The 72,089-nt window shown below is 39.0% G+C and overlaps 2 protein-coding genes across 3 annotated transcripts; one reads left to right on the top strand and one right to left on the bottom strand.

Moving 5' to 3' along the window:
- Window positions 1-19,629: 19,629 nt before the first annotated feature.
- Window positions 19,630-22,388, bottom strand: NDHO (NAD(P)H:plastoquinone dehydrogenase complex subunit O). The gene is made up of 6 exons (XM_078585078.1): window positions 22,131-22,388; window positions 21,967-22,022; window positions 20,934-20,999; window positions 20,800-20,841; window positions 20,073-20,132; window positions 19,630-19,876 (listed from the first exon to the last, which is right to left on the bottom strand). Exons 1-6 carry the CDS (start codon window positions 22,336-22,338, stop codon window positions 19,847-19,849), a joined length of 462 nt encoding a protein of 153 aa, XP_078441204.1. The 5' UTR covers window positions 22,339-22,388; the 3' UTR covers window positions 19,630-19,846.
- Window positions 22,389-30,745: 8,357 nt separating this feature from the next.
- On the top strand, window positions 30,746-44,266 carry LOC144711081 (Polynucleotidyl transferase, ribonuclease H-like superfamily protein). Of its 2 annotated transcripts, none has more exons than XM_078585006.1 (14): window positions 30,746-30,981; window positions 32,420-32,476; window positions 32,575-32,640; window positions 39,654-39,787; window positions 39,907-40,016; window positions 40,791-40,916; window positions 40,985-41,055; window positions 41,177-41,236; window positions 41,316-41,371; window positions 42,176-42,236; window positions 42,342-42,606; window positions 43,152-43,333; window positions 43,413-43,705; window positions 44,008-44,266. In XM_078585006.1, the coding sequence occupies exons 1-14, from the start codon at window positions 30,871-30,873 to the stop codon at window positions 44,129-44,131; spliced, it is 1,716 nt and encodes a 571-aa protein (XP_078441132.1). In that variant the 5' UTR covers window positions 30,746-30,870; the 3' UTR covers window positions 44,132-44,266. The 2 variants fall into 2 exon arrangements, with proteins under 2 accessions (XP_078441132.1, XP_078441131.1); XM_078585005.1 differs by having other exon boundaries at window positions 40,976-41,055.
- The last annotated feature ends 27,823 nt before the right edge of the window (window positions 44,267-72,089 follow it).

Here is a 72,089-nt window from a genome sequence, read left to right as displayed (position 1 = left end):
ATTTATCATTGCTTGCGGTAACAGTGATGGATGCAGATATAATAAACTCAAAATGACATTAAATTTATGCCAATATCGATTTGAGTTTAATCAATAAAATTTATAAACTTTTACTCACTAATAATTTGGCTATTAATGAGAAAAGGTTGTCTCCACAAGGAACCAATCTTAGGAGATAAATTTCTCTTTGAGGTGAATTTGAGAGGGGGCGAAGGAATACACATCACACAAGAGATAGCAGTAGAACCAAGATAGTGACCAAAGATAGAGAATAACATTTATGAAATAAGAATGGGATGAGAATTATACGAGAAGTGGATTATGATCAAAGCGAGTGAAAATGAGAGAAAAGGATGGAGGAAGTCATGACAAAGTGAGGATTAGAAAAAATGAGAAATAAGGGATAATGATTATAAAATATATGTTTTAGGGTTTAATATTTAAATTAGGGTTTAATATAGGAGGGTTTGAAGGTGAGACATCATAAACATGACAATAAGAGACACGGTGAGGAAGGTATTGGAAGTAGGAGTATAGTGATGAATAAAATGGAGGAAATAAGTATAGATTTTCTTGGATGAATATAGAAGAGACACATGATGAGATTGTGATAACATAGGTGATACGTGAGGTGGATTGTAGATGATGATATATAGGGATGATTATAGATGTTGATGAATGTGATCTATCTAAATTAATGTGTTGAAGAATGATCAATGTAAGGCAAGAGACTAAACTTAGATCCTTATGCTCGTCTAAAATCAAGGCATCTTCCTGATGCAGATCAGCTCCCCACTTCTATGTCGACATTCTCCAAGCACTCAAGACACGAATCAGTCTTGATGGACTTTAAAGTTTATTTCAATCTTCCTCTCAAGGAGGAAATGATATTAAACATCTTTCTTAAAAATAATAGGGGCCCAATTTATCGATCCTACTAGATGGATGGATAGAGGACAGAAAGACGAAGCTACTCTCAGAGTTCAACTCAATCAGAGTTCTGGATCATAACATATCAAGCCCTGAAGTTGATGATTCTTAGCCATTGATTTAATCCTCCATGTCTAACATGGTGGGCTGTCTGCACAAGCCACATTCATGTGCTTACTTTAAACCTAATAAACGAGAGACACATGCTTTTAATGATTTTATGTTGCCAACCACTAAGAAGGTTTAATGATTTCTTGTCGCCAATCATTAACCACAATCGTTGGTTGGTTGCACTTTGATTTATTGAACAGGGACGTGTGGCATGGCCAAAATAAAATACCAAAACTATATAAAATTCATATAAAATTAAATTCATATAAACTAAAAAATAAAAATAAGTATTATTTTGACTAGGGATCTAGGATTTGAACTGGTCTTTCGAATGTTCAATTGGAACGAGCATTCAAACTATTGAATCCAAACCTCAATCAGACATGGGGTATATTTGATTCAGACCCCATCTTCTCATGCTTCCTGCCAACTTTGCGATTGTTGTTTCAATTTGCGCATTTTTTCATATGCATTATGCATTGGGATTAAGTTGTGGAGGCATGTTGATGCGTGTTTTTGGTTGTAAGGTGATAGGTAAAATGGATCTATGCATAATTTTCTAGATCAATTTCTTCATTATTTCTCTGAATTTTATTATTATTATCTGCGCATATTCAGAGGCGAGTTCTTTCTCGATTTCTTCATACTTCCTCTGAATTCTTCTCTCCTACAATGTTGCATCTGCATTATAGATTACAATTTCATATGGAGGTGTTTTGAGGCATGTTCTTGGTTGAAAAGATGATGAATAGGCACATACATCTCACTTTTTAGTCATAATCAGATGCAACTAACTAGATTGTGGGATCCTCGAAATCATTATTATTCAACAAATGTAGAACCTGAATCAGATGAGCTGGCATCGACTATAGGCAGAAGTTTTTTCAACTCATTCTTTATAAGATCCATCTGTTTGCACTTTAGGAGACCTTCACGTGCCTTCATCCTCACAATGCAGAGTTCCACGGGTACAAAATATGGGAGAAGTTCTCACTGATTGACATATGTGATTTACTTGAATAATTACCATGTTTTATTTCCTCAAAGTGTGTTGATCTCCTCCTCATGACCAAAGATATGCATTGGCTATCGGTAGAGAACCAAGAGTGGACCTATGAATCCAGATCAATAAAAATTGAGATGTCGAATAAACCCAAATCAACAGTTATAAGATGCACTCACTTTTGAAATTTTCACCTAGATCAACCCAGATCAATAAGAATTGAGGTCATGTAACCTGTGAACTTTTCACAGCCAACATGAGCATAGTAGTATCTCTTCAGCTGATTGGGCCTTAGCTGTCTTTTGCAAACCATTGTCCTCAATTTTAGAAAAAAGAAAAAACCTACACTCAGAAATTGAAATTACATAGATAAGATGCACTGACTTAAATGATTATTGACCTTGAAGGCAGGAAACATATGTAGAATTCATTTCCATCTGAATGCCCTTGTCATATGAATGTATTTACTTTGTCATCTGAATGTATTTACTTTGTAATCTGAATATGCTTGTCATCTGAATGCTTTAACTCTATAATTTGAATGTTATTACTTTTCCATCTGAATGTTTTTACTTTCTCTATTTTTACATAGAAAAAATGAGAAGAGAACGATTCGTAGTCCTCATCTTCATCCATCAACAATTCACAGATGAGGACCAAGACCATGATCAGTTGTCATTTTGCTCTCTCCATAGTCCATTGTGACACGAAACTTTTATTAATGGCATTCACAAGTAGATACTTTGATATTAAATAAAGTGATACTTTCAGATTTGTATGATCTCCATGTTCTTCAGAAAGAATCAATGGCTTTGAGGAATAATTTAAACTACCTTCACTTTCAGATTCTTGGAATCCAAGGCTGTAGTATCATTGATGTTCAAACAATTGATTAACGACTACGTAGTGAGGCGGTTAAAATGATTGATGTGTTTCTTGCTGCAAATGATTGACCTCCATTGGATCAGTATTGTGTGGTTAAAATGGCATGGGTTCCCATAAGGGGACAAAAATGTTTGAATTAAAATTGCATGACAGCACTGGATTTCATAACGAATGGTTAATTAAATAACTAATTAACCATGCAGAGATGTTAAGCAGATGAAGCAAAGAGATAAGACTTTCATTGGAGCCAAAATGCATTCAAAAAGGGATATTAGGTAGTTTCACAAGTATATGTGCCAACTTTATATCTCTCACTGTGTGGGGAATTTTTATAAATTGATACATCTTGGATGTCACAAATTATCCATTACCAAAGGAAAATTGGTCAAAAGCTGATATGATCTAAGTAGGTTGTATCATCTTCTATTGAATTCATACAACAAATGATAATAAAATGCTTAAATTCGATCACTATACCGTTGACATAAATATCAAAGATCTTTCTATCCCAACAAAGTGGGCTGTTATGTTGGAGTCATTTTTCCTATACATTGTATAGTAAATCTATCATAGATCAGACATGATTTTCTTGCTATTTATTTTCTCATGATGGATGATGATTTTGATCCATCATGATGGACCCTAATGAAACTCTTGTAAAACATTATTAATAAGTGCTTACTAGATTCGATGGATTCCATTGATACGTCTTTTGATAGACATGTAGGCTCATCTCTTGGATATTCGTCTACTAACAACAATGACATATTTAAAAGTCATTTTCTACTGGTTTGCATCGCGATGGTGAACGCATGGATGATCAAACAAATGACAAAGCACTAGCTGGTGGTGTGCCAAGTAACTGGATCAAAGATCCAAGGGGATGACCAATACAAGCAGGCACTATGCACCAAGGTCCAAGCTATTACAATATTTCAGGAAGACATGACCTCAGCAATACCTATGTAAGGTATGCACGACAAGGTCATCACTAGTAGGAAAATGCAGGACTGTACAACTTTCTTTCAGAGGCATCATCGAGAAGTTTCATTGCACTATTCATGATGAGTTGACGGGGTTATTGAAGAGAAAGAAATCAGTCACTTACCTATCATGTGGGCAACCGTGCATAGGGAAGGACCTCCAATAGACTTGGATTACCCCTGAAGTGACTGAAGTAGAGCTCAGGCAGCTCATATGTGTTGAGGAACTACCATAGAGTATAATTGACAACGAGGGTTTTGTGAGATGGTCTTAGTCATGTGCACATTTTGACATCCATATTCCTTGCTCAAGAGTAGCGTAACAGTCATTTGCGGCACCATCTTGCGAAAGCATATTGGCATAGCGAATGAGTCATTTCCCGACAATGTAGAATTCCACCCACGACATGTTGGAAGCAGCAATGAGTCACCATGGCCCTCCTTGATCTACAGCAATGAAACATCCACATTATTAATGACAAGTGGAACGTGCTCATCGAGTTCATAAAAATTTTGAAGACATTTTCAAAGGCCGCTAACTCATCCACTAGGACGACCATGGCTGTAGGCATTGCGACATTGTTTAATACATAATTAGAGAGATCGCGTTTGTACTTCAAAAACTATAGAGGGGACTTAGCATAAGAGACATGTGCTTCGCTCTTGGCGACTATGAACCAAATGGAAACAAAGTCGTAAAGTATACATGTATGCTAAAGCATAATATAGTCGTAAATGTTGCAGCCATGCTGCCCCGTGCTGTGCGTCTATGGATCCATTACGACAATAAGTTGTCTTGAGTTATGTGTGCCATATGCTTCAAACAATGGCAGAATGAGAAACTAAAACTAGATGTCAAATTGGTAGAACAGAAGCATTACTGATGCCAAGCATCCTCATTGATATTTTTTAGAAGGAATGAGGCTCTACATAATGCACAATTAAAATAATAGGACATTAATCTCTACAAATGAGTTGGAAGAATACATTGCTGCTTCTTTTTATTGTATGATAGATGCATTCTCATAGTGGAAGGAAGCAAGCGAATGTATGTTACTCGATTGGTAAACATTGCCAAAAACTTTCTCTATGTTTGGCCAACCTTCACCCCATTAGAGAGATTGTTCTCCACTGGCTGGGCCATCGTCACATACAACAGACACAATCTAAATGCATAGATATTGAGGTATTGACGACTATAAATTATTGATTGCAGCCATACAAAACCTAGCTGCATGCATGGAATAGTACCATTGACGTAGATTTATGGGACGACAAACTACCATTATCGCGGTAAACAACCACAGCCAGTTCTTTGTAAGTCAGATTTCATCCTTTTCAATAGTATCTATTCATCTTAATCTTGCATATTTTCAGACCCTAAGTAGTGTTGGGCGAGAGCATGGATAAAGGGAATCAAAGAGAAGAACTGGGTTGGCCGATTGCGAGGGAATGTTTCACCGATAAACTTGGAGATAAAAAATAAAATGTCCCTTTTGGCGCGCGAAACAAACTTTAGTCCTCATTTGCACTGCCATTAATTATATGTTTCCATTATACACATATTTTTATCACTAAGTCACATCGCATCATCTCAAAATATTGACATGGTCTTAAGTGGGGACATCGTCCATCCACGTGGCTGATGACATCATCGACACCTAACATCCTCTCACTCAGTCACATCAAGTTGTCTTGTCAGGTCACGATATTGATGTGGTCTCAAGGGGGGAAGTCATCAGCTGAGCGACTGATGATGTTGTTAGCATGCGACGTCGGGGCCATACTCTCACGTGGTCATGACACATCGTATCATTGGGTCATGGTATTGATGTGGCTTCAAGGGGGGAAGTCATCCAACCTCGTGATCGGCGATGTCTAAGACGTCCTCTCACTCAGTCATGTCACGTCATCTCATCGGGTCACAATATTGATGTGGCCTTAAACGGGGACATCATCCAACCTCATGTCCAATGACGTCGTTGGTATGTCACATCCTCTCACCCAGTCACATTACCTCTTCTCATCAGCTCATAGTATTAATGTGGTCTCAATGGGGGGGCGTCATCCGTCAGCATGCTAGATGATGTCATAGGCATATGACATCAGGTCATTTCATCACTCAGTCATATCACGTCATTTTGTCGGGTGATAGTAGTGATCGTCTCAAAAGCGGACATTGTACGTCGGTGTGCTTAATGATGTCATCATCATGTGACATCAGGGACGTCCTTTCACCCAGTCACTAGACTTCCTCTCGGTTCTCCAGACACTTCAAACATATTTTCATATATATAATTATGTAATATTTTTCAATAATGGTGACTTATAACCCTCTCCAGTCAACTCATATTGTCATACCTTGGTACTCCATAATATTTTTACAATAAGTTTATTCCTATAATTATAGATAATTTACAAAATAATAGCTAAACTATAATTCTTTCTTCCAAACTCTTGCCTTTGTCTTTCAGAATTTTTCAACATAATTTTATCTATATCTCATCATAGAAAATTTTCAGAAAGAAAGAGCTTCCTCATCCCTTGATCTTCCAAAAAATAAATCCCAATATCACATATTTTCATTTTATTATTGAACTGCTTGATTTTATTTGAACAGTTTGAACAAATGTTCAATTGAACACGAACAAATAAATCAAATCGATTGAATATTTTGACCGAAATCGATCTAATATCTTGTTCGATTGGAAGATTCGATCTGTTCAAATCAAATCTTTACTTGATCTATTGCAGCATTTGATCAGGATTTGTCGATTTGATTTATACCCTGATCCCTAATTTTGACCTAGATAAATCATATATTTCTGAATATAATGTTGAAAAATTCAGGAAAAATCATATTGTGCCTAAAAACATATTCTGTAAATCATGTTATCATATTTTTATTTTCTTTCAGAGTATGTTGTAAGAAAATTCCTTAAAATAATTAAAACTGCAAAAAACCCAAAACACCCATTGAAAAAATGGATTTAATCATTTTAGGCTTAATAACATGCCTATATAGCTGATTTGATGTGAATAAATATGTAAATATAATCATATTAACCTATTAATACAGTGTGTTATTAGGATATATCCTGATGAGTGGTAAAGTCGAAGGTTTTATACATGATGGTGGTAACCTTTTTCTTCATGTGTCTTAACTGGATCATCGCTCGAATTTTTCGCCCTCAAAACATGAGAATGTACCCAAATGAGATTTTCGATGAGCAGAACACTCAGAAAATTAAAATTAGGAACAGAATTCTAGAGGCCTTTTTTACAAGTATGGGGAGATGGTGGATGTATAGAGAAAGTAAAGACCAAAATATCCTCAAAATTGTAGCTCGCAAATCCTTTTGGATAGCTAGATATCATCATTTGAAGTTGAAGTAATCAAAGCCTTCTAATTTTCTCTCTCCTCTAATTTTCTCTATCATCCTTGATCTGTGTGGTGGATAGGATGCATGTCATGAAATATTATGGAGAGAGGAAAAGGTAAAAAAACTCCTTAAAAATATTGAAATATATACTCAAAATTATACTTAATGGCTTATAATGGTATTCATTACCAATTTAATGTCAGAAATTCCATTAAAATATGGAAAAATTGGGAAAAAATAAGAACTTCATTCTAAAAATATATTAACCCCCCCCCAAATGTTAAAATAAATAAAATATATTTGTGACATTAAATGTTATTTTGTTTATGAAATTAATGTCAGAAAATTCTGCTAAAATTACATACAATTAGACATGGTCGTGCGGTTCGCATTGTGCGAATCTGTGCGAATTGTGCGTTCTGTTCGGATTTCCGAACAGAACAAACTCTAAAACGAACCGCACTTCGCACAGACCCCTGTGCGGTTCGTTTGTGCAAATTGTGCGGTTAAAAAAAAAAAAAACCTTTTTAGGTCCTCCTCCTTGCCGCCCTCTGCCCTCACTCCTCAGTCCTCACCTAGTCACTCCCTCCGTCCTCCTCGCCGCCCTCCTTCTCGTCAGTCTGCCCTCCTCTAGGTCTTCCTCAACCCTCGGTCTGCCATCCTTGCCGTCGCTCTCCACCCTCCTTGTTGTCGGATCACCCTCTGCGAGGTAAGAACTCACCCGTTCTCTCCCTCTCCCTCTTCTTCTCCGATTCTCTCTCTCCCCCTCTCTCAATCACTCCCCCTCTCCCTCTCCCTCTCCTTATTCTTCTCTCGTTCACTGACTCTTCCTCACGCTCTCACTGCCCCTATTCTTCTCCATTTTTCGATCTCCCACATTCCCTCTTACTCTCCCCTCTAGGCCTCTCCCTCTCCCTTGCCAATGTCACGGTTTATATTCATCTCCAATTATCTGCCCATCAATGTCTCTCATTCATTCTTCCTGCCCCCCTCCCTCTCCCTCTCCATATCCATGTCTCCCCCTCTGACGGTCTCTCTTCTTCAGAAATACTCTGTCCCACCCTCCACTCTCAATCTCTCATCCTCTCTCTATCTGTCTCCATGTCTATGTCTCTCCCTGTCCATCTTCCTCTTTTTCTCCAATTCTGCGTTGTCCCTCCTCTCAATCACTCTTCCTCTGCTTCTCCCTCTCCCATCGCCAATCTCTCTCACTTTCACGGCGTATATTCATCTCAAATTCTACCCCCGACCCCATCTCTCATTCATTCCCCCTCTCCCTTCCCTCTTCCTCTCCCTCTTCTCCTTTTATCCCTGTCTCCCCCTCTCTCAATTGCTATTCCTCTTCCTCTCCTTCTCCCTCTTCTCCTCCAATTCTCTCTCCCCCGTCTCCGGATCACTCTTCCTCCCTCTCTCCCTCTCCTTCTCCAACTCTCTATTTCCCTCATTCAATTACTATTCCCCTTCCTCTCCCTCTCCCTCTCCCTCTTCTTCGATTCTCTGTCTCCCCGTCTCTTAATCACTCTCACTCTCCCTCTTCATTGCCAATTCTCTGTCTCCCCCTCTCAATTACTATTCTTCTTCCTCCCCCTCTCTCTCCCCCTCATTTCCGATTCTCTGACTCCCCCTCTCCCTCTTCTTCTCGACTTCTCACACTCACCCTCTCTCAATCACTCCCCCCTCTCCCTCTTCTCCTCCAACTCTCTGTTTCCCTCATTCAATTACCATTCCCCTTCCTCTCCCTCTCCCTCTCCCTCTTCTCCAATTCTCTGTTTCCCCCTCTCAATTGCTATCCCTCTTCCTTTCCCTCTCCCTCTCCCTCTTCATATTCAATGCTGTCTATACAGCTGGTCGTTAGGTTATAGAAACTCTCACTATTTGTATGGTTTGTGTTGGCAGCTGACAATATTTCTGCTTCTGCGAGGATTAGGCTGAGCATAGGGAGCATTTCTGAAGTCCTGTGGAAAGTTGGTTACTTAGTTTCTGGTACATTTTACTTCTTTAATTTATTATGTTTTGTGCTGTTTTTCTTGGGGTTTCCAAACAATTCCCTCCTCTTTACGTTGTTGTGAGGCACTCTCTATGTTCGCCATATTTTCTGGTTGTATTATTCATTACTTAATAAGACTTATTCATCCAAAAGTTTTAATAGTCTAAAAGTTAATTTTTTCTGTTTCTATTGCCCTGTTGAATTCATTCAGTACTGATGTCTGAGTCGACATCAGAACGAACAGCCGCTACCCTTTATTTAAAATTCATAACCATGGTATTTGAGCTAGAACTATGACACAAAGAATGAACATTGTCGTACTGTAGTTATATGTGTCAATCTTAGCCTCCCAATTGATGTATTTATCTTTGTTGTAATTTAGGATTGAACTTGTAGCCTAAGATGCCTAGAACACATCAATCGCATACATCTGCTTCATCCGAGAGCTCCGCATCAATAGAGCGGAGTGTTGGCCAAGGCCAAAAGAGGAGGAGGAGAAAGAACGAATGCGCTGCCCGGGTACACTACACAGAGGTGGCGCCTAGGGTCTTCACGTGCAATTTATGTGCTGCTCGGACTAGGGGTCGTGAAGTGACAGTAGAGCAGAACAAATATAGCTGTAGTACGGTGCTATGGCGAAATTTACAAAATGTGCACCATAAAGAGTATAACGCATTGAAGGCTCATGAAGGGAGCTCTTCCAACCAACCGTCTGTGGCGAACATCTTTGATCAACAAAGTACAGGAAAATTGTACTTCACTGGGTGCACGACGGAGATGACAAAAGAGGAGCTTGTACAGTTCATATGCCAAGCAGCCGCACCGTGGAACATTGTCTGCAAGAAATACTTCATACGACTACTGCGCTACATTGCATAAGAGGAGATCTCGATCCCATCGACAAGGGATGTGAAGGAAAAGGCTTTCAAGCTTTACACTGAGTTGAAGAGTGGTATTCCCGTCCGACTGGAGGGTGTTGAAAAAGTGGCCATTACTTTAGATTGTTGGACTTCTGCCAATCAAATCTCATTTTTAGGACTCATTGTGCATTGGGTTGACGTTGAATGGAAGATGTGTGTGTGTCCTTGCTATACGTCAGTTGGAGGGCTCGTATAGTGGGGAGTGCTTGAGCGAGATTGTGTTGGAGGTTCTTGCCGATTTTAACTTGAGTACAAAGGTCTGCGCAGTGACAACGGACAATGCGTTGAATAATACAACAATGATGGCGACATTGGAGCGAGAGTTGCGCTCTGTGAACCCCCATTTTACTGCAAAGAGACATGCGATGTGTATTGCGCACGTGATTAATTTAGTTATGCAGGCCGGACTGAAGGCGCTCGATGTCGTCGACAAAGGCCCCGAGGCAACCTTCATTGACAAAGTCGACCTCACTGACATCGTCAACGTCTTTCATGCGGAGGAGTCGGCTGACCAAGAAATTTCCTTAGGTGACGCTGTCCAGCGCCTAAGAGAGGTTGTTGTCGATATAAGAGGATCGTCTAAGAAAGAGGCAAAGTATTTCTCCTACTACCGACAGTTGAATATGACAAACACGAGGAGGATCATGATAGATTGCCCCACCAGGTGGAGCTCAACTTTCAAAATGCTCCGTGGATGCATTGAGAAGAAATTCGTCATCGATATGGTGCTGTCAAATGTGCTTCGCAAACGTTCTTTACTTGACGTGGAGTGGGACCTCATTGAAAAATTTGTCGACTTGCTGAAACCACTGCAGCAAGGTACATCTGTCGCAATTCAGAGCAAGTCACCGACGTCAAATGAGGGTATAGTCATTATTAAGGGTCTGATGAGGCACCCTGAGCGTATTAGAGTGGGAGTTACGGAGTCCTCCATGCTTCCTGTTGGACACGCTATGTCTGCCAGGCAACGGAACGCCTTATCTAATGTTTGTTCAGCTATGCGGGCGAAGTTAGAGAAATATGTCTCCTTACTAACATGAAATGAGGCCTTCACTATTGCCTCTCTTCTGGACCCATCCATGAAGCTTTGCTTGATTGATCCACATGCGAAGAATGATGTACTGTCTACCGTTCGTAATATCATGCAGTCCCATTCGGTATCTAGGAATGATGGGAGTCGATCCACCAAACGATCTGCTCTATCAACGACGAGTGACTTCATACAAATGGAGCTAGAAGAGCTACTAGATCCCTCTGAACTACTGCAAAGAGTTGATCCTATCGAGGAGCTTGACGTGTATGCGACGGCCCCCCCAGCTTTTGGCACAGAGGTGTTGCATTGGTGGAAGACAACAGGTAATATTTAATTTGCATTTTTCATAGTCCTGATTGCGTATATGATTAACTTTTCTCTCATAACAGGTCAGATTTCTTACCCATCGTTAGCGTTGGTTGCGAAGGAGTTCCTAGCTGTGCAAGCAACGAGTGCCGCATGTGAGTGTCTATTCTAAGAAGGCCACCGTGTAATCAACTACAGGCGATCGCGACTCACAACAGAGAGCGTAGAAGTCCTAATGATGCTGAAGTCATGGTACAGCAATGAAGATTTTAGAGCGGATGAGGACGAAGATGGTGATGATGATGATGGGCTAGTCGACATTCGTGTCGACGCATTGTAGAACAGCAAGGTGAGTGCTTCTTACTCGTGAACTACCCTCTAACATAAAATATCCCGCAAATCTCAACTATGAACGTCACTGATACGTCTTTGAGAATTTTCATATATCCTCGTTTATTCCTCCTTTAAATGCTCCTTGACTGTCATGTTTTTCTGTTAAAGTGTAGTCCGCTCTCTGTTTGACTCCCTATTGGTTTCAAGCACAATTATTTATGCATGTCGTCATCCATCACATACATATTGTGACGTCTCCCAAAAAAATGCAGGTACATCCATTGCAATGGAGGGCGTAGGAGCGAGATGTAGGGGCGCCCCACGGAGAAGTGTGTGACTTCTATGACGACGACTGGAAAAGCAACCCCAAGACCCGACTGTTACTGTCATCAGATCGGACTCCGAACCGGACGGTGAAGACGTCTACACGCACAAAAACAATACAGATGGGGAAATCCTCGAACAGTTTTCCCCATATGAAGAGCAATTGATTGTGATCGGCTACCATCACATGCTTACAAAAATTGTTTCTGTCCTGACAGAAGACTTCAACCCTGCGACAAATGCCGAAAGAGTTTTGAATACTGAATGGGATGACAGCGAATTTTGGGAGGGCTTCAACTTAACTCCAGCAATGATTGATGCTATCAAGAAACGCATCCTTCATTTCGCCTCCCTGCTTTAATGTTCTATCAACTAATTTGGCAATTCAAGACATCTTTTACCTTTCCTAAATGCACTTGGACTTTTTCATATGTAACCGTTTCCTAAATGCACTTGGACATCTTTTAAGTAGTAATTGTCGTTGTTCGTGGAATCATTCATTTTTTCATTGTAACTTCCAGCGAGTAATAACAACTCAGAACAGAACTACTTTTACCTCAGAAAATTAAACCTCAAAAACGCCACATTTAATTTTAACAATTAAACAAGTGCGGTATATTAGTAGGATAGTTTAGTAGGGTTAGTTTCTTCATCACTTTCCTTATTTTTAGTTATCACTCTCAATTTAAAAAAAAAATTATTCACTAACTTATACATTATTAATTCTTTTACCACTAAAATTTCTATTCTTCTAATTGTAAATTTTTTTAAAATTTATATGCGCACTTATCATCTGGAAGATATATTATCACTTAGAATATTATTAGTTCAGTATACTATCCTACATACATAGCAATGTTGTCCCAACTCTGCACAATTTTAAGCAATTTACAACCAAAATATCCAATTTTTTCACTTCATGTGCGAATTTGTGCGGTTTGTGCGAATTGTGCGAATTTGTTCTATTGTGCGAAATTTACTCTTCTGTGCGAATTTGTTCCTTTTGTGAAAATTGTGCGAATGGTGCGAATTGTGCGATTTTGTGCGAATTGTGTGTTCTTATTTCCGCACATCAAACGAACAGAACAGACAACAGTAGCCTGTGCGGTTCGTTTGTGCGAATTTTTTGTGCAAATTAAATGAACAGAACAGAACACACATGTCTACATACAATTGAGAAAACTCTGAAATTCATTGTAAAATTATAATAACTCAAGTTAAGCATAAATAACATCCAGTTTTGACCATTTTAATGAAAACAGATAATGAACGAATTCACATGAAAATTAGCATGTTATTTGGTCTTACTAGACATGAAAAATTATCGCAATTAATTAAATAGGCCTGAAGACAATAATGAATTAAATGAGAATTGATGTGGGTCACACAATCTCAAGTAAAAAATGTTAACATACCAGATCAGTGGAGATTTCATATTCCTATTTTGCCACTACTGATACTGCCACTTCAATTCAGCACTGCAATGATTTTGAGGAGTATCAATTTCAACTTGCTCCTCTTTCTGAAGCTATTGTATCTACTTTACACAAAAACTGGAGATGGAGATCAAGATATATACATCTGTATAAAATTCAGAAGATGAGGGGATTTAGAAATTTATTTTTTCAAATAAAAATATGTAGATATGTATAGAAACTTGTTGAGGTAGAGAGATATATACGTCAATGCTTAAATTTATTTAATAGATTTCTATATCTATCTTACAGTGATAAAGAAATTTATTTATTCATAAACAAATATGCAGATAGACATAGAGCCACAAAGAGTTGGAGAGATATATTTAGATCAATACCTAAATCTATTTTATAGACTTTTAATATATTTTATAGTGGTATAGAAATTTATTTATTCAAATACAAAAATGTAAATAGATATACAAACATATAGAGTTAGAGATATTTATCTATTTTTTCTCTGAAATTTTATAAAATGTTTGTAGATTTCATCTGACATAAATTTTAATCATCTAGTATCTTCTAACATCTGAAATCTTACTCATCATTCATTAAAACAATCCATCATCACAAAATCTTTTCCAGATTGTCTAAACATAAGAAGGTCTGAAGTTAAAAAGATCCATTTATCCTTTTCGGCATGACAAACTGCTGATGCCACATGATTTGGAGGATAATGCCATCATTTCAGTGTCACAATCTTAATTAGAGAATTGGATTTCATTCTAACTAAATTATTAATACCAAGTGACAGCTACGGATCGAAGATAGATTATCTCAATATGAAATGTGGAGTGTTATGTTCTACGCAGCTTTTATTCTTCAAAAAAACATTATTTGATATGCTAGTACAATGTGGATACTCATGTTATCTCAACGTTAGAAATATGATAATATGATGTAAATATACACACCTTTGAGCACAAAAGTATCTTAATATAGCTAATCCAAAACCCATCATTTTGTTATCTTATAGTAATTGCATATATATGATCAAGAATTAAGACAATTGCTATGACCGAAAATGTTCTATTAAAAGTAATCTTTTTCTGCCTGGCAACAATATAACAAAATTAACTAAATGAATGATTAAACTAAGAAAAACTAAATGTGAAACTGGTTAAGAATCATGACACAGTGGAACAATAGAGATGCACATATATATATATGATAAATGTAAATGGAATCAGGTGGATATATAATACAGAGATGCATATAAATATAGTGTATATGACAGATGTAAATGGCATCAGATGGATTTATAATATAGAGATTCATATATATATATATATATGAGAGAGAGAGAGAGAAAGAAAGAAAGAGTCGCCAAGATGGTGATACAGACTTTCCAAGAATATACCGCGACCTGGCCAGAAGAGACAGGTAGTCAGGTAAGGCGGGTCGCACGTGGGAAACCCACACAAGGATCACCCTATTATTTTCAAGAAAGGGGTTAACTGATCGGGCAGCTTCGGCTGAAGACTGAAAGCAGGAGAGACCATTGATAAAATGCATATATACATCATATTCATGCCTTTAGGCTTAAATTCATATCAAATGATGCATGTTATCATTAATTGGTGTCATGTTTTCCATGGACATGCCATTCCATCAAGTTCTGCATTTTTTAGATAATTATGTTCTTTAATGAGGGTTGACTTTTCCCAAAGTCAACTCCTTATGATTTTAACTACTTTGTTTGAGTATATGCTGCATGATTGAGGTAGAGGCAATGCAAGATAAGGACAAGCAGAGGAAAAGAAGAATTCAGTGTTAAATTTTCATAGTTGACCAAAGTATTCTTCTAAGGGCTAAATGGAAAAATGCAAAAAAGGGGTGGGGCCTGCGTGCGGCTGACGCGGCGCCAGCTGGCTAGGCGCGTGCTGACATGTCCGTGCCACTAGGTGGCAGCACGGCCTGCGAGCTAGCGCGCACCATGTGCTTGCGTGGCGCACACAAGTGGCGCAGGGGGCATCCAGAGGAGAGAGGCAAAGGAATTTTCATCTAACCGAAATCCGAAGCGGTTAATGTAACCGTCTCCGGATTCAGAAAATAGCTGATATTCTACTAAAATCCTGCCTTTTATCTCTAAACGCAGGTGTGACGTGGCAACATCTCCGGCATTGGATGCGACATTGGATCATCACAGCCGTCTCTGTGATAGACTTTGGCAAGCAAGGTGCAGCACTACGCGGTGGGATGTGCACCGTCGAATCGGTCGTGGACGACGGAGATTGGCAAGCGAAGTAGTGGGACCCACCGCATCGCGTGACACTTTTCTCTCTCAGTTGTCCAATCTCACTTAAATGAAACAAACCTCTGAGATGTCACATGTTCTTGATTAAATCACCTCTTGCTGGACAGCAGACTGATCACATGCTAATAAGAGTTGAGAAAATGTTATTTTCATCATATTTTTTGGGCATTTAATGCATAAAACATTTATTTTTAGCCCATGTTATCATGATTTTAGGTTAAAATAATAAATTTCTTGAATTTCAAGTTAAATAATACCTTTAATCAATATTTGGGTCAATTTACACATTTAAATGGTTTAAAATGATGATTAGAACAATTTAAATGATTTTAATTGACCTATTTCTATAAATAAAAAGAAGCTAAAAATTAAAGGTCTTTTCGAAATGAATAAACTAGTTTTTTTATGCATTTAGAAATGATTTTTACAATTTATTTAATGTTTTCTTTTAATAAAAAATTAAAAAAACCAGTTTTATTAAAACCGGCCCTTAGTGGGCCGGTTTGAGTGCTAACGGTTTCTGTTAAAACCCGCAGAACGCACCGCACGCAGCGAGGCATAAGCGAATCAGAAGGGTTTTTTGCACCTTCGGTGCGCGACACGCACGCATACCATTTCGTGCGTGTCGCGCACAGAGTATAGCCACATAAAGTCCCGCAGAGCCAATCCCGTCGCGTTGCACGCTCTGCGTACAACACAAAACGGATGGCAGTTCTAACGGAATCGGAAGAACATGTTCTTCTGATTCCGCGGCGATAAAAGGAGAAAAGACGAAGATTATTTTCTTCGTTCTTGATTTTTAAAGCTCAAGGAAGGATCCCCTAGCCTCCTTGAAGTCTCAAGGATCACCCAAGAAGAGTTTGAAGCTCGATTCGTGGACGAAATTCGCAGATCCGTCGCCGCAAATTTCCAGAATTTCAAGCCAAAATCGGAGGAAAATCTTCGGCTTTCGTTGCTCGAAGCTCGCCTGGATCGATTCTCTGCTCTTCCTGGTCCCTCTAGGTTTATTCCTGTTTGATTTTTGCACTTTATTTCATACTTGATTTTCTGAAATTCGCATTCCGTTTATGCTCGCCGTCATTTTTTTATGTTCCGATTTTAATCATTTTAGCTCGTGAATTTTAGTTTGATTTCAAATCAATTAGCCTTGATCGATTGTCCCTATCCTATTTTGAATCACATTTGTTCCTTAAAATCATAAAATTCATGCTCGTGCTGCTGAAAATTCAGCAAATCGTGAATCACATTCACGATTTGCAATCATAGGATATTTTTGCAATTCCGAATTAATCAGGGTTAAATAAAATATAATAATAATAAAAATTCTTGTTAACATTCTAAATCCGTGAGAAATCAATCAAATAAAATACAAATTACTAGAAAATATTACCTTAGGCCTTCTAGTCTATGAGAAATTTGAATACATCCTTATATAAAGACTGGTATTAATTATAATGATAGATTTCTTCTCTAAATCATTTTCAATTGACTAAAAATAAAATAAAAAAAAATATTCAAGCTGCATTAAGTATTCAGGTTAAACAAACACGTTAAGCACACTTCAAGCGAAATGTTGATCTAGATATTTGTTACACTGACATCCTAAGAATCTAAGATCCATCAGATACTTAAACAACCTAGTAGGGGATTAGTTAGTAATTCTTGTCAAGGATTGCTAACTAATCATAAAATCTATTAAAAATAAAAAAAATCATAGCTATTAAAACTTGAGTGCTAATCCCTAATTTGAGGAAAACTGAATTTTCCTATCGCCTCCCTAGGGTTCGACCCCTTACTCAAGCATTAAGGGACATAAAAATTTTAGTGATTAAGCTCGAAAAATCCCTAAATAACATTAAGGGACGCATTTTTTAGCTTATCACAGACTTAACGTTGAATCCTCAGAAATACGAGCGTGTAGTTGTGTTCTTCGAGCAAATTCTTGAGCCAGGAGTGTTGAGAATTGATTGACATCTGCTCTGCAACCGAAAGCTCGCAAATTGGTCAACGGAGGAGCGAGTTCTTCCTCTTTCAAGCCGAGTAACCGAGAAATCGGAAATCAGGTAAAAATCAGTCCTTGATCGCAATTTAAGGCATAAGTTTCGACGGATTTGGGTAGGAAATGGGGAATTCCTCTCGCCTTTGACTCCTGTATCTTAGATTTTCGATTTTAGTTTAGATTTTAAATGCGTAATTAGCTTAAGCATTACTGTGAATCGCTGTTCTTGGTCGCATTTTCCAAAGACAAAATCGATCGAGGGTTTCTCCCTTGAATGTCAAGCGATTCGAATGATCCTAAAGGCATTCAAAGCCTTGTTGACATCAGCATTCGACTTTTGACCACGCATGTCGATGCGAGTTGCGAATTCCAGACGGTAGATTACGGCATGATTATCTACCTTGTCTCTTAATCATATAGAGTGATTCTTGCGGAAACAGATGCATCTATGTGATAGCTATCCATGGTCTGAATCACGTGATTTGGTTTTGAATTGACTCCACAATCCTGCTTTGACCACCGCATCCTCATGCTGAGTCGTGAATTTTGCGGAGGCAACTTGCGAATCCTGATTATCTGCAATTGCAGCTCTAATCCATGTGTTTTAAGTGTCATTATAAGCGTCTTTAGGTTAGCTTTCCATTTCCACCAATGTCATTCAATTCTGAGATGGTTTGACCCTCAAAATTACCCTTTGACTGCGGCGAGAGAGGGGGGAGGGGGGGCGGCAGTGAGCGCGGGTAGCCGCGGGGGGAGGGGCGGCAGATGAGCGGGGGGCCGCGGAGGAGCTTTGGGGTGGCAGGGGCTCTCAGGTGCATAGGGTTGACAAAAATGTCAAAGCCTAATTGGAATCCTTGTGTCAAGTGCTTTCCAACAGCACCAACTTTGTGAAATTTGGACACCGTTTGACCCCTCAATTATGCATTGAATTTTCTCCGTTGTACTAGTCAAAAAGTCTGTCATTGACTTTGACTAGTCAAAATTTTGGGCATTTTGGTCTTTTCATGAGATTAGAGCCCTAGTAAGCTTACCTTGACACATCTCTTTATTGTCCTCATTGAAATTCCAAAATTAAAGACTATTGACTTAGTCAACATAGGAAAGTCAACTCATTTAAGTCAACCTTAATTCCCAGTGGATTCGACCAGTACTCCTGCTATACTCATCTCCAGAATTATAGTTTTGAGTCAAAAGCATCATCATCGGACTGAGTCTAATTGTATTTTTGATCCGTGTACCTCGGTGTTGTGGTAAGACGAGCACGCACCAAGAAGAGAGATCAATCATCGACCAGAAGGGAAGGAAGGAATGCAGCATGATCCACTCACTGCAACGTCCAGTCTCTTCCTATCGATCTTCGTTCTCTCCGTACTCGCTACTCGATACCAATTTCAGATCTCCTATTTCAACTGAAGGAACTTGTACAACTGGATATTCATGTTTAGTGATCTTCTTGAATTGCTCATTTCAATCCGATGCCGGTGACGGCATCAGATGGGTTCAAATTTCCAACATAGAAGATCAACCAGAAAATAAGATCTTTTTTTTTTGAAAAGCATCCTAGTACTGATGAGAGTTCTGATGGGATCCGGTGCATTAGTGCTGGTATGATCGCACCCAAAAATAATATTATAATTTGATAAAAGTAAATATAATTTATCTGCATAATCATGTATGGAGGATACCTTCCACGTAATTCATTCTTTGGATCATCAAACCCCACATCCAATTATTCTCATGAAAAATTTCCATCAGTTAACATCATAAATGGATATTTTGGGGGCCATAAATTGCTGGCGACCGTGTTAACTATTTTCTCTCACTAGAATATTTGCAAGGTAATGGATACTGAGAGCTGGATCTTGCCTTGAGTTGACTCCAGGGAAAGACAATTTGGTAGCGCGGGATCAAGTAATTTCACATTCTCTCATAGTTCAGCTTCTCTGACTGCAAATCAAAATATTATCCATGAAAAAATGATTTAACGAGTTTTTTCTCGAGGAGAAATAATCAGACTGGATTTTTCATAAATTTAACTTAGACAGTTAACAAATTATATTCATTCCATGGGACAGAATATGACGCCAAAGATGACAACTTTTTCCATAAAAAAGTCGAACAAATAATTATTTTTATAAATTACCTTAATAAGCATGTCCACTGGAAGCCAGGCAGGTGCTGTAGGTATTCCCACCCATGCAATCTGGAGATAGAAATAGAAAGAGGACTTGACCAAGGGAACTATTATACATTTTGTTAATAGAAGATGTGTAATATTTTGAATTTTTCTCGGTTTGGCCATAGAAACGAGAGACCAGATATTCTAATCTGACGTTATATGTACAATAGTCAACAGAGAAACCAAGGTAATATTAAACTTGCGAAATAATGTAGAATTCGTGGCTAAAACAAGAATGAGAGAAAAAGTACAAAAAATTCTGCAAGATCATTCTGGCATCGATTTAGATTTAGAGATGTAACAAGTTCCCTGCATTCCTTTCATCAGGGAATCTAAAAGTGAGCACATTACTGATTTCGCATCAAATAATTTAGTTGTTGTATACCCAGTCATTCCACATTAGGCTATCACTTCTATGTCTGAGGAAAATAAAAAAGAATACAAGACCAATCATGATGTGAAGACGTTTTAAATCTCCACAACGAACACATCAGGCAATTAGCCACGAGTCACGGCTCGATCAGTTCAGTAAAGTTTTAGTTGATTTCATGGATCCAAAATCAATGAAATGGACTTAATCATCTTCTAGAACTTTTTGAAAGTTTGATCGCCGAGGAAATAATTAAGTAATCTTAGAAAATGAAAGAACATCAAACCAAACTGAACGCAAAAAAGAGATGAGGAAACTTGCCAGGGCATACTCTCCGGTCTCAAAGATTTTAAGGTCCAATACCTGCTTATTAAGATTAAAGGACTTTGTCAGATTACATGTCAATATTAGAATGCACATGACACATTGCTCAGTCGACCTAAAAAACAGATCACCTCTCCGCGGTCTTCATAAATGTAGTCCAAGCCTTTGTAGTAGGGTGGATGCCCGACAGACAAATACTGGAACATTTAATGGTGATCAGATCTCTTTAGAAATCAAGAAGATAAATTTATACAATAAGGGCAAATTTATTGATATTATTTCGGTTTTTGAAGATAAAAAATGTTGGTGAGGACTTAGAACCCAGTTAAAACTAGAAAGGTACACAAGATGGAGACCTTTTTCTGACAATAGAAGTTATCAATGGAGAATGATGACTGACTCCAAGGAAAACCCTTTAGAACCTTGTTGATATTTCTAGATCCTCATTCCTCGATAAATCATATGTATACACCATGACTGGAACCGTCCTTAACTCGTACTCTTTCATTAATCATATATATACATAATTCATTGCTAATTTCTTTTCCCAAAAATATTTAGAATCAGAAAAAGTTTGATCTAAATACACATAGCCATGTTCTGATTCTAGTCAATGTGCACAGCTAATTCTTGTCTGAGTGAAATATGGTTAACGATCGCAACCTTTGAAGATATACTGATCATTTTGGAGAATGAACAGTTCAGAAAGGAAAACCAATTTCAAATCTTCCAACAAAAAGGGCTGAACAGGCTACTATGTAAAACAGAGTTAAAATTCTTCCATGGTACGGAAAATAGCGTATGTCATCCTCCCACTTCATTCCTGCGCAATGATCATTGATATCTTGATTAAACTATACCATTGAGGGCGCCTAGAAGAAGTTAATTGAGAAAAATAATGCCCAAATTTTGAATTGTGATAACGGTTATAGAAGCTGTCAACAATAATATGGTGGAAAGCATCTCCCGTTATCTCTCGAATGAGTTTTGATTCCACTCCATTAGTTCTTTCAAGAGAATCATAATTTTCGTAAATAATAAAGCCAAAGACAAGGATGAATTTTCAATCATATAATCTAGACTGCGAAAAGAATACATCAATAACTTCAACTTCCCAGAATTTGAAACGCGTTTCACAGCTTTGAGGTCAATATTACAGCTCACATTGATACTGTTGAGGTACTTCTCTTTGTCCACTCTGACAATCTGCCCCTTCTTCACTGCGATAATGAAATGGAAACATCAGTCCAAAATTGTTCAGGATGGATGAAAAGAGAGACAAAATAGCCCAATGGCAAATCCAAAGTGTTCCTAAGCCAAATACACACTAGAGAACACTGGTTTCTTCGGCCGGGCAACCGGAGCCGGCGAATCCGCCGTTTCCCCATTCTTCTGCGCAGAGGTAGCCTCAGCCCTAATCCACAAACCCGATGAAGGACATTTCTTCCTCATCGACCTTCCACGAAGATGAAATTCACCAATGGAGGGAAGATCGACGATGCTTCTTGTACAAGAAAGAAATCCGATCGACGCCATGAGAATTGGTTTGAGCAGCTACTAAGAGCTATCTCTCTCTCTATATCTCTCTCTTCATGATCTATAGCCACACGTTATAAATTTCTTTTTGTAAATAGGTTTAAATTGTGTATCTACTCTTCCCTGCCCAACTTCCAGAATTCAGGCTAGTGTTTGCTCGTCTCGATACTGACATCGGATTATGGTATCGAGATGGATGTTGTACCAGATGTTGGAATTCACATTTCCGATGTCCGAATATCAAATAATGATATTGGATATCAGTCGCTACAGTACTGATATTCGATATCGGTTGCTACAATACTGATATCGTGATCCGTCTCGATGTCGTCATCCGCCTCTGTCTCCAATTTGGGATGCTCTGAATTAGGGATTCACTGGTGTTAACCTTGGCTCATCCATCTGTGGAGTCCCTAAACTTATTTGTCAGTCATGTTGATGTCATCATCATTGTCAATGTTTTTGATGCGGGAGCGCTCGCCCCCTCGCCTGACTGATGTCCCCCCCCCATGCCTCAACAATGCCACCTATTGACGGCGGGAGAGCTCCACACACTCCATGCATCATCACTGCTGTGGGGGGACCTGGTGAGACGTTGACAGCGCCCTTCTCCGAGAACCTGCCAGGTATCACTCATGTATCTTTTTCTTTTCTTGCATATGGCGTGGAGGAGTAGGATCCAAGTGTAATTGGGATATTTATGCTTGCTCCATGCCTATAAACGTTGATAAAAAATCCACTTCATATTTAAAATCCCCCTAGGTGGCATCCAGGGCACGGCTGGATCGGTCTACGGGCACAACCGCAGGGTTGGACGTATATTTTATCAAAAAATCATTTTTAAAAAAGGTCATCTACGATAGCGTCACCATCTATGTTTCTATCCATGATCTTGACTTAATGGAGATTAAAATATGTATACAACGAAGCTCAAGAATCCAGCGAGAGTATACAAAACCCCCACACTGAATGGAGACAAACAACATTCTTGAATGGGATGATCAATAATCTTCACGATAGAAGTTGAAAACAACATGTACGAAGGAGAAAAAAATAACAAGTTCACAAAAAGGACTAACTAACAAGAAGATATACGCTTGGTGTCACGTCCTCACAAAAACCTCTTTGCGAGATGTTATGTTGTCCCCTACTCTTCTCCAACTCTCCAATTAGCATGGTTTGAACCGTACAAAGTTGCTCAGAAGGATGCTAACTAAGATGCTCACTAGGATGCTCTACAGAATTCCCCAAAAAATGAGTCAGACATTGCCTTTTATAGAGCTCCTTGGACGCTTATATAGACCTACCTCTTTAGAAGACTTTTACAGATTTCTAGAATATCTAGAAAGAGCCACAAGCTTCTAGTAGGATCCATTAGCTTGTAAAATAGTCAAGATGATTCCATAATATTCTAAAATCATCTAGAAGGTTATAAAAGTATTTTTAAGGTTCTAGAAGTGTTTATAAGATTCTAGATGAGTCTAGGAAATTCTAGATCATTTTGGAAGCTTATAGAACATTAGAGTTGAACAAGTCAACCCTCACAAATCTCCACCTTTGGTTTGGTCAACACAGCTTCAAAATGACAAAAGCCTTGTGCTCCAATAATATCCAAGCATTTATTGAACTTTGATGTTGGAAGAGTCTTGGTTAACATGTCAGTCGGGCTATCCTCGGTACTGATCTTATTCACCAAAAAATATCTAAAAAAAGTGATACCCGACATCGATATGCTTAGTCCTTTCATGTACATTGGATCTTATGTCAAATGTATAGCACTTTGACTATCACAATGCACAGTAGTTTCCTCATGACATGAGTGCAGTTCACCAATAAATAATAAAAAATAACATGCTAATTTCAATTGAAATTTCATGCACTTTACGTGTTTATTATCCTTGAAATTATCATAAATCCATGTTATTAAAGTTTAAAATATTTTATTTCACCTTTATAATAAATATCCAATTTTTCTTTATTTTATAGTATTTTAAATAACATACTTTTCGGACATCAATTTCATGAATAAAATACTTTCACAAGTCATAAAATATCTATTTAGATATATTTAATTATTTAAAGGGGTTTATTAAAATTTTAAGATTTTCTAGTATTTTTATGGAATTTTCTGAAATTAAATTCAAAAGAAAATTATTCTATAATTCAAAAAATATAATTTTGAATGTATTTAAACATTTTTAATGAATTCATTGACTTTTTAAACCCCTAGATTTTTTTTCCACACTGGCAATCCACCATATAATTTCATAGTGAGAGAAAATTGGAGGACAGAGAAAATCAAAGGAGAGAGAAATTCAGAGGAAAGAGAAAATCAGATGGCTTGGATCGCTCAAAGTTGAAACTATGATATCTAATGATCTAGAAAAAGTTTTGGGCTGAAATATTGAGGGTAGTTCTACATTTCCCTTCTCTATCCATCCATCACCTTGGATCTATAAATAGAACCCCCCATCATTGTAAAAAAGATACCCTTAGATTATCCTAATTACGATTGGTCGAGTGATTTGCTCATTCAATATCTTGTTTGGCTCTATTCTTCTACTGCAAGAGCAAAGGATTGAAGGAGTGACATTTAGATCAAGACATTTGAAGAAAAAGCACCACTCGTCCCGCTGGGCATGTGATGATGAGGTTAGTGTGATCTCTGTCTTTTTTGTGACTTATATCTTTGTCCTTTTTCCTAGGTTGTCATCGTCAATAGCCTAGGTCTCCTCTCTCACGCAGACCACCTTCAACTCTACCACTCGTCAGCGCATATCCGCCTCCATTTCCATCTCATGAGTGATGGTAAAATTGGTGTCACTCGCCCCCGCGTCGCCACTTGTCGGTGCGTATCCACTATCATCTCCGTTGTAATCAGCATGGTATCTCTTTCATCTGCTCTACGCCACTCACATCCATCTTTGTCTACCATCACCCGGTGCTCCCAAAGTGTCAGAAAAGATTAGCATTAATTAGTAAGAAATTAAATTTCAGAAACTATATATGATGTAATTCTGAAATGGAATCACACAAAAAGAAAATAGATTAATGTTTAACTCCATGCATGGAAAATGGTTCTTGTTTTAGTGACAATTATGAAGATGGTAAATGTCAGGAAATGAAGGACAATGCCATGCACTTTGGCCAATGTCAAAGTGAATGGAACATGCCAGGGCATCAAGCCTTCCTTTCAGCAGAGAGTTCAACAGCCCCACAATCAACTATACCAAGCTTCATCTTCTTGTCATTTTCAACAAGAAAAAGCTCCTTATTCAGATGATTTGATTTTTCAGACGGAATGGAAAAGGAAGGCATGAAAATTATAGTATTTATGATTCATATTGTTCTTTGTGTTTTTACTTATAATCATGCAGACTAAGAATGTCCAGTTATGCAGTTTCATAGGGAAAACTATGAAAATCTTGAACATTCTTGTCAACACAAGCTATTACACCAACATTCTAAACAAGCACAAGAAGATATCCAATATGAAGAAGATAAGCCGAACTACAATATTGGTCAATCCTTTGATCACCCTTTCATTAATCCTGAATATTTACCTAATATAAGTCACACAAATCATTTTCCATAGTTTCAATTGAAGAAATTGTATCTGATATTCATATGTTGTTTATGGATGATGAAAATGATATTTTGATAGGTTCTCATGAATAATTAGAAAAGCATATGAATAATCTTAAAAAAGATGAAATAATTTATGTTATTCATTTACTATTTTTAGATGATATTTCAGTAAAGATACATGATGGTTTTCATAGGCACATAAATAACACTGAAGGGAGTAATTTCTTTGAGAAAATAAGGATCACACACCTGAAATAGGGATACCATTGATGATCAGAATAAGATTTATTGCACCATATTTTGTTAAATTATTTTTGAAAAAAATTATTTTCATTGATTGGCATGATCATTTATTTGGTAAACATGAGAAGTTTATTTTTTATGGATCTATTGAATATCCCAATCTTAATTTGAATATTAAATAACTTCTTTGAATCATTGGTCCAGTCATTTGATGAAATCATATGTATGGTTAGGGATGAATACAAAGGTCATGTTTAAAGAGAAACAAAAGATGAATATCATAGCATGGCATCACTTCATTGTTAAAACTTATCTTTAAAGTTGGTTTTGTGCATGAAAGTAGTATTATTCCATCCAATTCTAAATTTCTGTATTTCAAAGTCTTGGAGCAGGATAGTCTTTAGACCATGTTTGAAATATGAATTTGTTCATATGACTATTGATCATCTCTTGCATTTTTTTAAGAACTTGCGGTATCCTTTATTTTTAGGATTTATTTGATATCTTCTAAATTTTCACTTTTTGCTTTTTTATTTTCCCTTGCTACACTTGGTGTTGTTTTTGTTTTTATTTTGCAAGAATTTACCTTTTTTTTAAATAAGAGCAAATCACCAAGAGTCTAAGCAACAATTAAAACAAGGGCATGATGTATGAAAAAAAAGAAATACCCCTTGGGTTTGCAATTCTTTTATTTCTTTCATTTCTTATGCATCGAAGTCCATGCAAGAAATAGTAGGGTGGAGTTATTCTATAAACTGCTACAGAAATATAACTCAAATTTCATGCATTAATCTAAGTTGGGGGGTAAAAATTTTCATGAACTTGTGCAATAGTATAAGCCCATCTTAGGAAGTCCATTTAGCTTTGAACATTGGATTACGAGTAGAGAAGTTAACCTCCTAGAGCAGATCATGAACATGCTTTAAATGGTACAAACAATTATTTTCGACAATGCATGCATGATTCCGAAATGGCTAGGGTATCTGGTAGGGTGACGAAATAGACATGAAAATCAATGGCATGAAGTACTATAGTCCTGGATGGAGTGATGAGTGACTTGTTTGAACCCCCACTTCACCACCAACTTTTATAAGCTGACCCTAATGTGTCTTGGTTACCCCATTGCTGAACCTTATTTTGGGATAAGGGCATGCATTTCTTCAAGTTCTAAAGCACAAAATCACCATTATTTGAGCCACATAAAAGTATCCATGAAAACTATATATCATCTTCAACCATTTTCCCTAACTTATCTTATAACATTTCTCTCACTTCTTGCCTAGGCTTCCTCTCTCACATAGACAACCTTCAACTCTGCAGCTCATTGGCACATATCCACATCCATCTTCATCGCGCTATCGATGGTAAAATTGGCATCACTCGCCCCTGCTCTGCCACTCATCGGTGTGTATCCACTATCATCTCCGTTGCAATCAGCACGGTATCTCTTTCATCCGCTCCAATCCACTCACACCCATCTTTGTCTACTCTCACCTGGTGCTCCCAAAGTGTAGACCAAGGTTAGCATTAATTAGTATTTTTCTACCATTAAGTCATATTAAAATTCTCAAAATTATCCTATAAAATCTGAATAAATTAGGTAAAATTGGATTAACATTTTATTAACTTCCTATTATTATATTAAATTTATTTTCACGAGTTTTCCCACGTTAAATTAGATTTTTTTCCTAAAATAAATATAAAAATCATAAAAAATAGAAATAAAAGATAACATTCACTCATTCCATACTTGCTCTCTGTGGATTTGACCCTTACATGCTCTATGCTCGTACGGAAATTATAAATATTGTTGTATAAACCAGAAACCTAAAACGACATATTTAACCATAATTTGTGGTTCACCAACCAATCATTTTAGCTATCTTGATTCCTTTATTGCCTCAGTAAATATCATAAATTTTACCTTCGTGGTAGATAATGCAACTAAAGGCTGTAAAGTAGCCTTCCAACTAACAACACTGCCTACGGTGGTAAACACATCCAGTAAGAGACCTTCTATTGTGAAGGTATCCAGCACAATCTGAATAAACATATCTACAAAGAGCACCTCCATGTCTCCTAAACATACCCATAATCTGAATTATAGATTTCACTACATGCTAATGTGACTTCCCTGGTTTTGACATATATCTGCTCATAACACTAACAACATGTGAAATGTCTGGACAAGTGCAAACCATTGCTTACATCAAGCTACCAACTGCACTAGAGTATGGGACCTTTTCCATATAGCTCTCTTCTTTTGCTGTTTTTGGTGATAATAAGCTTGAAAGCTTGAAATGAGTAGCAAGAGGTGTGGCCATTGACTTAGAATCCCACATATCAAAATGTGTCAAAACCTTTTCAATGTACTTAGATTGAGATAGATAAAGCTCATGTACTCCTCTATTCCTTAGAATTTCCATTCCAAGGATCTTCTTTCCTACTCCCAAATCTTTCATCTCAAATTCCTATCATGGCTTTTCTTTAAACTTGTTAACTTCAAATGTCTGATTTTTAGCAATTAGTCTATCATCCCCATAAAGCAGCAAGTAAACAAAAGAGTCACATAAACCTCATAATATAAATACAATTGTAAAATTTTCTCTTTGTAAATTCGGCTTTTATGATGGAAGCATCAAATCTCTTAAGGCATATTCTTGAAGACTAATTTAGTCCATTTGAATATTTCGTTAGCAAACACACACGGTCCTTATTACTTTTGACTTCAAAGCCATTCAGCTGCTTCAAGTAAATTTCTTTGTCAAGTTCTCCATGAAGAAAGGCAGTTTTGACATCCATCTGTTGTAACTCTAAATTTGTTCCTCACCGGATAGACCCTTACCCACAGCTTGACATCAAACATTAAAATATAGTTAACATGATTTGAGATTTTTATTTAAATTTCCATGATCTTGTGAATACATTAATGTCATTTGAAAAAAAAATCCACCAATAAAATACGCATTATAAAATCATAGTCACTACATTCTTCCTTGGTAGCGTGGTGGTTCCCAATGCTTAATCTCAAAAGTTAAAATGTAGTTCGTAAGATATGAAAATTTTATCTATATTTCTATGTTATTCTGAATCAAACGTGTCATTTCAAAAGAAAATGCACCAATAACATACACATTATTAACTTTTTGTCACTGTTTGAATCTTCCTTGCCAGAGGGACTGACCATTGCCCACTATTTGATGATAAAAATTAAAATATTTTTTAATAGGATTTTTCTCTAAATTTCCATGGCGCTATAAATATAAACATGCTGATAAAATGCAATATACAATACTAATTTCATAGTATTGCATTTATATTTGCACTAAAATGACTATAATTGTATATTTTCATAGTAAAAATGAAATAAATTTATTTTTAGTATATTATCCTGAACTTCCTGATTTCTACATATTTTTATGGATTTCTTGAATTCATTTAGTGGAGAACATGAAGAAAAAGACCATAAAATTTCTCTTGGAAGTTTTTGCAGGTGTAAATCTTCAATTTTATTGAAGTTTTCGGTATTTTAACTTGTTTTGGAAGAATAGAGGCCATTTTTTCACATTTTTTCAGGTGAAATAGGAGTGTAGGGGTATAAATCCAAATATCTCCAAGACTGGCGTCCAAATAAAATTTAGAAAATGCAGAGGGATCTAAAAATTTTGTGGAGAGAGAAGGCCAAAAGGATCAAAAGCCTTAGATTGCTCCAGATTCGAACCTTAATCACTGAATATCCAACCATCGGATTGAGCTCAAATTGTGAGGGCTAGTTCTTCATTGTAACCTCTTTCTTTCTGTATGGATGGTCAATGAGAAGAGCCCCAAAGATATAGAAAATCAAGGAAACCTTAGGGGGATAAAATGGAATTGTTTCACCCCTCTATCCTAGGTATAAATTCCTAATTTTGTCTCTCTCTTTTTCATTATTGAATGCTCGACCTCAGTCTGCACTGAAAGGGAGCTCTCCATGGATAAACTTTTATCCTGGTATTTATTTGATTTTTAGTTTCTTTCTTCATTGATCTTGATTGTGTTCTTTTTAATCTCCTTGTCTAGGGTGAAATGTACTAGCCCTTGTCCAGATTGAAGAAGGAAGTTGGCTTAGGATCATATTCTATTATCATACATTAAAATACACTAAAAATTAGATAAATTATTTGTCCTGTACCTCCCTCTAAAAATTAGATAGATTAAAAGAGTTAAACAAACAAATGTAATAGGTAAAGATTCCATTTTTGTCATAGATTCACTACACGATGATAAAACTGTATTTTAGCATATTTAAATTTAAATTTGAATTTAAGTATCTACATATTTACATTCGTAAATATTTACATATTTATATTTAAATAGTATTTACACAATTACATATTTGTGTATTTATATATTTTCATTTTTCCGGCTGAACATTCGGTAAACCATGAATCCTGTAATTTAGGCCAAGTTTCGACGGACACTTTCTGAAAATTGAAATATCATAACGGGCCGAAGGAGAAATGGAAAGCACAAGCGTTGACCCAATAAGAAATCGGCCCAATAAGAAAAGTATATATACGCTTGAAATATTTACAACAATTTCTTCTTTTTTCCACTGCTGAATTCTACTTCTACGTTGAAGGGTTTCTTCGCGCCGCGAATTCATCAGGAAGCTGCAGAAAGGATCGCGAAGGCGAATTAATGGCGGAAAGATAGTTGAGAATGGGGTCGTCGGAATTCCAAGTTGACGAATTGCCGAATTCTGATTCAAAGGAAGGCAACAGAGGAGACAGTCGTGCTGGGACTGCCTTCTATGACATCTACGGTCCTGAGGTGGTTTATCTTAATCCCATTGCGATATTCTCTTTTGGGTGCTGTCGTCTGACTAATTCGCATTAAAAAGTTTGCCGTAGTGTTTGATTGTCGTAGATTGATTGAATTTTTTTTTGGCGCTTTTTTATGCATTTTTACATAGTACTCAATCATTGGATCATGATTAATTTTAGGTACTACTGCGATCTCTGTCTTAGTCTAAAACCGTTCTGATCCTGCCTCCGATATCTCTTAGCCGATTTCTACACCAGAACCATCAACACACTCGATATTCCTATAAGACTACCTTATCTGTGGGCAGGTGCCTCACTCACTTAAAACATTTTTGATGAATCGTCGGCACAAACTTATTCCCAAAGAATCTCATGATTTCCCTCATTAGCAGACAACTTTGATAGATTACATTGCTGCATTGGAGCAAAATAGCGCTTGGGAACTCCACCCTCCACCTGAGGGCATGAAAGGTGTTGGATGAACGTGGGTCTACGTGATTAATTATAAAACCTCTGGTTAAACTACAAGGAACACCCATATATACAGAACTTACCTGGTTGGGTTTATCAAACGCTCGACAAGCTGCTACATTAGCAATACAAAAACCATGTTTGTCAACCATATTTGTCTGATGGTCATATCGTTTGGCTATACAATCATGCCGTTTCTGAAAATTTAAGATCCAATTTACTCTATAAATTCTCCTATCCAAATGGCAGAGAAGTTTCCACTTTTATTTTGCTCCGTCTCCCAGATATCATAGGAACAATAGTTGTCCTTCTGCCTATTGCCTATGCTGTGCAATTTTTTTTGTCAGACGACATAGGGAGATTGGTATTTTATTTTCCATTGTGTATTTTTTAAAATCATGTATGTGAAGATCTAGCCTTCACCATGATCTCTTGTGCAGCCCGACATGTGCTATGGTTTATGCCCATAGAAAGATACTTCATTAACAGAAAGACGGTCGAATACTGATTTCATAACCAAATAGCTAGGCCCGTTATTTATATATTACATCTAAATTATGTGGTCACTTTACTGGTCCAATTTATAATAACTTGGACCCCTCGAGGACAGAACCTAGATGCTTGATGCTATATGCTGATAATTGATATATGGCTCTCATGGGCTTAAACGTAGTTGCAGGGTGCGATAACTGGAGGATGGTGTTGTATCTTCCTCTATCTGTAGCACTTTATTGCCCTGAATCTTCTTTTACTTCTGTATACATCTCTATCTCTATTCAATCGAGGATCCTAACATCTCTCTAGAAAGTTTTGGGTTTCCTGCTCTCTGCCTTCGATATGTCCCGTTCCACGATTCTGATATGTTCTTTCCAATAACATACCGAAGAAAACTTGAACCTCTTGATTTTGGTTTTTATATTCTTGTTATTGATGATTTTGAGCTGCTAATTTTTATTTTTTTCCTGACTTTGAAGGGGAAAGCAGATATCGTTTTCAAGTCTCGATCGCCAAGTTCAGTCGTAGATCTTCAGGTCATATTTTTTGGGAGTTCAAACATCGTTTCTGTTTTAACTGTCCCCTCAACTCTTCATGTTATTTCCTGATTTTTATTCAATTTGTCACGGAACAGGATGTCCAGCATCTTGTCACATGGGTCCTTGGAGAGGTTGTCATGCCAACTTGGATTTTTGTCAAGGTATGAGCTCTTTGCCTCTATTTCATTCATCTTTTTATGGTTATTAGGTTCTTGTAGCAAAATAATTTGGGACATAAAATAAAAAAAACTCTTTTTATAATAATAAAATTTACAATTAAACGAACTCTATGAATATGTCACATCAATGATAGGTTGTGAAACGGGAGCAGTATGTGTTATACTCGAAGAATAATATAGATCAGCAGGAAATGCCTAATGAAAATAGGATGAAGCTCTGTAGGAACTTCGTGAACAATATATCTTGATATGGAATAACTCATGTAATTTGGCAATGAAAAATTGAATTTATCGTCTGATCACCACAAATACTTAAGTATTTCTATTATCTTTTTGGGATTGTCAGATGATAGAGAGAGGAGGAAGGGTGACGGGAGGAGCACATTGCCAGGGGAGCGAGGCAATAAACCCTAGAAAAATCAGTAGAAAATCTCATTTTCATTCCCAGTCTATCTGTCTCAAATAGGCAGATAGATTATTACAATTTTACATACAACTCCCTAATAAAGTAGGGAGTAACATTTTAAAACCTGCAATTTAACAGCCCCCTCAAGCTGCGAATGATATACCTCACTGCCAGCTCATAACTTGGGTGCAGGGTAGAGAAAAATCTGTCAATGACTTGACAACTCCAATGGCATGGCAGTACCTGCTGATGTGGCAGTGGTCGCTGCCACGGTGGTGCCTGCTGATTTGGGCCACGTTACAGTGTCGCCTGCCTGATGACATAGCCCTCCTTAGAGGCTTCTCCACTGAAGCGACTCTCGATGACATAGCTAGTCCTCTGCTGATGCAGCTTCTCTGCTGACGTGGTTTCTCAGCTGACATGGCTTCTCGGCTTATGTGACTTCTTTGCGGTCGTAGCTTCTGATGGCGAGGGGCTGGCGTTGATGTGTCGCTGTGTTAGAGTTACGGCGGATCTAATAAACTGAGAGTGTATTCACCGATAAACTGAGAGTGTATTCACCGAAATAGTACTCAATAGGAGTTCGCTTCCAACAACAATTTGCAATGAGCGGAATGTCACGGAAATAACAGTGTGGAGAGGGAGGAGATAAGATCGAAGAAGAATGACAAGAATATCGTATCTGCGATAGTCAGATCTGGCATCTGATTAGGGTGGCTGGCCGGATCGGCAGCTGCAGCCGAGGATCTCCGGGCGACTTCGTGAAGAATTGCTTCCCCTCCTTCGCCAAGGCTTCTCCTTTATTTATAGCTTATTCCCGCCATTTATTCAAGCCTCGCACGTGTGGTTCAGTCTGCACGTGTGGAGCTATCAGCTCTTCTTCTTTTTGAATTATATGTCCTCAGAAGATGTTTATGATGCTGTTGCTGTTGCTGTAATGTTGCTGCTACTAATACATCTCTCACCACTCAGCTATGACACACAGCCATGCTGTTCATATGATGCTGCCTGCTGATTTTATGCTCCTCTGGTGCTGATTTGGGGCTCTGTGGTGCTCCCTCGGTCATAACTTCAGTTATCTACATGGTCCTCGCCACAGTTTTTGTGCTGTCAAACCTACGGCCAATGCCACTAGGTCGTATGTGCTGTCAACACTGCTGAGGTTGCCATATTCAAACTCGCGATTGAACCAACAATCTTTCCGGCATTCAACACTGTGGTCGATTCCCCTGTCAATGCTGAGGTCTCTGCAATGGTCCTACATTGGCCAATTTCGGCCTTTTGCCGTGATGTCCTCTGGTGATCTACTCCTAGTGACACCATGAACAACACCCTTCTATGCCGTGGTTCCCTGCAGTTAAAACTGCGGTCAAAACCTTGGTCAACTCTGTGGTCTAAGCCAAGAAAACACGGTTTCCAATGATCTTCTGTCTTGGTCAATCCTATGATCTTCTCACTGCATCTGCTTGGTCTTTCCAGTCTTCTCCCTGGCTATAGAGTTCCACCGCAAACTCCTGGGTCTGCAGATCTCCTTCTGGTTTTACTTTTCTCTCAAAGATTGTCTTTCAAACAAAAAAAGATTTCTCACAGATCCTCTATGATCTACTGCCTATTCTTCCAGGTCGCCTGAATTTCCTCCCAGTTCTTCCTGATCTTTCCCCGGTCTTCTGGTGCATCCTATTCTCCTGGGCTTCTATAGGTCTCTGGAGATTCTCTTGGGTCACCAGATTTCTTCTTGGGTCTCCTGGGTCTTCTGGGGCTCTCCCGGGGTCCAGGGCCTCACCCAAGTCCTCCCCCATGGTTTGTTGTTACGATCCATTGAGCCCACTAGGGGCATTATTGTCTTTTGCATTTCACTGGCATTTCCCTTTAAATATGTAGCCGTCCTCGTCTGAGGGAAGGACATGAGTTGTTGGTCAAATCTCCGTTCCAGTAATCTCTCCTCTCCCAGCGACGTCCACTCGGTCGAGCTCCGTCTCTCCGGGGACGCCCACTCCGCCGTTCTTCCGGCCGTTCTTCCGGCCGTTCTTGACCCGTCAGCGATGTCCACTCCACCAGGGTTCACCCCGTCTTCGATATGATCCCGGCTGAGATCCTATCATTGGCATCAGAGCCATTGTGTGCCGCCGTCACTGCACTGGCGCCGCCACTCACGGCCCAATGTCGTCGCTTCCGGCGTCTGCCCCGGCTTCCACCGGATCCAACGAAGTCCCACCACTGACCTTGGAAGATCTGGCGGGCAAGATGGCTGCCCTTGAGGTGGCTCAGACCGCCGCCCTGCAAACCCTGGAAGGAGGCCTCGAGCGCCACCGAGAGGCCTCGTCGGAGCAGTTCAAAGCCATGGTAGCGGCCGTCATCGGCGAGCTCGTGGCAATCATCTCCGCTCAGTTGGCGTCGGCCCTGGCGACACACCAGCCACATCTGCTGGCGGTCCCCCCACCGACCACGCCTCCCCCACCTTCGGAAGCCTACCCCGCTGGTGAGACTCTGTCACTTCCCAGCCTAGTGCCGTCGCTCGCCGGGAGGGCGCAGGGATTCACGACCTCCGCAGGGGTTGTCAATTTGGGAGTTGTCGGCAGAGCCACCGCCGCCATCTCAGGAGCCATCAGCCGCCCCGTCAGCGGGGGCCACCCCTGGGAATCCCTTGACCGGGACGACTGCCCTAGGGCGAGTTGGGCCCCTGGGGTGGGCCGGTCTGGGCCGACCCGCTGTGAGAAGGCTCGCCAGCATGACGCTGATGGGCCTGTTCACAGAGGAAACGGGCTGGACGAGGGTTTTCCTCTCCCGGCTGGCCCGTCCCGCCCTCTGATAGGCCCGTTTCGGGTGGGCGAACCAGAAAGTGGGTCCAATACAGGGTTTTCCCCCCAAGGGACCATCCCTGGGGCCTCTTGGGCCCATATAACACATTGGAGGTGGACTTCTTGCCCATGGTTGATCATCATGGGGCCCTGGCGGGTTTTCCCCAAGCCGGCGACTCAGTGAACGGGTGGGTCACGAGATTCCTCCACGAGAACAACCCAGTTGGGTTCCTTGCCGGCCGCCCCAACCAGGGCCCATTGCCGTGGGCTCCCGTGAGCTCAGTTCAGCTGGGCGAGGGCATCCATGTCTTATTGGATCCCCATGATGCAGCCCAACCCATACCAAAGGGGCAGGCGAAAATCGACCCGGGGGTGCACGACAACCCTGTACAGCATCAACCGCCCTCACCGATCAACCAGCACCCACCACTCCCGCAGTCGGAGTGGGACACCGCCCCCAAGGCCCCGGTCCTCTAAGGTCCTCATCAGCAGTGGGAGCGGGAGACGGACTGCAGAGGTCCCCGCTTGGATTTCCCAGCACAGCAACTCACGACTCGACCTGGGTTCCCGTTCCGCCGGCCAGGTCAACCAGAACTCCATGCACCCCGTTTCAACCCACGTGGGGGCGACATCATTAATGACCTACCTCGTCATCGGAGGCCCCGCCCGTTGACTCGACTTCCATTGGTCATGCTCCTCACGATCGCGGACCGGTGCACAACATTGATGACGACACATGGGACGACGACTATGAGTTCGACTACCAATCCCAAGGATATCCAGTTTGTGGCTGCCGAGAATGTGACGGTCACCCACCCTTGGGACCTCGCCACCGCATGGCCGACCTTCCCGTCTTCTCTGGTGGTGATCTGGAGCGCTGGCTGAGACGCGTGGAACAATATTTCCATGCCTACCCCGCGGACAATGCGGAACGGATTCACTTGATCTTGTCATACATGGACGGGACTGTATCCTCCTGGTTCTGCTTCCTTGACGATCGTATGGGTTTCCATCATATAAGGGACTTTGTGGAGATCAATTGAGGAGATTGACTTAGGCTAGGAGACGGCTTCTAGATCAGAGGTGGCCAAATCCTGGGTCAAGTACCATGTTAAGACGGAGAGGAATGCTCCGTCGCTGGAGGAACTGACCTGCAGAGAGATAATGATTTCTGAGAGAAACGAGATTCATTGATAAACAATGTAGGGGGAAACCCCACTTTATTGTGAACTGGGTGTTAGTAGGCCTTATGCTTAGGCCCTATTATCCATCGAGAGGAAAATTGCTGTGGGCATTATATAAAAATGGTCATATAGGGATTGATAATGTGAAGGTTAAAAAGACCCAATAATGACGATCCAACTGTGGGCTGGAATGAGCCAAAAAATAAGAAGACACCAGAAGATGCGAACCAGGTGGTCTATGGATCTCAAGGATGGTCCCTTGCCATGAGAAAAGGTATACATGCTTGTACTCAGAAAACTTGTTAACCTTGGGCCAAATTGTTACTTATGACTACCTCTGACCCCAATTCCGGGTATTCCAAGCTACACTAAACTCTACACCTATTCCAAGGAATGTTGGTGAAGCCTTGGGAAATGCAAACTGAAGGAATCTGAAGGATATCAAAATGTCAGCCCTGCTAGAAGATGAGACCTGTGAAATTTCTGCTCTACTGCAGAGCAAGAACTCTGTTGGCTGTAGGTGGGTGTATAGTCAGAAATACCATTCAGTCATCAAACTTGAACGATAAAAGACATGCCTTGTGGCTAAAAACTAACTCACAGACAGATGAGAAAAATTATCGAGAGACATTTACTCATGCTGATAAACTCAGTACTGTGTGTATCTTGTGAGATCTTCTACAGTACTGTGTATCTTGATGAAGAAATCTTTATCCAGTTACCACCTGGGTATTGTCAGTAACTTCATGGAGATAAGGTATGGAAATTGAAGTGTGGACTGTATGGGCTGAAACAGTCCCCAAGAGTGTGGTTTGGCAGGTTTTCTGGTGCAATCAAGGTGATGGGGTATCACCAAAGCAAGTGAGATTATACTTGATTCATAAAGCTCTCTACATTGCGCTAGAAAGCAATCCTTCTTGTTACTTGTAAGATATCATCATTACATGTGATGACGAAGCCGAAGTACAGTGCTTGAATTACAGAATGCCAGAGTTTGAGATTAAATCACTGGGGAGGTCAAAATAATCCCTGAGTACTGAAGTCGCCTATTCAGATTACAGAATACATATATTTCAACATAAATGCATACTTGATATGTTGGAGAAGAGGAAGATTTCTGCATGCAAACCAGCAGCAGTACCAGTTGATCTTAATCAAAGGTTGGAACCATGGAAAATGCGGGTAGGATAATTAAGAAATATATCAAAGACTTGTGGGTAGACTTATGCACCTAGATCATACAGGCCCTGATATTTCATTCGCAGCTGGCCTTCTAACTCAGTTCATACATAGACCTACATGCCTACACATCCAAGCAGCCTATTAGGCATTGACTTATCTTAAAGACAGTGCAGGACATGGTTTATTGTTTACATATCTCATGATATGACCACGGAGATCTACACAGATGCTGAATATGCTGGCTCAGTTGTTGAGTACTGGTTATTGCTTGTTCTTTGGCAGAGCATGAAGCAGAAGGTAGTGGAAAGATCAACTGTTCTAGCTGAGTTCAGAGCAGTTGCAAAAGAGATTTGTGAAAGTATGTAGGTGAGAGGTGTTCTGGAGGAGCTCAACATTCTGCTGAGGGGGCAAAGTTTTCCCTATTATGTCAGGAAATGAGATATTTAAATGGGGCAACGATGTGCTTCCTTATTGAACAAAACATGTGGATATGGATAGTTACTTCATCAGAGAGAAGATTGATCATCAAGTTAATTCAACGTGGAATATGTTTAATCTTGCGTCAGGTTGCTGACCTATTCACTATGGCTTTACCGGGAACACATTCAACAGGCTAATGAACAAGTTGGGAATGAGGAGTATCTATTCACCAAATTGAAGGGGGGGGATGTCAGCCTGCAATCACTTTATTTACCCCATTTACCTCGATAATGTAACGACATGGGTCTAATTTATAAAGGTTCATAAGATGTTCCCTTCAAGTAAGTGATCCTGTCTTAACAGCCCACAATGTGCTTCATTATAAACAGGGTCTCTCTAAGACCCTTAAGTTATAAACAGGCCTTTTCCCGTCAGTCAGGATTAACGACTATTCAAAGCTGGTAAGTAGAAGGGATGCATGAGTTTTTGAGCGGGAGCAAGGTCCATCAAAAAACTTACCACGCTTCATTATACATATACCTGTTTCTATTTTTGAAATAATATATGTTTCTATTGATTTTATTTAAGGTTTTTCGTCTCATATTTTGATAATATTTTGGAACAATTTCACTAATATTAGGTTTTGCATGAAAGAACTTTTATAAACGTAGCAAAATACTAGTGAGTTTGGAACTGTACAACAGTTAATTTGCCTTTTTCCTATGATCTTTTGAGTTATGATCCTATAACATCTGATGGTATCTTGGTCTTTTACCGCCCCTCATAGTTTCCTTTGATGTTTTAATGTCTTGTAGCACTTCCGAGGTTAGTTAGCTTTAATTAGTTCATCTCTCTAACTCCCTTCCCATCTCTCCTATCTCAATCTAAGTCTTTGGAGGCTTTTGCAGTGAACTCTGAGTCTTTGTTTGTCAGTTAGAAATGTTTCAACTTTAGATGGATGATTTGGTATGATATGTATCCTTAGGGTGCTCTTTTGTTTTGCAGAACAAGCCGCTTGTGTCAAAAGTCATCTTACTCCACGTTCCCGGCCTTGATGCAGCTCTCTATATGTCGCAACCTCATGTTCTCTCTGGTTTTAAGAAAATCTTTGGCAATCCAATGCCAGTTTTGGCATTAAGGTCCGGTTTATTTTCTTCATTTTACTAGCACAGATTTTTTCCCATCTATGCGGGAAACGACATGGAGAGCTAGCAACTGTTATTCTGTCACATCCTTTTCTTGATACGTAATTTAACAGTTGTGTGTCAGATGGAATGCAAACGGTAGATGCTCTGCTAACCAGCAGAATCAAAAGAAAGCGTGAAGCCTCACATTTAGTCGAAAACATTGACAAAGATTCTCTGAAAGGTTTGTCGAACATGAGTTTATTTTTTCGTCTAGGGAGAATCTCATCCTTAGGAAATCAGCATAACTCGTAAATTATGATCTTGTTTTATTAAGAAAAGGGTGTATGGGGGTTGTTAAGTCTCAGAGTTCCTGTCTATTTTCTAATAAATTTTCTACCTGGGTCTGTATTTATTTAGTGGCTATTGTTTTGCATGGGCGAAACTACTGTTTATAATGAACTTTGTATACTTGTTTCTCTGGCGATGAACATTTTAATCATTTTAATTTTGGATAGTGATTTATTTCTTTTAACTGTTACATTTGTGAATTTTCCATTTAGTTATTGAGTGGAATGATATTGTTGGCGTTTGATGAATTTTTGGGGGATTTGACAATGGCGATGATGTTTACTGGGTGTCAGGACAGTTGATGCTGTCTGTCAATGTCAGCCATCTACTACGTAATATTCTAGTTAAATATTGGCTACCCTGTCAACATCAAGTTTGTCAATATCAGCCGCCTTATTTGATGGAACTATAGTAGGTTAACATTGATGACAGCGCTGATCTCTGATTGTGACATCATCAGCAATTTGTCGGTCGTTTGCCAGCGTTGTCGTCGACAACAACCTCATTAGGATGTTACTAACCTAGTGCTGATACGGGCATGTTGTCATATAGTTCTATCTATCTATCTTTCTCTCTCTACCCAAGGTCTTCATCAGATTCCTAGGAGAGTTATGACATCATTAATTTGGGCTCTCATCAGTATGATAAAAACAATGTCTTCTTTCAGGTGCGAAGTCCAGGGCGATTAAGATTTCTTCTGTCATGGAGCTGAAAGATCTACCTTTTCCTATTTCATACTATACTCTAACAAAGGAGGAGTTAAAAGAGAATGGATACTTCTTCACTTTGCCAGGTCTGTCAATAAATCGAATCTACTGTAATTGTCTTTATTTATCTTTGAATTTTATTAAGGAGTTCCAGGTATTGTTTCCACTACGCCTGCCCCTGAGGGCCGTCCAAGGCACGAAATTCTTGCGTTAGATTGTGAAATGGTGAGAGGAACAAAAACTGGAAGTTCTTATTTTTCTATTAAGATTTTTACATTATCCCCCTCTTGAGTTTATTCTAATTGTCGAGTTTTTGTGTGATTAACTACATTTCCCGTGTAATCAGTGTGTCACAAAAGAAGGATTTGAGCTCACACGGATTACATTAGTTGATATCAAAGGGGAGGTAATGCTCACGCTTCCTGGACAGTTATTTTTGGTGAGAGTTGGAAGAGTTCATGGTTTTGCTTTATTACTGCTCGCAGGTCGTGCTAGATAAACTGGTGAAACCTTCAAATCCAATCATTGACTACAATACAAGGTAACGAATCCTGTCGTTCCAAATATAAATGAAGATATGCTTATGCTTGTATCCACAAAGTTTTATCCTGTCCATTCAAAGACATATCAACCTAAAGCAAACTCTGTTAAGATCCTAAAGAACTCGACGGATCTTACTAATACAATGCCGTAATGAGAAGTACGTAACTGGCCCTCTGATCTCAGATCGAAGGATCAACGAACATTCATCACAATCAACCAAGGGAGGTACGTTCCCAATTCCAACTCAAAATCGATCTTAAAGGTGTAAGAGTTCAAGAATCACATTAGAAGAGAACAATCGATAAGAGATAGAGAAGACTCCCTGGATCGGGAGAATTGCTGTCCGGATCGGGCAGCACCAGCAACGGAGGATCTCCTGTAGCTCATGAAGTGCAAAATAACCCCCTCTCTTCTTGTCTCCTCTCCGCTATTTATAGCCTCCCGCTTCGGCGCCCTTTCCCTCGCTTTTACTCAAATGCTCAGATGTGCCAGATCAATCCGCACGTGTGGCGTGAGTAGAAATATCCCTCCTTCTCTTCTTTGTTTGATACGTTCTTGGTAGGGACTTATCAAACTCTTTATTTAAATTAATATAAATCCAGTGAAATTGCGAAAGGAGAGGTGGCTGTCGAAGCTAACTTGAAAGAATGTGTGTAATGGGTAGCATTATAGTTTTGGTTTCATCACACGTTGGGGTGATGAAGCGAGAAAATAAACTTTTGGGCTTATTTGTGATGTTTAAGCTGGAATTTTTATTTGTGAAATACCGTTAATAATTAATTGTTTACTATTTACCATACAGATTCAGTGGTATCACACAAGAGATGCTGGAATGCGTGACAACAACGCTCACTGAGATTCAGGTGCCTTCCCTTTCATTTGTCGAAGGGCACTTATCGGATTTCATATTCACGAAGCATTATTACTTATAATTTTTTAAATATATGCTGTATTTTCCAATATCTCAGGAAGAGTTCCTTACGCTTGTGCATGAAGAAACCATACTCGTAGGGCATTCTTTGGAGAACGATCTTTTGGCGTTGAGGATATCTCATAAGATAGTGATTGACACGGCTGTTCTTTACAAAATATGGCGTGCACATCGTAAGAGTCCACTGCGAGTTCTGTGCCGGAAGTTTCTCTCCCGTGAGATCCAACATTCCTCAAGTGGTCATGATAGCATCGAAGATGCAAGAGCAACAATGGACCTGGCGATTCTAAAGTTCAGACACGGTTTGGACCAGAACTGTTAACCTTAAACCCTTATCGCTAACCTCTAACATCAAAAACCTAAGCACAACTTGAAACCCCAACCCATAAATAAGGCTCTTGGATGGATGATGATCTATCATCTGTTTTGTCCCTTACCTTTATCTGTCATCTGGACAACATTTGAATGGAACCATAATGGAGTTCTGAATGTTTTTGTTCCATCGTGTTCCATTACATCATTTACTATAGGTTTATGCCTGCCTCCATCAATTCTATTATCTATTCCGTCCAGCCTCTCGGATGGTGACATGATAGGTGCCTGCCCATAAACCCTATACCCCAAACCATAAACCTTGAACATTATGCCCTTAACTGGAAACCCTCAGCACTAATCACATCTATAATTCTAATATTATGTTAAACCCCAAACTCTTACACTTAAAACCTAAACCATGAACACAATAATCAATATTACTTTCACTCTTTTAGTTCTTATAAAGTTGAGTATTTCCGCTCAAAGCAGACGTCCAAACTTTTCACTCTAATTAATTGATGGATTTTTTCAGGCCCAGAATTTGGTTCCGCTCCTCAGTTCACAAAGAAGAAACTTGTTACTATTTTGCATGAGAGCGGTAGAACTTGTACGCTTATTGATGAACCATCGGTTGTAAAGAGATACTCCGATACGGCCTCCAATTCAATTCCCATCACATCAGACGACGGGGCCCTCTCTAAACTCTTAAAAGAGGTTTGCAAATATACCCCTTTTCCTCTCATTTATGCCATCTCATCCCTTGAATAGTTCGTGTGCGGTTCTCTTTTTACAGGTGAAGAGAGAGAAGATTGACTTCATTTGGACCCAGTTCTCTGATCTAAATTCCTATTTAAAGAAGCAGGCAGAGGATGAAGAGTTACTAAACTCTAAAATTGCCGAGACGATTTTGTCTACGACATGCAAATCTTCTGATGCCAAGGGGGAGATTCTTTCTTCAATAAATCCGGAATTGAAGGGAATTCTAATGGATATGAATAAGAGAATTGAGAAATTATATGATGCTCTTGCTGTCAATACCATGCTCATTATTTCGACTGGCCATGGTGACACAGCTATTGTCCAGAGGTAATAAAATTAAATCTGACGGTACTTTGCAGTTCTCAATTTTTATGTTAAGGTCTATTTCTCTGTTTCCAATGTGCACTTAAAAATCTATGGACCCGGCGCAGTTTTATTTAGCTCTTTGGAATTCTCTCTTTGTGAGCTTGCTCACATTTAGAAATTTCTTGCAGGCATTTTGACTCTTTTCTGAGATCCGGTGACAGTATAATCAATGTTTTGATCTGTCATTGAGATCAAAATTTTACCCGTGTAGGATCTTTTTGTTCTTCTTTGAGAGATTTATTTCTTTTGAATCTGCATGGCAGGTTACGGAAAATGCTCTCTGGTTCGAACGAGCTATCCATTTGTCGAGAGAAGATGGTGAAGGCTCTGGAAGAGCTCCAAGCAAGGGCCGAGGTTGGACTCTGTTTTGTATGCGTCAAGCATTAGCTTTCTCTCTCTCTCTCTGTGTTTTTCTCTTTCTCTCTCTATGACACATCAATGAGCATGAAGAAAATAGAAATAGTCTCCATGAACATGATGTAAACTCAAATTTTATCAATATACATAGATTACTATTACACATTCTATACTTAACATTGATGGATATGATATGTTCATGAAATCATGACATTGTCAATCATACTCAAGATGTGATGGGATCCATGGTTATATCTGCCTTCAATTATTCTTTTTGTTGGATTCAAGTGCTTACCAACTGTGCTAAAAACTCTAGCAAGGGCATTGTTCTTCAACACGTTTCATTCATATATATATGCCTTAAATTGTTTTTTTTTGTTGGATTCAAGTACTTACCAACTGTGCTAAAAGCTATAGTTGATAGCTAAGGATTGTTCCTCAATACTGTTCATTCATATATAAATGATACTGATATCTCCTGGAAGAGGATGCAAGTAAGCATTGGGAGATTAACTATGGTAAAATGTCAACATACATCAAGTTGAACAGATAAACATATATGAGATCATGAGCTCAAAGTACTGCAGATTATGATTTTTATCAAAGTCAGCTGGAATCAGTAAGCCTTTTGAGAGATCTCTAATTAAGAGTATTATTTAATAGCTTGTGTGATTTATGTGCCTGCATGTCAGTCACATTAAAATCTTGTGAAGTGAAAAAAAAACAGATCTTTTGAAAAATCTCAAACCAAGAAAACCCATAGAAACCCACGGTAAAGATACCAGCTAACTTGAGAACGGAGAGTATTCCTTCTGTACCTCTCTCTCTTTCTCTCCCTCTCTCTCTCATGCACTTTCTGTCTCTATCTCTATCTCCATCTCTCTCACTCTCACACACTATCTATCTATTTCTGTCTCCATCTCTCTGTCCCTCTCCTCTTTCTCTCTATTCTCTCTCTTTTCTCTCCCTCTACTCTGTCTCCATCTCTCTTTCTCTCGATCGCCATCTCTCCCTCTCTTTATTCTCTATCTCCATCTCTCTTTCTCTCTATCTCTATCTCCATCTCTCTTTCTCTATCTATATCTCCATCTCTCTCTGTCTGTCTCTGTTTCTCTCTATCTCTATCTATATCTCTCTTTCTCTCTATCTCTTTCTATATCTCCATCTCTCTCTCACACACTCTCTCTCTCGACCTCTTTCTCACTATCTTTATCTCCATCTCTCTCTCACTCTCTCTCCTCCCTCTTTCTCACTATCTCTATCTCCATCTCTTTTTGTCTATCTCTATCTCCATCTCTCTCTCTCTCTCTCCTCCCTCTTTCTCTCTATCTCTATCTCCTTCTCTCTCTCTCTCCTCCCTCTTTCTCACTATCTCTACCTCCATCTGTCTCGCGGTCGAATTCTGAGCTAGGACAACTGCTCGAATCTGGTGCGTGCTGCCCTCTGTGCTTGGAGCAGAACACTGAGCATCCTTGATCTCTTACAGCGAAAGTCTCTTGCAATAGCTTAGGATCACATAGAAGTGGTTTGAGGAAAGGGAGGGCACGCAACGCCGTCGAGGAATAGGGTCATTGCATTAATATCATCAAAATGTTACATCGTAGTCATGAATATTACATGGGATGGCTGATACCGAAGTAATGAGACGAGGCGCCATGCGCCTTGGTAGGGGCGCCATGCCTAAAGGCCCGCAGCCCCGTGTGCGCCCCCGCCAGCACCGTCGCTTTACGCGTGCCCCCGGGCCGAGCGTCGCGCGCCCGTGGGCCTGGCGATCACACATGCCACCCTAGCTTCGAGGCAATCACACACTTCACAGCACCCGTGCTGACACCTTTTGCTCGGTCCGTTTGGACGTCGCCGTGGTCGGCTCCTTAAGCTGGGCGCCACGCGCCCATTGCTATTCGCGGGGATGCCACTCGCCCCCAAGCCGTCTCAACTCTCACTATGTGCCAATAGCCTTAGTCCCCTGGCAGGATGTCTCCCGCCCCGCGCCCCGCACATGTGATGCGCGCGAGGCCTGCGCAGCTGCTGCGCGGTTGCCCGTACAACTTAGCGCACTGCCTGCGCGTCCTGCGCCCACGCGTGGCGCTTGGCGCTCCCGTGCGGCACTTGGCGCTCGCGCGAAGCATTGGAGCCTGCACGTGGCATTGATGCATGGCGCTTGACGCACGCGCGGACCTTGCCTGATCCGTCCCTTCCTAAGTGCGAACAAGCATGCACACCATCTGCAGTGTATCACCACTACCAGGGCGATCGCCTGAAGAATCAGGTTGGGCATCACCACCCTTAGTGTATTGTAGCACTAAATAGAACTCAATCGTTACAGATCGTGAATCCAACGTGAACATGCCCTCCTAATAAGCACGCCAACCTCTGGGCAGGGAATGCCGCCTAGTTAGGGGCCTAACACCATCTCTCTCTCACTCTCTCTCCTCCCTCTTTTTCACTATCTCTATCTCCATATTTTTCTGTCTATCTCTATCTCCATCTCTCTCTCTCTCACTCTCTCACCTCCCTCTTTCTCTCTATCTCCATCTCTCTCTCCTCCCTCTTTCTCTTTATCTCTATCTCTATCTCAATCTCTCTCTCCTCCCTCTTTCTCACTATCTCTATCTCCATCTCTTTCTCATTCTCTCTCCTCCCTCATTCTCTTTATCTCTATCTCTATCTCTCTCCTCCCTCTCTCTCACTCTCTCTCATCCCTCTTTCTCACTATCTCTATCTCCATCTTTTTCTGTATCTCTATCTCTCACTCTCTCTCCTCCCTCTTTCTCTCTATCTCTATCTTCATCTCTCTATCCTCCCTCTTTCTCACTATCTCTATCTCCATCTCTTTCTTACTCTCTCTCCTCCCTCTTTCTCGCTATATTTATCTCCATCTTTTTCTGTCTATCTCTATCTCCACATCTCTCTCACTCTCTTCCCTCCCTCTCTCTCTCCATCTCTCTCTCTCTCTCTCACTCTCCATCCTCCCTCTTTCTCACTATCTCTATCTCCATATCTCTCTCTCACTCTATTTCCTCCCTCTTTCTCACTATCTCTATCTCCATATCTCTCTCTCACTCTCTTTCCTCCCTCTTTCTCACTATCTCTATCTCCATATCTCTCTCTCTCTCTCTCAATTTCCATCTCTTTCTCTCTTTCTCTATCTATAACTCCATCTCTCTCTCTGTCTCTCTATCTCTCTATCTCTATCTATATCTCCATCTCTCTCTCTCACTCTCTCCCTCTTTCTCACTATCTCTCTCCATCTTTTACTGTCAATCTCTCTCTCCATCTCTATCTCACTCTATATCCTCCCTCTTTCTCTCTATCTCTATCTCCATCTCTCTCTCTCTCCTCCCTCTTTCTCTCTATATCTATATTTATCTCCATCTCTCTATCTTTCTATCTATCTTTTCTCTAGAGGTAGGTACCAAATCACAGTCACTTGCAGCATCAAATGGAGAATAATACACCAGTGAGATCAGGATTCCCTCCTCTCTCTTACCCGGTCGTGACTCTCTTTTGTGCTCTCGAGTTGACGTCATCTTCCCTTGTTGAGCTGTGATTGCTTGTCGGTGATTCTTCGCGATCCCCTCATCATTCCCGTTCTCGTCCTATCCACACTGGGGACCTCTCTTGTGTCCTATACTCTCTTTCTTGTGATTCACTAAAGATTGTCAGTGATTGAAATCATTTCTTAGTTGAATTCAAGACTACAATCAATTCATCCATCACATCCTCGATCCGGGAACATATCACTGTCACATTTAAATCTCACAACGTTAAACAAAAAATCTTTCGAGGATACCATGAAAAGTATTTTTTATGAATCTAACACTAGTCAATATGACAAAAAACCCATAGAAACCCATATTAAAGATACATGTAATACAAAAGAGTGACCATGATAAAATAACAAACGGTCAATCACGTTTAGCCGCATATTCCATGAGGCAGATGAGTTTACATCATGGAATTATATTTTTAACTTTCATATTTACATGATGAGTGAGTGGTTGCAGTGGAACATGGTAATGTCTTGAATAACAGAGATATATTTATGGATAAAACATGTTATTTAATGAAAATAATAAAAAAATAATGTTATGGTATTGTCTGTTGGGAAGGTGATTTGTGCTGTCATGTCAGTTTACTCCAACTTGACACAAAATAAATCGATGACGACAATCATTGTGTTCAATACTAAGACAAGGCACATAATTGAACAGATGAATGTAAGTAATACTTGTGAAAGGAATGAAGATCTGAATTCCTGGACTTGGAAATATAACAACAATATCACGTAAGTGGCCATGAAAACTACTTTGAATCCTAAAAATACATATTTTTAGTAAAAAGCACATTCTTGGGTCAAACCCACCTCAGAATTTCCTGATATTTTTTCTTGATATCATGCAATACTCTCATAAGTCTTGCTTATTCCTGATATTCTTCCGGTGTCAGCCGCTGTCTCATCTTTCTTGCAATACCAAAGTAGAACATGAGAAAGCAGAACATCCCTTTTGTATCTCTCTCTCCGTCTGTCTCTCTCTCTTTCACACACATACACACACATACACACACATACGCACACTCTCTTTCTCCCTATCTCTATCTTCATCTTTCTCTCTTTCTCTGTCTGTATGTCTATCTCGCTCTTTCTCTTTCTCTCCATCTTTTTCTCTCTCACATACACACTCTCTCTATTTATCTCTCGCCCTCTTTCTCTTTCTATCTTTATCTACATATCTCTATCTCTCTATCTTTATCTCCATCTCTCTCTATCTTTGTCTCCATCTCTCTCTCTCTCTCTCTCTTCCAGAGGTATGTACCAAATCACAGTCACTAGTAGTATCAAATGGAGAATAATACACCAGTGAGATCAGTATTCTCTGACCTGGCGGTGACTCTATTTTGTGCTCGCGGTTGAGCTGTGACTGCTTTTCAGCGATTCTTCGCCATCCCCTCATCATTCCCGTTCTCTTCTTATCCACTATGGGGACCTCTCTGGAGTCCTATACTCTCTTTCTTGCGACACACTTAACATTGTTGGTTGTTGAAATCATTTCTTGGTTGAATTCAAGACTACAATCAAGGCATCCATCACATCCTCGATCCGGGTACATATCACAGTCACATTTATATCTTAGGACAGGAAAAAAGGCACATCTTTCGAGGGTAACATGTAAAGTATTTTTTTTGAATCTAACACCAGTCAATCTGACAAAAAAAACCCATAGAAACCCGCAGTAAAGATACCTGTAATATAAAAGAGTGATCATGATAAAATAACAAACGGCCTGTCACCCATAGAAACCCATCCAATACCCTCATCAGTCTTGCTTACTCCTGATACTCTTCTGCTGTCAGCAGCTGTCTAGTCGTTCTTGCAATACCAAAGCACAACATGCGAAAGGAGAGTATCCCTTCTGCACCTCTCTCCCTCCCTCTCTTTCACACACACACTCTCTTTCTCTCTCTCTTTATCTCCATCTCTCTCTCTCTATCTCTATCTTCATCTCTCTATCTGTCTCTCTGTCTCTCTGTCTCTATGACTCTCTCTCTCTCTCTCTCTCTCTTTCACACACACACACACACACTCTATCTCCACCTCTCTGTCACACGCTCTCTCTCTCTTTCTCCCTATCACTATCTTCATCTCTCTCTGCCTTTCTCTGTTTCTCTGTCTATCTGTCTCTCTCTTTCTCTCCATCTCTATCTCCATCTTTTTCTCCTCTCTCTCTCTCTCTCATTCTCTTTCTCCATCTCTCTCACTCTCTCTCTATATACTTCTATCTCTATCTCTCATTCTTTCTTTCTCTATCTCCTTCTCTCTCTCTTTCTCTATCTCCATCTCTCCCTTTCACTCCTTATTTTTATCTCTATTTACATATCTCTCCTTCTCTCTATCTCTAACTCCATCTCTCTATCTTTCTCTATCTCCATCTCTCTCTCTCTCTCTCTCTCGTTTTCTCTATCTCTATGTCCATTTCTCTCTCTCACACACACACTCTCTCTCTTTCTCCCTATATATATCCCCAATTCCCCATCTATAACATTTGGAAAAGTTTTGAACACTAATTCTCATCGAATTTCTTGATTTGAGCACTTCTACTTCAAGCCCAAATTAAGGTTTCTTGGAAACCATAATTCACAATATCTCCTTCATGCATGTCTGCCAACTTGCACATGGTGCCTATCCGTGCATGCACACACGCACAACTGAGTTCTCCCAGAGTGAACTGCGTGCGCATGCCGACTTAATCAGTTGCTCCTGAACTGTCTGCGAACTCAAGCTGAACGAGCTCACAAACCTCATCCATTATGATGAAGGATCATCTAGACAAGCATCAAGCCTAGCCAACAAGGCTCTAAAATGTTGAGCTTGTATTGTCTTGCTTTGTTATTTCCCTTCTATTTAGGGGCAATATTGGGAACCTTTTAATGGAACTCTATTATTGCTTCCAAGTTGTATTTTCTTTTTTTTAAGGGGCATTACTGGGACCATTTGATGGCGCCTCATTGATGGCTTACAAGTTGTAAATTACTTTTATTATGGGGGTATTATTTATTTCCTCGATAATAGGGGATCCATGTGTTGGAAATTCTATGTCTAAGAACCCTTAAATAGAGCTTGAAACGGAAACACTCTTATTAAGGTTCTAGGAAGAATTAGGGTTTTAAACCTTTGAAACCAATCATAAATTTCGACCAAGATGGCTGAAACACTTGATTGAAAGAAAACCCTAGGTTTACATACCTTGGCCATTGAAGTGGAAAGAGAGATTTATCCTTGACCTTGGAGAAGAAGAATGGACTTTGGAGCCTCCTTTGTGAGCAGCCTCTAGTTGTATCCATCCAGTCCTCTCATTGAGGTGATTCCTCTCCATTGTAGAAGATCTCTACTCCATGAATTCCTTCAAGAACTCTCCCACTCCAAGGGGAGAAGAGAAGAGAGGGGAGAGAGAAGTTCTAACTTCTAGGGAAGGAACAAGGGTTAGGATTGCTTGTGCTCCTGCACTCAAATCTTTATTTGGACGTCTTAGGCAATTAGGATATGACTATTATACCCCCAAATGATATTTAGAACCCACCTCTAAAGAATTTATGCATGTGACCCCGTAGGCCCATTTATCCCAGTATTTAATGACTTTAATAGTTGATTCACATCTAATCAACTTAACCGATCAATTGAATTCACTCCCAAACTTGTAATTCAATTGATCTTGACCACTTTAACCTAATTGGTAAGTTAAGTTGCCATCACACTTTTAGGACAAGATACACTTGCGTTGATCTAGGCGATAAACGAGTTTCATCGAGACTACCTTCTTCATGGAACCTTTCTGCCACCACTACCAAATTGATACAGTCCTCCATCCACTGATGTTGTCATGAGTTCATATCTAGGGTATGGTGTTGAAGTCAAACCCTAATTATGTGATTCATTTGAATATAGATGCTTGAGAGATTTCTAGTGTCACATCACTAAAATCTCATCACTTGCTTTGGCCAAAGACTCATGCATCTGTATTCTTGAGATCATAACCTTGAATGCATCGAGGGTAGATGATTGCCCACTCAATTACCTCCATGGTCTTCATAATGCACCCAACCATGCCTATACTAGGTCCAACTGAGACCATCGTCAACGTGATCAAAGTGCACCAATCTTCCCATAATATATCCTTGGTGCCTCAGGTCAACGGACCACCAATTCTATGGTGACTTGAATCTTCATGATTGACATAGATGTTCAATCATTCAGGAGATTCACGCGGATTACTTCAGTGAACTCCTTTCTCTAAAGAAGCACCCGACCCTTTCTCATTAGTATCAACATACAAATGGGCATGGGGAACAGCCATCATCATCATCCAAGTGATCATTGATAAACTCAATTTTGGGGTGTTTTTTACTGGTTATTTATCAGTTGAATTCGTGTGAGGATTGAGCTTTATGCAACGAAATTTATAACCTCACAGCCTTTGGCAAGCAAGGGTCGATCCACAGGGAGCAGAGAAAACAGCAGAAAATTCTTTTCTATTCAATCAGTCTGTTCAGTTCTCTAATTCTAAGTGTTAATCTCTGTAGAAATTTTCTTCAGAATAAGTTGCAGAGATTTCCTTAAAAGTATTGATTCAGTCAACTCTTCAGTCAAATTATCTTTAGTTAAGTTTTACAGAGATATCTTGGCAAAACTCAATTGAGCAGAACCGTCAGCAGAGAATTTTCTTTGCTAACGGTTTGCTTATGCCCTGTGAGGCAATTGAGCAAACACCCTGCGCCAGACTGCTGCTTGCGCGCAGGGGTGCCAACCGGTTGCCGTGGCAACCTGAGCAGCCGGTGGGCCTAGCTGCTAGCGGCGTAGGCTGCTAGCAGCTTGAGCTGCTGGCTGCCTTGATTGCCAACATCGAGTGCTGTTGGCAGCCAAACATCTGGCGGCCGAGGCTGCATGCAGCTTGCGCTGCTGGCTGCCTTGGTGGCCGCGGTGCAAGCTGCCGGCGGCTCACGCTGTTGGTGGCCTCAACTGCCCGCAGCTCACGCTGCTGGCAGCGTTGGCTGCCTGCGGCTTGGGTCGCTTGCAGCTACGGCTGCTGGCGGCCTTGGCTGCATGCAGCTACGGCTGCTGGCAGCGCAAGCTGTTGGCTGCCGAGCTTGCTGGCGACCGAGGCTGTATCCCTGGTCGCTGGCTGACTTGGCTGCTAGCAGCTAGGTCGCCCACCCTTAGGCAGCTGCAACTAGGCTACTGGCAGCCTAGGCGGTAGCCTGGGTTGCTGGCTGCTTGGAAGCTGCTGCCAGAGACGATTTCACGTGGACAATAAGGAGCAACAAGGTTTCTTTGGAAAATGAAGGGGAATGGAGATGAATAAACAGAAACTCGAAATGAAATAAAAAATGATACAATCTGTGTTGGAAATGTTGGAAGATCACTGGTGTGGATCTTCCAACCCAACTTAGCTTGTCTGAAACGGAGAGAATTACACAGCTGAAACTGGAGAAATCGCTCCGACCAAGAGTCACGTCCTTGCGGCGAGGCGGAGGTCTTCAATCCCCAGCTACTCTTCAGCTCGTTCCTCCTCTCCAACTCCAAAGCTCATCAGCTCCTGGAGGGTCTGCAGAAATCCTTCCTCTCCAAGCCCTAGCTCCCTTCAGAGAAATTCTGGACAACCTACAATGAACTCTTAAGAGAGTATTTATAGGTTTCTCTTAAAACATGCCACGGGGGCATTTTTGGAATTTTCTTCTTCCTGATTTCTTGCCAGCTCCCCCTGATCCATTTCGTCTTCCTTTGGCTGCCTTAATCTATTTCTGAACTCATTAATCAAAATTTTCAGATATAATCCACTTGATTCAAAGAATCAAGTGGGGTTAGTAAATTTATAAAACAATGCATATGGATGGCAACCAACATGAATTAGATGGATACAATTGATGCTTTTATGCTCAAAAAGTCTAAACATTTGATGACGTATTGATAGTCATCAATCATGAGAAAGGTCGCCACTCTATCCGGAATATCTGATGTCCCTTATCAGATTTCCTATGAGTGGGAATATTTAGGCCTTGTCCTATCAAGTCAAGTGATCCCTATATTATGAACTCATCATAATCCACTTGACATTGGACAAAGTCCTGGGACTTCATCAATCACACATTCGCCGATGTTGATATGATGAAAGTATAACTTTGATAAAAATAACACAAATAAAGTTTGTTTACTAGGATTGGCTCTTTAGGCCACCATCTCCTAGACTAGAGACATAAAAGGTTAGGTCATATGTCTCAAAAAAGAATTGAAATACTATTGTCGAAAGGATCTCTGAATTTTTCAGATTTTGAAGTATTTGATATGTGTCAAATACACAAAGGGAAAATGAACAAATGATATAAGAATGGATAATATCCAAGTTTTCAAATCCTTGAGTTCGATTCATATGAATATATGTTAACTTCTTAAGGTATCTTTGAATGGAAATCAATATTTTATCAACTTCAATTGATGATTATTCTCATTATGGATACTCGCATTCCATTGATGAGAGTCTAAATCCTAGGATATGTTCAAACTATAAGCCTGAAGTTGAGAATAACGATGGATCATGTGAAAAATGTCTGAGAACTTTCATTAAGCTATTAGAATAGGTGTAATTGTCCCTCAGTACATTACCAAGATCTCCTAGCATCAATGGTGTTCATGAGAGATGAAATAGAACATCTAAGGAGATGGTAAGAAGCACGATCAATCCAGCTTCCTTACCTAAGCTTCAATGCAGTAAAGAACTGGCCTAAAATTGTAAGATTATATGATTGATAGTATACTCATAAAGGCAACAACAAATTTTCTTATAAATAACTCGTCCAAAAGACTATTTTGGGAATGTCATAATGAAGAAAGATCTTACGAGTGTAATGAAAGGAAACTTGACATTATGTTTCCAATATATTGGATACTTGTATCAATATAGGGGATATGTTTTATGATTTTACCATTTGAGATATTTTTGATACGATTAATGTTGTATTCATTGAGGATGATGGCTTTGTGGGGATAAGATTAGACATATTGTTTTTGAATAGGATTGTTTAACAATGGCTCCTATTTTTATCAACAATGATCAAGATGAAGAACAGTTACTTGATATTTTTGAAACGATAGTGCAAAATGGCAATAACCAAGAATTCTCTCTTCCGAAATTTCAAACACAAAAATCTTAAGAATTAATGTCCTGAAGTAGATCCACTATAGAGAAAGGAGTGAAATTTTACAAGATTACCTTGTGTATCTCCAAGAATATAAAGTAGGTGATAACATTCAAATTTATATACTAAATCATGCATTTTAAATAAATATTTGGATTTAATGATTATATTTTCATGTTATCATGATTAAATTCTTTAATTTTGCCTTTATTGTGATTTAATGATAATTTTGGATTTATCTAATTTTGCTTATTTTTTAATATTAAAACCATCACTAAATCATTTTGTTAAGGCAAAATGAATCTTTTAAGATTTTCCATATATAGGTTATAATATCTAGAATAAACACATAAATATCTTTACTCTAACCACTAAATATTAGAATGGAGATTATTAGAACATTTACGTCTATCTTATTATGTGGATCTATCTATATTTTGAAACTAAAACCATTTGATTTATACAAGTCAAATGGTTGAATTCACATATTTTTCTCAAACCATTTGGATGCAAGGGCTTAGGTATTTTTTGGGAGAATACTTTGGAGCACTTTATTGTGGGCCCCATGTTCAAGAAGAAAAGGCCCAAACGAAATGTGTGAGCTCCACATTTGTGTGGGGATAAAGATATTGGTACCCACAATTAGAGGACCCACCTTCATATGGGCTCATATGGGCCTAATTTAAAGGAAGGATGACTTTTCTCTTTTGAATTATATCTTCCTTTTTAAAGACTTCCACCATTCATTAATGAAGGGGTGATGGGCAATGAGAGTGTGCCGGGATCGACACCATTCTCCCACAAATTGGATAAGGGCAATGCAGCGGATGAAACACGTGTGTTATAGATATCAATAGAAAACACAAAACTCGCTTAATTTGTACAATCATGGTAAAAGTCTCCTAAGAGACCAGAGTATGGTCCCACTAACTCCTAGTAACCAGATAGATCGAAGGAAAATGCTAAGGACGAAGAGGTTAAGTGAGTGAAGTTGAATTCACTCAATCGCCCTTCTATGTAACCTATCTATGGATTCAAACCAGTCAGAAATTCAACTCTCAACCTTATCGAATATCAATAGTCTTATTTGAATTGACGATTATGCGCATAGCACAAAATATTGATTGAACTAATGAGATACAGATAAGCGAGAGAACAAATATGTACCTTCAGAGTTAATGATAACGCGGAGGATATGATGAGTGGCAAGCAAGTAATTCAATGATTGATAAATCCCGTGGAGCAATCGGATACAGTAGCGTGAATTTGGGCCCAATATTGTAATATCAAGCATTATTGTGGCAGCGACATTGTCAGGTCCAGCTGGCGAAAGTTGGGCCCCGCTGCGACCTAATGTGATGGGAAATGACAGATGTCGGGATCAAACGGCTCGTTTTACAACACAAGGGAAGAGCCTAAGTCACGATCAAATGGAGAAAAAGATAAATATGATGTGATTATTAAATGAACGATAGGTAAGTTGAGCACGCAGGTATCGGTAATCACTAAGTGGCAATAAGTAGGGCAGATCCTATGGCAAATACTTTGCTACCAATGACCCGAGAAGTCGGCGAAAGACCTAATGCGGGAATTCTCTATCCAGGCCACTAAAGACTCCACATGAGAAAACACGTTAACAGATCTAGGCAGATACCAAGATCTCACAAATCCTACCCTCAAAATGCACACAAACCTACTCGACGATGGAACACATTCCGAAGATATTAAAGGAAGTACACATAATACCTGAAGGGGAAAGGGCATGTTGACCAGTGGGATGGAAGTTCGAAAGGTCCCAGTGAGATGAGGCTTGTCCAATTGCCAAAGTAGACCTAAAAGGAAAAATATCAGATTTGTTAGTGTTATAATTACAGTTACTGTCAACCAATGAGAAAATGATCAAAATGTGGTCCGACATGTAAATCGAGGCACTAGTGCGCATTAGATAACGCCAACAGAGGTTTCAAACGTCGAGGATGATGTCTCCAACACTTTTGACATGTGATGATGTCAACAAGGTAAAAATTCCATCAATAAATGAACTTCAGACGTTGATTTGATAGGTCAGTTGACGTCGATAGGGTCTCAAATTTCTTAGTGAAGTTAGCATGGTCTCTTGATGTGACTTGAAAAATTTCAGCTCAATCCGACACTAGGGCTGATGTCAACGTCCTTCAAAATGGTGGCTGGTAGGTTTGGGTTGATGCACAGGTCGGCCGGCACGGCCTCGCCCGCATGGTAGGGGGTGACGTGCTATGGCGCACGCGCTGGTCACTCGGGTTGTTTGTGAGTCAATGGATTCGACCACGCATGCGGAAATGGCGGATCGGTGCAAATTGTGCGCACGCGAGTGACACGTGGTTGGTCAAGCAAAATGGGCGAACCCCACACATGCGCGCGGGTTGGTAAGCCAGCGTTAGCAGAGCGCGCACTGATCGGGGTCCGATGATGAATTAACTCTTCACTTTATGAAGGGATTAGAAGGTCTTTCTATGCTCTATTTGACCGGAAATTTGAACTAGAGCTACTGTGGGTCTGGACAGGCTCAGTGTGGGTGCAATGCCCAAGGTCTAACCAAAGAGTTGACCAAAATGTTGAATTTTCTATTCCTTGCTTAACTGAGGGTTTCTTCAACTTCTAACCTCTCAAATGCATGCCAATTGAGAAAAGATGATTCCCTAGGGTTTTCGGAGGCTCAGGCAGGTGCAATACAGACACAATTCTTGAGGTTTGACCAAAAACCCTTGATAGACTTAAATTTTTCTTCGAAAGGCTTCTAATCTTGATTTCTTGAGATACTAACCTCCAAGTTGGGTGGTTCTTGATCTGATTTGATGAAGGAACGAAAGAGAAGGTTGGACAAGAGGTGGAGGAGGCTCTACTCATCATGGAGGGGCTTCTCTACTTCAACACCAAATGAATTTTTCACTCTTCTTCTTCCTTTATATGGTTGACTTCTTTTAAATGGAGAAAGACTTGAACCAATGGCTTGGTTGAAGAGGTTGCTCATGGAGAGAGGCTTGGAGCAGAAGGATCCTTCCCTTGATTGGCTCGGGGACAACTAAACTACTTCCAAGAAAACTCTCTCTCTAGAAACTCTAGAAAATACAAGATATCCAAAAATGGAGAAGGGTGCGCAAGCCTTCACACGCAAGAGGTTTTATCAAAACTCACTTCATTCGTGCAAAAACTCCACTATTACAAAATGGTCGAATTCTCCCTTTTATAGTTAAAAGGTGGCGATAATGGAGTAGGTGGGGGTCTAAATTTAGCCTTAGACACCCACTAACTGCTATTTTTAAGGGGAAATCAAAGTGGCGCCCATTTCCTCCTTTTTAGGAAGAGACAATGGTGCCACTTGGCATCAGGGTGTAGGAGTTAGTTGCCTAAAGAGCCAATCCTTGTAAAGAAACTTTGTTTGTATTAGTTTTATCAAAGTTATACTTTCATCATATCAACATCAGCGAATGTGTGATTGAGAAGTCGGAGGACTTTGTCTAATGTCAAGTGGATTATGATGAGTTCATAATATAGGGATCACTTGACTTGATAGGACAAGGACTAAATATTCCCACTCATAGGAAATCTAATAAGGGACATCAGATATTTCGGATAGAGTGGCGACCTTTCTCATGATCACTGGGATGATGATGATGGCTTTTCCCCATGCCCATCTGTATGTTGATACTAATGAGAAAGGGTCGGGTGCTTCTTTAGAGAAAGGAGTTCACTGAAGTGATCCGCGTGAATCTCCTGAATGATTGAACATCTATGTCAATCATGAAGATTCAAGTCACCATAGAATTGGTGGTCCGTTGACCTGAGGCACCAAGGATATATTATGGGAAGATTGGTGCACTTTGATCACGTTGACGATGGTCTCAGTTGGACCTAGTATAGGCATGGTTGGGTGCATTATGAAGACCATGGAGGTAATTGAGTGGGCAATCATCTACCCTCGATGCATTCAAGGTTATGATCTCAAGAATACAGATGCATGAGTCTTTGGCCAAAGCAAGTGATGAGATTTTAGTGATGTGACACTAGAAATCTCTCAAGCATCTATATTCAAATGAATCACATAATTAGGGTTTGACTTCAACACCATACCCTAGATATGAACTCATGACAACATCAGTGGATGAAGGACTGTATCAATTTGGTAGTGGTGGCAGAAAGGTTCCATGAAGAAGGTAGTCTCGATGAAACTCGTTTATCACCTAGATCAACGCAAGTGTATCTTGTCCTAAAAGTGTGATGGCAACTTAACTTACCAATTAGGTTAAAGTGGTCAAGATCAATTGAATTACAAGTTTGGGAGTGAATTCAATTGATCGGTTAAGTTGATTAGATGTGAATCAACTATTAAAGTCATTAAATACTGGGATAAATGGGCCTACGGGGTCACGTGCATAAATTCTTTAGAGGTGGGTTCTAAATGTCATTTGGGGGTATAATAGTCATATCCTAATTGCCTAAGACGTCCAAATAAAGATTTGGGTGCAGGAGCACAAGCAATCCTAACCCTTGTTCCTTCCCTAGAAGTTAGAACTTCTCTCTCCCCTCTCTTCTCTTCTCCCCTTGGAGTGGGAGAGTTCTTGAGGGAATTCATGGAGTAAAGATCTTCTACAATGGAGAGGAATCACCTCAATGAGAGGACTGCATGGATATAACTAGGGAGGCTTTAAACCCAAGGTTTTCTCTTTCCACTTCAATGGCCAAGGTATGTAAACCCAAGGTTTTCTTTGTTGAAATGTTTGAATCAAGGGATTTCATCATTCCAAGTCGAAATCCAAACTTGTCCAAAAGGTTGAAAAGTTTTGAAACCCTAATTCTCATTGGAAGCCTTGATTTGAGCACTTTAGCTTGATGCCCAAATTCAGGTTGCTTAGGCATGAAATTTCCAACATCTAGGAGTATGAACCTTCATTTCATAACATTCAATATGTTCCAAACTTATTTTCGACAAATGTCTTCTACCTTCCCACCGTGTCGTCACATTGATAGATGAGTTACATCATTATTGAGCTTTTTATGGTTGATATAGCCCGGTATTGGCACACTTAAATGAATAGTTGAACAATATATACCCTCGTCTATCTTGGTACTAAATCAGATTACCTTTTGAACAAATGACAAAGAATAGTGTACCGTTCTCCTTGTTCATTATGATTTCAAAAGAAGCATATTTGTCCTTTATGTTACTTAAATTTAGGTGGGTCGCTCACAACTTGTTTGTCAACTTTATAGGCAAATAAATGAGGCGACCATTATTCATGTTTTTGTGACTTTAATTTACCATAATCTTGTTGCATATAATAATTAATGAGCTTTTTTAATGACCAAGGGTCTTTCATGTAGTTATATGCCACAACTAGATCATTGAATTGTACACATAGAGGTTTGATATGAAAATAGACAAACAATATTTTGGTGATTCCAAATGTGACGCTTTCATGTTGGAATCACAAATGAGATATTCGTGTAATATACTCTCTTATGTTGATCTTTTCCTTTCTACCATAGGACAACAGGACAACTGATAAGGTACACATATAATTTTATAACTCATAAGACCTCATTTTGAACTTCATTAAAGACTATTTATTTAGCTGCCACTTCAACTATTTCAAGACTGGTACAATTTCTGACTATCATAACTTATGGTATAAGACTACTCTCACTCATCCTAGGTGTCATTTTCCTCAATGTAGGATGCCTTTGATAATCATGGGAAGATAAAATCTCTAGGTCCATGTCACGGAAGTATAAAAAGTTCCTTCAATCCTTTTTATTTTGAACCAAAATAATGCATACATTTGAACTGATATGAGTCTGAGCAAAGAATCAAATAACTCACACATGCATGAAATTTTTTTCAGACACTATTCAAAGAAAAATATTTTTAATTCAAGAGATCTAACACAACATTAATATTCATCTTAGGATGATGTATTAACTTGCAAGTGATCCACTAGGCATGATAGTCAAAATTTAACTATTAAAGTCCAAATATGACAAATAATAAAGACTTCCTTTGGTTTGACTTACTATTTTCATAAAAAAACTTTTTAAGCGTCAAATTAACTACCAAATGTTTGTACATCAACATATCGCAAAGTAACTTCTCTTTGGGGTAACAATTGTTTTGCATAAATAATATCATGTAGTTGTCGTATTATGACAAAAATGGAAACCTTTTACAATAGAGGTTTATAATCCACATAATGTTCATTTAAGTCCACTTGAAATGAAATATTAGACCAGGATTAATGCTTGAATATGCACGTGTGCATTAAATTTAGCCAATATTTACTTTCCTTTGGGCTACTATATAGTTCCATGGATAATGTACAATAGAACCGAAACTGTTCACAATGATGGATACTATTTGACGATCATATTATATTGTGAATGTTCAAGTCATCGAGATCTTAATGCTACCGCATTTATTGCGAAACTTTGCCATACCAATTGAACAAAATTCAAAATTTAAAATTCATGGAATTAACTTTAAGAATTTTAAAACACAAAATAACAAATATAGATGTTGGGCCTATACACTATTCCATTTCCCTATTTTCGACCAATTTATATGGGGTTGATGAGGTGAGGCCCGTATAGGCTGGCCCTTTATTTAATTCCAATAAGCCGCAATGGGCTACTACAAGGGTATGGGCAGGTTTTGGACCCTAAATATGTCACCCTAACTATGACTGCACTGGCGCCCTTCTCTCTCATCACCCTAATGTCTAGGTTCATATGAGGGTGAGAGAAAGAGAGAATTAGAAAGCGACAGAATGTTGGAGAGAAAAAGAAATAAGTAGAGAGAGACAATGAGAGAATGAGAGATAGATTATGAGAGAGGGAGAAAAAGAGATCAGTAGACAAAGAGCTAGAGAAAATCAGACAATAAGAGAGCGATGAAGAAAAAGAGGAATTTGGACAATGAGAGAACGAGAGGGAAGGATAAAATTAGAGCGCAAGGGAGGCAAAGAGAAAAATAGAAAGAGATTAAGTGACAGACAGAAAAATGTTTAAAAGGGAATAAGAGAGACACAGACAGAATATCAAAGAGCAAAAGAGATAATAAGAGAGTTTTTGGGAAAAAACTAAAGAGAAATTAAGAGAGAATCAGATAGTTAGAAGGGAACAAGAAAGCATCAGAGATTTAGAATGAAAGAAAAGAGAATCAAAGAAAGGCACGAACCTAAAAAAAATTAAAAAAAAACGTACCAAATGCCGACTCCGATTTTCGTCTCCACTTTTACCTAGTCCGAATCCGGCGAAAAATAGGCCTGGAGGAAGTCCGACGATTTCAAGATCGGGGATTATTCCCGTGATCGAGTGGGAGCAGAGAATACAGAGGAGAGAATAGACGGGAGAAGGAAAGAAAGAGCTGTGTACTGGCCGTCGTCCAGACTCGAGAGAGATGGTGAGAACGCTAGAATGAGAACGAGAGGTTGGGACTCTGGGAGAGGCTGAGGACGAGAAGGAGACTACCATACTGGGATTCAGTGAGAATGAGAACGAGGGAGGGGGACTGGGAGTCTGGGACTCTGAGAGAGAGAACGACAGTATTTGTTTTCCTAAAAAGCCTTAAAAAAAATTCGCGCAATTCACACAAAGGGAACTACACAGCCATCTGTGCTAAGTTCTGTTCATTTTCTACATTGTTCTGTTCAGAAATCCGAACAGAATGCGCAATTCGCACCAATTCGCACCAACCAAACAGAACGACCATGTCTAATCATGTCAAAGCTTAATATCTCCACTCTGCCCACTGTTGGACTTGAGGGGGGGTGTAAGTGAGTCAGCACACTCGGCATCCCATCAGATGGCACGACTAGCCAATAAGTTTGATACTAATAATCATCGGCAAATCGTTACTGAACACGTACCCTCATGTACTTATGAAACTTACTAGATAGGACTTAATCTAGTATGGGAAACACCCGGCAATTATGTTTATAATATTTCATGACTATAAATAGTCATCATTTTTGTAAGCTGTTTTAAGGAGGAAAAATATACAATATATTTACTCTTCTTTTCCTTTCTTTCCTTCTGTCTCCTAAACTCAAGCATGATCAATTCTCTACAAGAAACATTAACTTTAGAAGTGCTGCTAGACCTTGATTTAAGCAAAGACTTGAACATACAAACTTCAACAATAAACCATGCCAAGCTTCATTTGCTAGTTATAGAATGGCTTGGGATTTTGCCACATTAGTAGTAATAAGGCCAGGAATAGAAGGTTCCTATAATGGATACACAAAAATGGGGTAAATGGTGAAGGGTTGGTATCAGATTGTTGAGTGTAGAGGATATATAAAAACTGTTAAATAATATATGTTTAGGTTGTCAAAGGGAAACATAGATTCTATGATTATGTTTTGAAGATTTGCATGCCCTTTTCCCGATTTGGATTCGATTTAATAAAACAGGTATATACATAAGCATTAATTTCACTAGAATCATTTCCTATCTAATTCATTCATACTCATCAATTTCCACTCAAAACGCCCTATCTTTTGATAAATTTTCAACCTCCCAACTCTAACCATTAGATATCTTGGTTATGTAGAGACCTAATAAGGAGTACTTGACAACAATATGATATGAGAGGATGCACTCCGAGGTTTGAACTTCTCAACATACCTCCTTTAAGCAGAGAATGAGATGATCTCAGTGAGGTTGTGTTCTTTTGCATGTAACATTTCTGAAATATTTTCCCAAATCACAAAATTTTATAAACAAAGAGAACTCATATTTCTAAAATCATGAATCATAAGCACTCCCTAATGGAAATATATGTAATTGGCAAGCCAATCACACATTCCATATCTCTTTCCATGTTCATTAATAGAACATATTCTTCATAGTACACGTGAGATGCTTATAATGATGTCCATTAATACATGATCAGACTTACTGAATTATGATGAGATAGTAATATATTGATCACTATCCTTTAATAATGTGTTCTAAATATTCCTATTCGAAGGATACTTGATAAGGACATCAAAGTATTTGGATATAATACCACTACTTAGCCTCATTGATTTAAAGAGTATGGCTGGTCCTAAAGCCATTAGTTTGGAGACACTAAGCATAGATAGTGGGTATGCTATAATGGACATAGTTCACTGAATTGATTGGTATGAATAATATTATACTGATGTCAATCAGTTTGATTCATGTCATCGTTGTGTAAATGGTCTTCAGATATGAGACACTAAAGAGGTCTTGTGGATGGATGATAGTACTTTGACTAAGAGCTACATGTCTCTAATCATGGGATTCTAAACAACCTTAGTTTGGGTACATCAAGAAGTTCACAAAGATGATTGAGTAGTCAAGATGGGATCATCGACCATTGATATAAAAGGAGATAACTCAAGGAAGATGATGCCATGAAGTCATTGGCTAATGTAGAAAAATATCATAGAAGTGTTGTCTGATGATTTTCAAATGCGTTACTACTAATTTGGATGACAGATTAGGGCTTCATAGTGGACCATATCCTAAATCATCATAGGAGCATCAAGTGGATGAGGGGCTATCCATACACGTTAACTAATGATGACTAGGTTCCATGAGTGAGTCTATACACTATCCTTTGTATCTTCTAGAGCACAAGCTGTAGCTCGACACCCCAAGGAATGAAGACTGAACCCATCGATTGTGTAAAATTGATCTGAAAATTAAACATTCAAGATGTTCATGAAATGTAAACCGAGGGGCTAGTTTTCTTTATTCATTTTGTTCATTAACCTTGATGAGTAATGGCTTACAACTCTTAATATATATCAATCAGTAGAACCCTGAAATGCAGAAGCATTTAATAGATAAAAATGAAAAGACATAATTCAAAATAACAAAATAATGTAAAAGATGGCCCTTCTTTATGATTACTAGGTTCTCCAAGTAAGATGGTTTCCTCATTATAAAGTGATTCTGTTTCAAAATATGGCTTGAGTCTTTGTCCATTAACCTTGAGGATTTTCCCAACTCTATATTAGAAATTAAAACAACACCCCATTCATATATTATTAATATAATACAGTTCCATCTCATCTTGACTTTAGTTGTTGAGGAAATAATTTACAACAAGATAAAAAATCCAAACTTTTTGTCCTTCTTTGAATGATCTTCGTCATAAACTCTTTTCATGGAAGGTCTTCATTCTAGGGTTATGTATCTGTGAGTTCTCATAAGCTTCCACTCTTAATTAATGCATTTCATTTAGCTGAAGCATTCTATCTTTACATGCATCTTCCAAAGAGACGTTAAGCTTCTTTATAGCCCATAGGGCTTTATGCTCTAAATCATCAGGGAGATGCCTCAACCTTCTCACTAATCTGTGGGTGATAATGAGTATTTACCCTATGATGCACATCATACTTCTTCAAACAATGCCTAAATTGAGAATTAGTAGAATGTGAGTCTACATCACTAAGGAAAGCTCTAGGAGATCCATATCCAGACTTTGCTACCAGACATCTTATTACCCATACCCTGTACCATCTATAACATGGTCCACTGACATATGGATATATTCATTCCCCTCTAAATTTGGTAGTGAACCCATAAAATCGTTTCCCCATAAATCAAAAATTTTAACTTCAATAATAGATTTTAGAGGCATCTCATCACTTGTATCAATAGTTGACAATCTTTGTCAATTTAGGCATGTAACATAGAATTCGTGAGCATCTTTGAATAACCGAGGACAGTAAAATCCACATTTTAACACTTTGTGTGCAGTTACCTTTGAAGAGTGGTGGCTTCTGCTTTGTTTTCAATGACACAATTCTAACACCTCTCTTTGTTCTTCTTCTGGTACATGTCTCCTAAAAATAAGTTCAGCTCCTTGAATAAACAAAGAAGGTTCATACCAATAATAAAATCTAACCTCCTTGAGTAATTTATTTCTCTTGTTGTAATTCTACTAAGTTGGAACTATACTTGAAACTAGATAGCTAAAATAATGTGCATACCAAGGTACCTTCCTCCCTTGAAAGGTCAGAAGATGCTCATCTCAAAATGTGTCATATATGTGGGAAAGATATGCAGCATTAATACTATAAAAATGGTCAACAACTACATTCTCAATTTGTTTGCTCATAATTTCAATATCAAGCTCGTATTGGAATAATAATCATCTGATAAGCCTTGGTTTTGCTTCTTTCCTACTAAGTATATACTTCTAAGCAACACAATAAGAGTAAATAACTGCTCTACTACCTAGCACATATAACATAAATCTATCCAGAGAAAATATGATAGATAGTAATTCCATTCTAGTGGTGGAATAGTTTAATTGAACACCACACAAGGTCTTACTAGCACAACATATGACCACCAGTTTTTTGTCCTTCCTATGCCCAAAGACTGTAACCAGAGTGAAATCTGAAGCATCGCACATTCTTTCAAATGGTAAATTCCAATATGGTTATTGGAGTATGGGCGCCTGAATGATGGATTGCTTAATACTGTGAAAATCCGTCGAAGCACCATTATCTTAAGAAAATTAGTTATCCTAGAGGCGAAATTAGTAAGAGGCTTAGAATTTTTGACAATCTCTTTTATGAACCTCCTCTAGAAACTTGTGCGGCCAAAAATTACCTAAGTTGCCTTACGTGGATGGGAATAGATATCTCCTTAATGATCTCAATCTTGGCCTTGTCTACCTCCAGCCCATTCTTTCTTACTTTGTACTCCAACACTATGCCCTGTTCTACCTTGAAATGCTATTTCCCAACTTAAAACCAACTTATTTATAATACATATATAGAGTACTTTTGCTAAGTTGGCTCAAATAAAGTACAAAAAACTGAAAAATAATCCATCAACATCTCGAGTGAATCACCAACTATGTCATCTAATGGGATAATAGCATTTTAAAAGCAAATGACATTCTTTTAAAAGCAAATGTTCCCATTGGACATGTAAATGTAGTTTTTTCTTGATCATAAGCATAAATATTGACTTGATTGTCACATGAATAACCACCAAGAAAGCAAAAGAAATTCTGACCAGATATTCTCTCCAAAATTGGATCAATAAAAGGCATACGGTGGTGGTGTTTCTTGGTCATTAAATTTAACTCTCTACTATCAATGCAAACTCTCCAACCAGTGCCAAATCTCTTTTGAATTTCTTTACCTTTAGCACAAATTTGAACAATTAATCCAGATTATTGAGGAACCATATGTACAGGACTAACCCAATAACTTTCATAAACAAGATAAATCATTCCAGCATTCATCCATTTGAAAAATTATTATTTTAGAAGTTCAAGCATATGCGGGGTTAGCCTACATTTAACCTGTGTACATGGTTTTGATCCTGCTAGTGTTCGCCTAACCAGTATCCAACCGTCATCTGGTATCGGACAACCGATATCCGGGAAAAAGTGGGACAGTGCCGGATATCGGATATTCAACGATATCCGTCTTTGAGGGTTAAATGGATATCGGTACCGGATACTGTAGGTAAAGGGACACGACGGATATAGGATATCTCATAGCAGTTTTCGATATCCGGATATCGATTTTTGATATCCGAATATCAGATGCTGATATCCATTTATTTTTTCTCATTTCACCGCGATCCCATATGGGAAAATTCTAAATTCTTTTGGAGTTTATATTTGTGTCAGCCATCATATATGTAAATCTCATTGCGTGTGCCCACAGATGCTACGTATTGAATAAATTAGATATGTCCTTTTCACGTATTGTTGAAATATGTCGAAAGTCATATATCCAAAATATATGTGGGCCATAATTAATATTACAGAAAAATTAATATAATAAAATTTTAAGAAAATAAAATTGCATAATATAATTAATTCCTATAATAGATAATAGAAATAGTTAGTAAGAGGAATAATAAATTTGACTGTTTAATAATAAGGGGAGAGTGTAAGATATTTGTGGAATGGGTTATTTTAGATTTAAAGGTAATGTTTTCAAAAAATAAAATAATAGAAAATAAAATTACATAATTAAATAAAATAAAATAAAAATAAAATAATGGGTTATTAATATAATGTAATTTTAAGAAAATAAATTACATAAGATAATTAATGTGTTTAATAGATAAAAGAAATATTTAGTAAGAGGAATAATAAATCTGGCGGTTTAATAGGCGAGAGTGTAAGATATTAGTGGATTGGGTTATTCTAGACTCACGATTAATGTTTTAACAAAAAAGTAATATAATGTAATTTTAAGAGAACATAATTGCATAATATAATTAATACGTTTAATTGACCATATAAATAGTTTGTAAGAGGAATAATAAATCTGGCGATTTAATAATAAGGCGAGAGTGTAAGATATTAGTGGATTGGGTTATTTTAGACTTAAAATTAATGTTTTAATGAAATTAATATAATGTAATTTTAGGAAAATAGAACTGCATAGTTTAATTAATACTTTTAATAGATAATAGAAATAGTTAGTAAGAGGAATAATAAATCTAATGGTGTAATAATAACGGGAGACTGTAAGATATTAGTGGAAGGGTTATTTTAAACTTACAATTAATATTTTCACGAAATTATTTTAATGTAATTTTAAGAAAATAAAACTGCATAATATAATTAATATGTTTAATCGATAACAGAAATAGTTAGTAAGAGGAATAATAAATCAGATGGTTTAATAATAAGGGGAGAGTGTTAGATATTTGTGGAATGGGTTATTATAGACTTACGATTAATGTTTTAAAAAAAATTAATATAATGTAATTTTAGGAAAATATAATTGTATAATATAATTAATACGTGTAGTAGATAATAAAAATAATTAGTAAAACGAATAATAATTCTGGCAGTTTAATATTAAGGGGAGAGTGTAAGCTATAAGTGTAATGGGTTATTTTAGACTTACAATAAGTGCATAAAACTGCATAATAAATCTGACGGTTTAATTATAAGGGGAGACTGTACGATAATAGTGGAGGGGTTATTTGAGATTTATAATTAAGATATAGGAGGAAGGATACTAAGCTTGGCATGATATTTAATGATAATGATTATTCATTTTGAGTGATATTAAGATTATATATAGGATAGGGTAGAGAAATGTAGTAATGGTGGATATAAATAATTGTTAATTTTGGGAAAATTTTCAATTATTTCAGGAGAATTAAGTTCTATTTAAGTTTTAACAAAAGTTTTAATTAAGTATTAATTAAGTTATTCCCCCCCTTTAGGTGCCTCAATAAGTTTATTTAACCAATATTTCTAATAAGTAATGAAGTGCAGATTTAAATTAATTATTTTACTTGGACGGTTAAATGTAATTTATTAATTTTTGAGATTTCAAGAACTTTTACAGAAAATTTTGGAAAATAATTTAATAAATTCTCCTCCACTTTGTTGTACTTTAACATGGTTCGTGGAACCAATATTTATAATACTAAATAAAGTGCACATTTGAACTAAGTACTTCACTTGTTTGGTTAGGTGCGAAATTTTAATTTAGTGAAATTCAACAATTTTTCATGAGAAGGTTGCAAAATCAATAAAAATATAAAAGTATATACATGGACCAGTCTTAATTTTTAACAAAATTCACTAAATATATAGGACATCGGTGCAAAGTCTTAGACAAAGGAGGCTATGTCAAAAACATGATCTTCCCCTAGGCATTTAACCACGACTCTATCAGAGGTTTGTACTTACTTGGTCATCACCTGCGTCGCAAAAGTTTAGAAATAAAAAACAATGATTACGTAATAAATGGGAAACATGTAGTTCACAAACTTGATGTGTACCTCTAGCACATGCGACCACACAATCTTGCTCATCATCGCCATCTGAATCCAACTCAATGTCAGTGTACCATCATTTGTTGTCTGCACGGAGCCAACACTTCACAGTGATTGGTGTTTCAATGCTTATCGGCGACATACATGATCTCTTGTATGTGACAATAGCGTTGCCCACTCAGAACATGCGCTCAACAGGAGCATTTGTCGCACGTACGGACAAAAGCTCCCTCGTAACGGCTGCAAGTAAGGGGAAACGCTTCCCCCGTATGCTGGCCCTCCAGGATAGTGGAGTGAAAACTCCCTCATCAGGCACGTCCTCCATTAGGCATTGGTTAAACTCGTCCCACGCTGACCTCATTGACGCACGTGCTGGTTGGACTTTCCGCATAATGCTCTTAAGCCAAGTGTCCAACTTGCGGGTCCCCTCCCGGTCCCTCTTCAGCGTCCCCTCCCGTCGACGTGGTGGCGAGTCACATGGTAACAAGGACCATACGTATGTGATGGTTTCCTCTCGAACGCCCAGACGGAGCATTGAGCCTTTGTCGAATGGATCCATCAATGCCGCAGCGGTGACTGCCTCATTCGCCTACAAGTTCTCTGCATACTGTGCAAGCTTCCAATGCATCACCCTACATGCTTGCGCCATGTTGGAAAGATCTGTTTCATGCAAACGTTGTATGACTGTGAAGAAATTGCCATCTTTGATTTGCTGGACCACTATCTCCTTGTGTTCTTTGAAGTCTTCTATGAGGTATAGTACGCCAGATATCATCGGCGTCAATATCTTTGTCACCATCCGCTTCCGACCAAAAGCCTTTGATACTTCATCAATTACATCCTGCTTCTTCACGGTGGCCGCTAGCATACCTTAAATGTTGTTCCATCAGGTCGGACAGTCTAAGACGACCATGTTGGAGTCCTCAACTTTGGGGTTGTCTTCACATGCCTTCGCATAAAGTTCTCTCCGTTGCGTAGAGCTTCAAATACTGCACACTAGTGTCTGCACCTTTGCAACTGTATCACCCAAACATAACGGCCGACATGCTCCATCATGATCATCAAATGCTGAGAACATATCTCCAAGCTCGTTGTCCTGGTCGCTGTCATAGTGGTCTACTATCCTAGTCATGCCGCCCTCTTCGAACTCCAAAGCTTGGGCCGAACGAATGCGGAAGCTTTTTATTTCCGCTTGAACAACAATGTTTAGAATGTGCGCGACACATGGGATGAGCCTTCTGGTGCTGGAGGTCGGGTTAACAATCTTTATCTTCCTTCCCATCAAGGCCAACATCCTATTATTCATCGTGGCATTGTCGGTAGTCACGGCGTGGACCTGCATAAATATCGGTCACATGTAAAGTCATGAGTTTAGTTAGTATGATAAAGTTTGGCATTGAATTCTGACCCTCAGCCGTAGATAAAATTCTTCTAGAGCCTAGAGAACGATGGCTGCCATGTTATCCCCATCGTGCTTGCCGATGATTTCTCGGATGGCAAGTACCAGCTCTTGGTACACCCATTTATCATCCACTGAATGGATGGTGATGCCCAATAGTCGGTACCGTTCTCAGTGGTCCACGCATCTACGGTGAGTGACACTTGGTCCACGTTCTCCCGTAGCTTCTTCACATCTGGTTTCCTGTGACTATGCATTTGGATGGTCCACTCCTTATTAACCTTCGCACTTGGAGGGTCCAAGTCGACATTTTGAACAATGCTCCACGGTGAATCACTCATGCATATGAACCGTGCAATGGCATTCTTCGTTTCCTTCGACTTGTGCCCCCTCATCAGCCCTCATTGACTTGGCTCTCCTTGTTGTCTGCTTTGCAATCTGTCCGACATACGTGGCTGATCGGGATCTTCTGGCACCTCGCCCTTGAGCTCTAGGTGATGAGCTGGATGGCAAGCTTTCAAATGTCGCCAAAAAAATGTTGGTACTTTTGTCGGCCTGCCGCTTTATCCCATTTCTCTTATTATGCAGGTTCATCTCCTGGTAGAGTTAGCATGCATAGTATCCATCTTCCTTGGGTTTGAAGTTGTCAATGATGACTGACCGATTCGAACGAGGATGACTCTGTACGGCACGAGAAGTTTCTGCGTCTATACGTTCAGGACCTATAGCTCCTGACCTAGATCTGTCTTGGGTTGGGGTACTGCCTATAGTGGGGTCATGTTTTTGAAAGAATAATTCGGTAAGAAATGATTGAATAATAAGGCATCCCATAATGCCGAACTACATTTTAAACTCCGTAGAAAGTAACTGATATGATGAATATAACCAATAAATCAAAAGAGCACTTAGTTCGAATGACAGAGGCGTAGAATTCACTAAGAGAGAATAACAGATGAGTGAATTCAAGAGGAGTTATGTAGAGTTAGTGAGTAAAAGAGAATGAGTGGGGAGGGATAATTAGAGTGTAACAGAGGGTGAGAGGGAATTAGGCGTAATTAGGGAGTAGGAGATAATGAGAGGAACGAAGGAGAATTAGAGAGTGGGGGAGAGTGA

This window comes from Wolffia australiana, chromosome 13, assembly GCF_029677425.1.
Source record: "Wolffia australiana isolate 7733 chromosome 13, ASM2967742v1".
NCBI classification, from domain to species: Eukaryota; Viridiplantae; Streptophyta; class Magnoliopsida; order Alismatales; family Araceae; genus Wolffia; species Wolffia australiana.
This window is presented reverse-complemented; position numbering and strand designations above follow the sequence as displayed.

What these genes read in the sequence shown, in the direction of transcription:
- NDHO (XM_078585078.1), bottom strand. Translation starts at nt 22,338, where the DNA reads ATGGCGTCGATCGGATTTCTTTCTTGTACAAGAAGCATCGTCGATCTT. An exon ending in GAAGAAACCAGTGTTCTCTA is followed by an intron (nt 22,023 to 22,130) that starts GTGTGTATTTGG and finishes TCATTATCGCAG; the next exon opens with TGAAGAAGGGGCAGATTGTC. An exon ending in AGACCGGAGAGTATGCCCTG is followed by an intron (nt 20,133 to 20,799) that starts GCAAGTTTCCTC and finishes TTCTATCTCCAG; the next exon opens with ATTGCATGGGTGGGAATACC.
- LOC144711081 (XM_078585005.1), top strand. Translation starts at nt 30,871, where the DNA reads ATGGGGTCGTCGGAATTCCAAGTTGACGAATTGCCGAATTCTGATTCA. An exon ending in ATGACATCTACGGTCCTGAG is followed by an intron (nt 30,982 to 32,419) that starts GTGGTTTATCTT and finishes CTGACTTTGAAG; the next exon opens with GGGAAAGCAGATATCGTTTT. An exon ending in GTTCAGTCGTAGATCTTCAG is followed by an intron (nt 32,477 to 32,574) that starts GTCATATTTTTT and finishes GTCACGGAACAG; the next exon opens with GATGTCCAGCATCTTGTCAC.